Source organism: Taudactylus pleione, unplaced genomic scaffold (genome assembly GCF_031769625.1).
Source record: "Taudactylus pleione unplaced genomic scaffold, aTauple2 ptg000242l, whole genome shotgun sequence".
Lineage (NCBI taxonomy): Eukaryota > Metazoa > Chordata > Amphibia > Anura > Myobatrachidae > Taudactylus > Taudactylus pleione.
Genome location: NW_028284644.1, coordinates 12,510,711 through 12,571,658, shown reverse-complemented (window position 1 = coordinate 12,571,658; position 60,948 = coordinate 12,510,711). Strand labels below are relative to the sequence as shown.

General features: G+C 43.4%; 1 protein-coding gene across 1 annotated transcript; it reads left to right on the top strand.

Moving 5' to 3' along the window:
- Nucleotides 1-454: 454 nt before the first annotated feature.
- Nucleotides 455-50,309, top strand: SLC41A1 (solute carrier family 41 member 1). Its single transcript, XM_088479625.1, has 12 exons — nt 455-671; nt 2,741-3,541; nt 20,980-21,087; nt 22,646-22,721; nt 25,756-25,765; nt 28,152-28,282; nt 28,459-28,605; nt 31,116-31,263; nt 33,890-33,969; nt 40,719-40,853; nt 46,710-46,858; nt 48,386-50,309. The coding sequence occupies exons 2-12, from the start codon at nt 3,176-3,178 to the stop codon at nt 48,569-48,571; spliced, it is 1,536 nt and encodes a 511-aa protein (XP_088335751.1). The 5' UTR covers nt 455-671; nt 2,741-3,175; the 3' UTR covers nt 48,572-50,309.
- Nucleotides 50,310-60,948: the final 10,639 nt, after the last annotated feature.

Sequence of the window (60,948 nt, the reverse complement as noted above, 5' to 3'; positions counted from 1 at the left end):
GGTGGCTGCAATCATACATTAAGAAGGAAGTCCAGGGGCAGAGCATTTTGTACCTAATGAAATGGGTCATGTTGGAGGGTCTGCTATATAGTAACTGTTTCTTAACAAATTCAGGCACGTTATTGCAATTGCGGGTGAAAGTAGACGCCTTATAATAAGGCAATGTACCGGAACACTGCTATGTGTTTATCTGCAAACGGAAAGGACAAGAAGTACTATGTAAGTATAAATAAAATGCATATATAGGCTCGTGACTGTTTAAGATCACCTACAATACTACATTGACTGACTGACATAGCCATCCTATAGTGCTGCAGTGCAGTGATTGTGTGCACATCAAAGATAGGCTGCAGCTGTTGTTCCCTGCCTGCCCCAACGCGTGTCTTCACAGCCTGAAGCTTGATTGGTGGAAACTACTGTCAATCTCCTACAGTAAAGTTTCAGCCCAATCACTTTTGTGTCCGCCAATCGCCGGGGTGATTGACTTTAGACTCCTGCACCTATTGGTTGAGGTGGCGACAGAGCTCTGACGTAACGGGGAAGTTAAAGTGTTGCTGATTGATTAGAAGTGTTGCAGTGTTGGAGCTGCAGAAGAGAGAGTGCGGGCTGCGCAGTTGGAGGGTGTGAGTGAGACAGGCGCTGGGGGAGAGTGCTGGCAGCGCACTGTACAGGTGAGTTGTGCTGTGGGGGATGTTGCTGTAGCAGTTTCATCCTGCGTCCCCTCGTCTCTACTTCATAGGTTAGTATGTAGGTCGCTGCTGCTATATAGATGAGGCTGGCAAATAGCGGATCTGAGCACTGAGTTACAGCGGCATCTGCAGTGAGTGTGTGACCGGGGGAGATGCCTCCGCGCTGTCAGCACCCGGGTGATGATTATATACATGCTGCGGATGGCATCCCTGCTCTCCTGACCGCGCTCTTGTTAGTACCTGGGTCTGTGAGGCTGCTGTATGTCGGACCCCAGTCCTCCCTGTGCTGGCTGTAGGCCTCTTGTACAGCGCTCTTACAGACTGGTAAGGTGGCTCATGTTCTAATATCTACCTCTTTTATGCTGCCCCGGCATAATTTGGAGTCATTTATAAGATTTATATTTATCCCGGGACTGCTGCTGTTCCAGGTCAGAGCCCACAGTAAGTAAGTGGCAAGTCAACCAGGTTCCTCCTGTGAGATTTCTTCATTCAGGTGTTGGGTGTTTTGTATATTCCCGTGATGTCAGTGCTGTAAAAGTCTGGTCACCAGGTCTTTCATATACAGTGTCTGGTATGCTTTTATGTGGCTAAGTAGGAGACGACTATTTAGTGATTGGGGTGCTCACTGTCTCCCCTTCCACATGATTGTAATCATGCTATGCATTGCCCGTGTAGGGATGTAGTCTGGAACCCGACTGTCTAAATGCCGACCGCCGGCTTCCAGACTGCTTTAGCCCGACTAGGGACAAATGACAGGCGTCTAAATGTAGACGCCTGTAATTTGCCGACGTCGGGAGACCGACATCCCGATCGAGAGGATGCCGGGTGCCGCAGCAGACAGCTGCGGGGGGGAGGGTTAGGGTTAGGCACCCCCCTGGAAAGTTAGGGTTAGGCTAGGGGGAGGGAGGGTTAGGGACACCTGGGGGAGGTTAGGGTTAGGCACCCACCCGGGGGACTTAGGTTTAGGCAGCGGGGAAGGGGGGGGATTTGGTTAGGCACCCCTAAGGAGGGCTAGGGGGTTAGGTTAGTAAATACTTGACTTTAGGACGATCGGGATTTCCTCCGTTGTCGGGCAGCCACTGTCGGGAATTGAACCGCCGGCCATGCGCCCGGTGGTTAATATATATCACACTCCTCGTGTGCTGGGGATGCTGAAGCACTTCCACACCTGGCTCCTATAGCTGTGTCCTGCCATTACGGGTAACCGCAGCATTTTCCATGTGCCTTTAACAACGAAATGATGGTATTGTTAGTATTTGTATTAGTGAACCCTGCTCCAGATGTCCTGAAAGAACTCTAGACTTACACTGACAGAAAAGTTATACAGTTGAGTAGCTTGTATAGTTTATCATTTGGTTGCAGTTAATGTGTCATTAAAATGTACTAGATATGCTGAGGGTCACTAGGATGTGTTCCAAAATAACACATTATCACTGCAGATACCAGTTTTTAATGATGTTACTCAAATGCTAAATATTTTCTATTGAAAATGTATTTTAAGCATTATTCCATGTAGTCATCAAGCTTTAAACAAGGGTGTCATTAGCTAACTGACTAAACACCACTAGATATTTTCTTTTAGATGTCGAGGAGGATGAAGAAATTCTAATTATTTAAGAAACATACCTCCGCCACAGTATGGTTTCCCATTATACATTCTATGAAACTAGGTCTGATCATGCACTCCTACTTAAATACTGGCTCCACCTTAATGTACATTGAAATCTAACATCTATTAAATATGAGTGTCCTGAGAAAATAAGGGAATCTGTTTCTGAATCTGCTGTAAAACAAGCGTCCTCTGTCTGGAGGAGCAGGAACAGTAAAGGGAGGGCTGTGCTGTATGTAGTAAATATCTCCCCCATCTGAGACTAGGACCTCTGAAACAAGTTTCCATTACCTCCTAGAGTGGGAAAAAAAAGCAAATGTGTTATATTGGAGAAGTTTATGAAAGACTTTAAGCAGTAGGAATAATTTCTAGTTTTTGTTTACTTAATCAAGGTTTGTTCTACTCTGCAACATTCCTAATGTTTTATTTATTCATATTACAGAATGAAGAAGCCAGGAAGTAATTTTAAGACGACACTGTCTGATGTCTGAATTCCTATTTCGGGCTAACCAGTTCTCTGCCCCTGCACACCCTGATTACCTAAATGCCAACACCCTGATCTAGAACTGCTTGGGGACTTGTGTGTTCCACTCCCAGCACTACTTTGTTTTCTGCTCTGTTATTGTTACAAACTCTTACAGTTCAATTTGTGAACAATTAATACAGATTTTCACCTGTGTCTGGGGCTCATGTTTGGGCAGTTTGTGTTCTTTCCTTATCCCACTAAGTGATTAATGGGGGGCATCTCTGTCTCTTCAGACTTCAAAGCCATAGAGGGCAAAGACTATTTAGGAGGGCTCTCCCTGAAGTGCAGGCGAGCATTGCCCTCTGTATTTAAGGGTTTTCTTAACTCAAGGCAGTCTTAGAGGTTGCCACTATGCCACCTGTCAGAGAGCACAGGGATGAACTGGCAGCCAATGGCATTGTCCATCCTGCTTTGCAGAACCAGCAAGATATTAATGTAGGTCAAGATCCACTGATGGTAAACCCAGGATTTTTAAGGCCTGACAAGACGGAGGTTATAGGATCCTTTGCAAATACCAAAGGTGTGCAAGAAGAAGATGCTTTGCTGGAAAATGGGAGCCAGAGCACCGATAATGATGACCCAAACGTAGACCCATCTTGTGAAACTGTGGTGCCACTGAAAGAGACTTCCTTTACCATTGGACTCCAGGTTCTCATACCTTTCTTATTGGCTGGTTTTGGGACTGTGGCTGCAGGGATGGTGCTCGACATAGTTCAGGTAAATACTTTGAAATTACTCCTTGCTAGGGAATTCTGAACTGACCAACTAGAATCTGATTTTTGGGGTCTGGGGTGCAATAAACTCTTCTCCACTACATTTCTGAAAACATAATAAGTTTGTTTTAGATTAACAAAAATACATTTGTGCACCCCTGAGTCACATTAGATCTACTCTAGAAGTCTGTTCAGAAGTATATAATTATAAATTATTTAGCTGCTTTAAATTCCTGGCCTGTTAATAATCGTATTAAGTGGTGGGTAGTTGGCTTCCTGCTGGCATTCCTGTGTTTAAGTAAAGTAATAGTAAGAAAACACAAGATATAGCCCAGACGCTGTAGAGTTAATGTGTGTCAACAGATTCAATGTGGTTGTGTGTGGTAGTCAATCCCACTTAAATCGCAAAATATATAAAAAATATGGCAACCACAGATTCTGTTGGCATAAATGATGTTCACTCAAACTGATAGCAACAATGTATATAATAAAAATCAATTGTATATTTATTGAAATAAAGTAACCATTGTTTAGCAATCAATTAAAACAATAAAGAACATATGTAAATAATGAATTAAATAAAAAGCACATGCAGAAAAAAATGCATATAATGATGAATTTGTGAATGAAAAGTCCCGGACTAATAAATGAACATTGAATAAAACCCTCTGGGGAGCTCCTCCATAAACCGATGAATGTATTCCAAATGATATTGTTCAGTTTATCTCCCGGTAGTGAAATTGAATAGGTAAATATGATGTAAAGGTTACCTTCCATGCAGGCTGATCAGACCCAGATCTAATGCTTGACCCCAGTTCAGATGATAGTTGCCGGGACCAAGGATGGCTGGCTTCCCGTTCTCAACCCAACTGGCGATGGAGATGCAGAGAGGAGTGGGTGGCCGCTCTAATGTTCCGGGTCCGGCACATGAAGATAGAAAGCAATGGGCTCCCGTGTTCTCAAGACGGATGGGTCGTCTGACCAGCGTGCATGGGCTCAACCCGACTTGCGAGGAGACTTTGGGAGAGGGAGTGACGCCACTCGGAGACTCCGTGTTGAACGGAAAGGAGGCAGAGGGCTCCAAAGTTCAGGTGAATATGGAGAGGGAGGCGTTGTATTCTGGTAAAATTGCTGGCTCAGAGTACTCCGGGCACAATACGAGGATGTGCAGAGGGAGCTAGCGGTGTGATTCCAGGAATCTGAAGCCGGGTATGTGTAGCAATGACAGGCACCAATGCGTTTCAACGTCCTATCTGGTGCCTTTTTCAAGGTGAATGAAACATTGTAGATCTGGGCAGTTTAAATACCTGCTTCAATTAGTCATCATTGAATACATATGATTATAATTAGTTGCTGGTTTGAGTGAAAAACCAAACTCCATGAAAGGGACATAAGCAGCAATAAGCACGTCAACTTTATGCATGCACATATATAAATTCATTTGTAAAAGTACAAGCCTAAAGATAAGTGTGTGTGTGTGTGTCAAAAGAAAAAAGAAATATACTTTGTGGCTGGATTGCATAGATATTAATGTCTGATTAGGAATTTAATTACCAGCAGATTTAGCAAAGAATGTATATATAATCCGGTCTTCAAGTCAAATATCAGAAATAGAGTTGGTGTATATAGGAAATGGAGAAAGACATCACGAGATATACCGGTAATCAGACAATGGTATTTAGTTCAATCTGCTCATTCAGTCCATCAGGGTAGAGACTATTGAGGGTAAAGATCCAGTAAACTTCTCGTTTACATAAGATTCTGAATCTGTCCCCTTGTCTGGAAGTAGGAGGTATTGATTCTATTCCTACAATTTTTAGAGCGTATATCGCCCTCATGTTTGTTCATAAAGTGTCGGGAGACACTATGTGAAATGTTTTTCTTTAGAATATTTCTCCTATGTTCTAGGAATCTCTCCTTCAGACCCTTAGTAGTTCTGTTGACATATCTGACATCCCTACACCCACACAATAACACATACCCTACATATTTAGTGTTGCAATTATGTGTTATTGTGTGGGTGTAGGGATGTCAGATATGTCGGCAGAACTACTAGGGGTCTGAAGGAGAGATTCCTAGAACATAGGAGAAATATTCTAAAGAAAAACATTTCACATAGTGTCAACCGACACTTTATGAACAAACATGAGTGCGATATACGCTCTCTAAAAATTGTAGGAATAGAATCAATACCCCCTACTTCCAGACAAGGGGACAGATTCAGAATCTTATGTAAACGAGAAGTTTACTGGATCTTTACCCTCAATAGTCTCTACCCTGATGGACTGAATGAGCAGATTGAACTAAATACCATTGTCTGATTACCGGTATATCTCGTGATGTCTTTCTCCATTTCCTATATACACCAACTCTATTTCTGATATTTGACTTGAAGACCGGATTATATATACATTCTTTGCTAAATCTGCTGGTAATTAAATTCCTAATCAGACATTAATATCTATGCAATCCAGCCACAAAGTATATTTCTTTTCTTTTGACACACACACACACACACACACACACACTTATCTTTAGGCTTGTACTTTTATAAATGAATTTATATATGTGCATCCATAAAGTTGACGTGCTTATTGCTGCTTATGTCCCTTTCATGGGATTTTGGTTTTTCACTCAAACCAGCAACTAATTATAATCATATGTATTCAATGATGACTAATTGAAGCAGACATTTAAACTGCCCAGATCTACAATGTTTCATTCACCTTGAAAAAGGCGCCAGATAGGACGTTGAAACGCATTGGTGCCTGTCATTGCTACACATACCCGGCTTCAGATTCCTGGATTCACACCGCTAGCTCCCTCTGCACATCCTCGTATTGTGCCCGGAGTACTCTGAGCCAGCAATTTTACCAGAATACAACGCCTCCCTCTCCATATTCACCTGAACTTTGGAGCCCTCTGCCTCCTTTCCGTTCAGCACTGAGTCTCCGAGTGGCGTCACTCCCTCTCACCAAGTCTCCTCACAAGTCGGGTTGAGCCCATGCACGCTGGTCAGACGACCCATCCGTCTTGAGAACACGGGAGCTCATTGCTTTCTATCTTCATGTGCCAGACCCGGAACATTAGAGCGGCCACCCACTCCTCTCTGCATCTCCATCGCCAGTTGGGTTGAGAACGGGAAGCCAGCCATCCTTGATCCCGGCAACTATCATCTGAACTGGGGTCAAGCATTATATCTGGGTCTGATCAGCCTGCATGGAAGGTAACCTTTACATCATATTTACCTATTCAATTTCACTAACTGGAGATAAACTGAACAATATCATTTGGAATACATTCATCTGTTTATGGAGGAGCTCCCCAGAGGGTTTTATTCAATGTTCATTTATTAGTCCGGGACTTTTCGTTCACAAATTCATCATTATATGCATTTTTTTTTCTGCATGTGCTTTTTATTTAATTCATTATTTACATATGTTCTTTATTGTTTTAATTGATTGCTAAACAATGGTTACTTTATTTCAATAAATATACAATTGATTTTTATTATATACATTGTTGCTATCAGTTTGAGTGAACATCATTTATGCCAACAGAATCTGTGGTTGCCATATTTTCTATATATTTTTCTAAGTAAAGTAAGTCTCAGAAGTGTTTCTATTGACTATTATCTCTCTTTATAAGGTGCTTTTATTGAAAAGCAGAGAGCAAAACCTTTATTTTTACTTTGTTTTCCTCAGCTTTCCAGTTATATAGAGCCAGATGAAGAAACTTTTTTCTAAAATGACCCCTCTAGTGGGCCTTAATAAAAAGGAAGAAAGGTCCAGTAGTATTTCATTACTGGACCTCAATTCCAGCACAATGGTTAATTGAACACTTGCCAGCATTGGACGGAATTCAATTGTTTTCGCGGCCCGCATCTCCCGTCTAAAGTGACAGGAGTTCGCAGGCCGCTATGCAATTGTTCTAGATTTTCGTGCTGATCGCGGCCAAAGTGGTCGGGTTTAGCCGCATAAAGCAGCTGGGCGCGATCGCGAAAAGTGATGTTTGGGCGCCCAAACGTGTCACTTTTCGCACATTTCAGCTCTCATCCCCAGGGGCTGCGAGCTGACATGAGGCGCTGGCAGCTGATCATGCCCGACAGGAGCAAGAATTGAATAGCTCCGTCGGGCGCGATGGGGGCAGGAATCAATTGAATTCCGCCCATTGTGTTGTGTTTTTTTTTTTTTTAATGAACATTGATCCTTGCTGGGAGGACAAGATGTAAAGAGCTATGTCTGGAGTAATTGCAGCATCTTTGAGCCATATCTATAATTGATTCTCCCAAGCAGCACCTTCAGATCACTTCTTTAGGCACCACAGTGGTGTGGCTAGGGTTAGGCACCGTTAGGGGGGTGGACAGGGGGACAGTTAGGGTACTTACTGCTCATGTCGGAATCTTCATCCATTGTGATGCTGCTGTCGGGATTTCATACCCAACCTGTCTCAAATGACCCCAGATAACACTAAAAACATGTGAAAGGACCAAAAGCTGGGTCTCTGTAGCAAGGTAGTTGGGTTTAGGGTTTCTGTGCAATATTACTTTCAAATTGTGTTCAAGGTATGTTTGCAAACTGTGTTGTGTTGAGGATATTGTTTATCCCTGATGGAATATTTGCTGGATAAGAAAATGAATGGACAATGTACAGTAGACTGGTGTAGGCCTCGGGAGCCTCAAATTAATTTTGCTAAATAACTTCCGGTTTCAAAGTTTGTCCAAACTATTGAGTTGTGAATTAATATACTGAGCCTGTTCAAAAAGTAAATTACATGTCAGTCTGAACATCCTATGTCTAGATACTTCTTTTTAAAAGGGTTTTTGTGGAATTCCTCATGGTAAAAGCATACAAAAGTAAGGTTCAGATAAATTAATATAAAGACTGCTAAATCATGTTTGGCTCTTTGCCAGCTAAAGGTCACTTGGTCATTCAGATATGGTCAAAAGGTTCAGTTGTTCAAACCAAACACCTGAATGGGGATGAAATTTGAATTAAGTACCTTTTGACTGTGGAGTGATTGTTGGTGCCTGATGGGTATTTGCATCTCATACTGCTGATTTCCTACTCGACTACTTCATGTCATGGACCATGAATCTCTAAGGAATATTTCCAGTACCCTTGAGTCCATGCCACAAACAATTCAGGCTGTTCTGGGGTCTGTGGGGTTCCTGACCAGTACTAGAAAGGTGTACCTAAGTGGCTTCTGAGTTTGTGATTTTGCACACAAGGACGTGTTACAAATTAACACCAAAGAGAGAGGAACATGGGGTCATACAATTTTTAGAGCAAAGTATGTCAATTGCTAGATCAAAGCAGTGGTATTTAGGATTATGATCCATATAAGGCATTTGATATGCTATTGCTTTTTAATTTTAGATTTGGTTCATAAAGCTCATTTCTACTTCAGGGTCCACAGGGTTGACCTTGGGGTATATCTGGATCCGCGGGCGTCACGCAGTTAAAGCTTCATCTCCCAGGATGCACTGGGTGCATCCTCCTCTATACCGAGCCACAGGCACCTCAGTTTTAGTTGGTGCCCGGCTGGAGTCGGGTCACTGTTAGCGCAGGGGTACTGATTAGCAGCCCCTAAGCTTAGTTGATTTTATGAGTTTTTTTAAAAATTTAATTTTCACTATTCAGAGCGTCAGCGTCAGACTGTCCATGTTACTCGCTTAATCAAAAATCAGCAACTTGCTCCCAAATGCTGGAAAATGGACAAATTGTTTGAACAAATTGTTTAGATCAAACATTTAATAAACTTGTCTGAACTACCCTTTTAATCTGTTTTTCTGGCATGTAGGAGCAAATTGCTGATCATCAGTTACTCCCATACGTTACCAGAGTTTCATTCCAGCCAATCAACTAGTTGGATGGTTGGACAGAAAATCTTTGTGTGTATGCAGCATTAGTTGGCTTTTCTGCCTGCAGCTACTGCGCCTTCCAAGGCTAGGACCTCTGCATTTCGGTCTTCGTGTTCAAGAAAATTCAAAGGGTCAGTCCTTCCCCAGGCAAGTGGCCACTAAGGCAGCCTCTTAAACCTAAGAAGCAAGCTTGGGGTGCTCGATACCCTGCTTCCAAACCGGTGGGTCAAGCCTCTGCCTGATGGGACGGGCCTACCTCTGGGGGATCCCAGAGTGGGAGGCCGACTTCTTCTATTCACCCAGTGCTGGTACAACACCACTACGGATGCCTGGGTACAAGATGTGGTCTCTCGGGGGTACATCCTTTCCTTTCGTCACAGGCCGCTCCACCAGTTTTTCTGCACAGGTCCTCCTTCAAGCGAAGCCAAGGCCATAGAGTCCTTGCTGAGAGCAGGGGTTGTTCCAGTCCCGCCATTTCAACGCGGGACAGGTTACTACTCTGTTTCTGGTTCGAAGCTCAATGGGTCTCATCGGCCTATTCTCAGCCTGAAGTCTTTGAACAAGTTCCTTAGAGTGCCCAAATTCAGGATGGAAACTGAGTTCCATCATTCTGGCTATGGACCCTGGGGACTACATGGTTTCCCTGGACATCCAGGACTCATACCTTCATGTTCCCATAGCGCCTTCACACCAGCAGTATCTGCGGTCTACTAATATGGCAGAACCACTTCCAGTTTCGGGCTCTACCCTTTGGCCTCTCCATGGCCCCAAGGGTATTCACCAAGATTATGGCAGTCATGGCTGCCCATCTTCAGAGCAAGGGTATACGGCTTCTTCCGTATCTTGACGACGACCTGTAGCTGGCAGGTTCTCCGGAGGTAGTTCTACAACACCTACACCTGTCTATCGCTTGTCTGCAAGCGCGCGGGTGGCTAATTGGAAGAAATCCTCCTTAATTCTCTCACAAAGGATGGTCCATTTGGGAGCCCTTCTAGATTCTTTGCAGCAGGGGATCTTTCTGACTCCAGAAAAGATCTCCTGCCTGCAACTGCATAGTTGCCTGAACAGTTGCAGAGTGTCGGTTCACTCGGCAGTGCAGGTTCTGGGGTCCATGGTGTCGACGTTCGACATGGTGCAATATGCCCAGTTCCATTCCAGGTACCTGCAGGGGCTGATTCTATCCAAATGGAACGGTTTGCTACACCGGGTCAAGACTCAGATGCTGGTATCGGACGTCTCATCTCTCCAACGGTCGCCCCTTTTGAATTCCGGACTGGGTTCTCCTGACAACAGGTGCCAGTCTCCGGGGTTGTGGTGCAGTGATTTTCACGCGATGGGTTGGCTGGCCAACAAACTGTAGCTAGATGGCTTCGTTTGGCTATTTGAGGCTTCTACTCAGGAGGGCTTGCCTGTTCTAGCCTCTGTTAAATCTCATTTTACTCGGTCTGTGGGACCATTGTGGGCGTTTTGACGTGGTGCCTCTGCTGAACTTTTGTGCATGGCGGCCACGTGGTATTCCATCCAGACCGTTCTAAGGTTAGTTTAAGTGCTTTGGGACATCCTCAAGGTCAACCCTGTAGGACCCCCCCCCCCCCCTATGGACCCTGAAGTAGAAAACAAGATATGGTAAGAACTTGCCTTTTTGTTATCGGTTTCTACGAAGTCCACAGGGTGCCCGCCCTGACGCACCTGGCTTCATATGGGCTGTGTGGCTGGTCACCGGTTTTCCGTCTCCCTTTCTGTGAGTGTGGTTCTTGTGTGTTCCAGTCTTCCTTTTGTGGAGGTTTTTTTTTTTTTTTTTTTTTCCCTCCTCCGGCCTAGGCTACTTACCAACTGAGGTGCCTGTGGCTCGGGGGCGGGGTATAGAGGAGGATGGACCCAGTGCATCCTGGGTGCTAAAGCTTTAACTGTGTGGTGCCCATGGATCCAGATCCAGCTATACCCCAAGGTGGACCCTATGGACTTATTAGAAACAGATGACAAAGGTAAGTTCTTGCCAAATCTCTTGTTTCCATCAGACCAAAGTTGAGGGACATATAGATCAATCTGTCCAAAGCATATAAGCTCTGCATTTAGTAAAAGGAATAACCACTCCTACATGGCACCCCCTTGTATATATTATACTGCAAGTCTTGGCATACACTTTTTGTTTTTGTGTGTGTATATCTAAATACTACATACCTCCTGCATCAGTCTCCACTGAAAATGTGATTCCTTCTTTCCTTTTAGTCCCCCTCAAAATATCAAAAAAGAAGCCTCATGACATCTGAATCGTGACTGATGTATTGAAGTTGCTGTATTCAAAATGGAGCCCCAAATTCTTTTGAGCATTGGCAGCATGCTAGTTTATCAAGCGCACATTCAATGCGCGGACAGCCGCGGGGGGGGGGGTTGGGAGTGTTAGGTTTAGGGTTCTGTGGGGGACTTAGGGTTAGGCTAGGGGGAGGTCTTAAGTTTCTAGATCTGTGCCGGCTCATAGACCCTTGAGGGACAAACAGAGTCCAGTTGGAGAATAGACCAATGTTTACGAACTGCATTTTTCATTGTGCCCATCCTGGCAAAAATTGCCCACAAACCTAATGGTCTGATTCTTCATTTTTGTCACATTTCTTATCAAAGCTAAGCCTCTCCCTCCTGATCTTTTGGGCATTCCTTGTTCCCTTCTTAATATATACTAAGTTGTTTGTTTATGACACACTTAGTGATCTTAGCTAGAAAGATAAGGCTGTATTTGCACTGTTTTGTCAATAGGCTTGCATCAATTTTCTTGAAATTTCAATATTTGCAATATATGTGCTTTTATAACTGATCACACACGGGTGAGACTGCAATCCATTGCTTTTCATTGCAGTATGTTTTTCATGTTATAGGCTATGATGGTGAGAACCTGCCTTTTTGATGACACAAGGTTAAGGAACTGCATATGTTACAAGAATTGCAGTGGGGTCCTATAGGGTCAAGGAATTGCACATAATGGCTTTCAAAATTAGAATATACCCTGTTTCCAAACTGTATGAACATGTAAATTTACCAGGTTTAACCTGTACTGCCTGTTGACAGACAAATTTATCCGGCCTCTACTATATCTTGGCTATGGTAATGGTACTAAATCAGGAAAAGTGGTGCTTGGGTGTGATGGATAATTATAAAACAAATATCTTTATTTGTAGTACAGTACTATAAGATGCATTGGGATACAGTCAATATCCCGGCTACTGCGATGCCAACGCTGAGATTACCGACGCTGGCATCCCGACTGCCGGGATAACTAAGGTAAGTAGTGGGATGGGGAGGGTTAGGCACTAGGGGGAAGGTTAGGTTTAGGGTGCATGGGGGTTAGAGTTGGGCACCGAAGAGGGATGGGTAGAATACCAAACAAGAACTGTCAGTATGCTAGCCCTGGAATCTGTATACTGTGGCATGCAAATCTTTAACTTCCGATCATCCAGCCGGCAGCCACATAATAAATCAAGTTTTTCCCAGGGACTCTAGTCCTATTATAACCATGGTTCTGTGATATTCAAATATGTATTATATGATGTCCATGGCTAATTTCAGCGTACAGCTGAGACACTTATCGGTAATTCTTCTACTGGAAATGAGCTGCTTGCGATGAATGTCCCCAGCCTCTTATGCCTTGCTGATCCTCTCCGGTGTGATATTTCCCTGGTATCCTGGTCCGGTTGGGCTTTGCTGGCTATAGCAGGTCCACTGTGCTACTGGTGATGTAATGTATCCTACGCTGTACAGCAAATGCTTGGGGGTCTATTCATATAGAACATGAAGTGGCTACTAAAAGATAGCTCATCATATCGATGCGATCTATAGTGAAGTTTAGTAGCCATTCATGTACGCTTACCTGTCTGACATCTTCGGGCGCTGTCCGGCCCCTCCGTGGTCCCTGTAGTGCAGTGAGAAGACAGACCTGCTCCTCACTGTTCATGCCCCTGCGTCTGAGAGCAGGAGGTCATGCTCTGTCTGGCTTGCGGTAACAGATAATGCCATCCTCAGATGGTGAATCTGTACCGCAGGATATGAATGGAAAACTGAGCTGTTCGTTCATGAATCGCACTTGCCATACAATAGTCATGACGTCTCTCCCGTAGTGCGCATGGAGAGAGGCGGAAGCTGGAGTTTAGAAGAGAACTCCAGCCTCCAGCTAACGCAGCACTGCAGGGAAGGAGCCAGGCTCCCGTTGGTAATAACATCTCAGCGGGCGTCCGGCTTAGAGCCTCCCTGGCACACAGCCGGGCATGCATATGTATCATTCTATATTATAGAATGATTGCATATGTATCATTCTATCATATGCATGCCCAGCTGTCCGTCCATTACCCCCAGGAATTTCATTTTTACTCCATTTGGGGTAATTTACCCCTGTACCCTGACCACTGGTCTAGTGGATAGGCACCTTAAGGGTTACCACAAGTGAGGCAAGGAACATTTTCTTCCAACAATATGGAAGGGGGGGGGGGGGGGGGTTGGTTATGTTGCACGCTTTCTAGTAGCTATGTAAATATCAATATCTGACAAGAATTGTTCTATGGTTTTATGATTGTCGTGCTTGTGCATTTTACTTGCTAATCCTGGATTAGCTTAATTGGCAGCAGCTTTTACATTGAAGTCCAGGGATGAGTTTTTCAGATCGGTCTTCCTGTAGCTCCCCACCACCCCTGAGTGAAATAGGACCCTTGCTGCCACATTACATGACAAGGACAGTTGGCTCGGTGTTTATAGAAACATGTGCTGCTTATGCATGGATGTGACTAACATGTGGAATAAAACATATCTGTCTTCCTTGAGTAGTTTTTTTATTTGTTAACTAGCAACTAGACAAATGTTTCTTTAAGCAGATGTATGCTACAGACCAAATAAGGTGTTTCAAAAACAGTGTTTGGGCAACCCTATAGTGTTTTATTACTTAAGCTTTTTTTCCTTTTATTGAAATATACAATGTTTGCCATTTTTAAGAATTAAAACAAAATAGTTTACATAGATTTGACCTCCCCGGTGTGCAGCAAAACACCATTTACTAACTTCCTAGATTAGGTTAAAAAGAACAATAGTGGATTTATTTTACAAGACAACATGTCCTCTTACTACTCTCCCCTTTTTAAAGTTGTGTATTTTTTGGTTATGTCCTGTAACACATGTTTGAACACTCGTGGATTAAGTTACACCACTTTGGCAGGGCAGCTAGAACTGGATGTCCATATGATGCTAGCTGACCTATTCCATGACACGTGTCTGCCTTTGCACATTTGCATTGCAGTGCGTAGGGAATTTGTTAGCAAACTCTTCATCCACCAGCTATGCTCAGTATTTCAGGGTCTACAAAGGACACATGCAAAAGTGACAGGCTGTGTTCCTATGCCAATGTCTGTTTGGAACACTTCCCCTTCTGTGTACTTTTCCAGGACAACTGGAAGTGCACTTGACAAAAACTTTTTGTTTTTTGGTCTTCTACAAATACTGCCTAGATCATTGGTCATGCATTCATTTATTAGCTGGATTAATTTTCCTGTCCTTCTTCTTCCCTTTTTTTTTTTTTTTTTTTTTTAACTATTCTGGTCACTTAAGCTGTAGAATGTAATCTTTGGTGGAGGACTTGCAGGAATTTAATGGCAGCATGCTTATAAAAATTGCATTTTTAAATGCATTGTAATCCCCAATCATGGAGGCTTGTCCACAACAATAGGGCGCATTAGACAAGACATTAGGCAGAATTTTGAAACTAACAGAGCAAAAAATGTGAAAACCATATTAACAATTGTACCCAATGCCTGGCATTAATGTTTCATGTTGGTAAAAACATGTTTGTCCTATTTTTGAGCTAAGGTCAAATGAAATTGGAACTCTCTTAAGGTACCCTCCAAGTGGTTACTAAGACTAGTTCAAATGTTGTTTGAAAGTTGGTACCATGTTTATTTGAGCCAGAGATGGGGGGATATTGAGGCTCTTGAATTTCTGGCATTTGTAATGGTCTTTGTCTGAGAATGGGTCCTTTCCTATAGAAAAGCAACAACTACAAGAAAACTCTCACCATGATTTTATTGCAACCCTTATCTGTTGTGCTCGCCCTAAGCAGAATTTGTCCTGCCAAAGTCTTTATCATGGTCTCTCCAGGAAATGTAGTGATCTGGTGTCCTGTACCAGAACATGCAAATCTTTGCACCTCAGCAGGCACTGCCTTATTACTTGAAAAATCCTTGTGTAGTTCCCTAGAAATGGCACAAATCGCCTGCTCTTCCATAGGTTCATACACTAAGTTATGTATCTAAACAATCTGTGTAAGAGCTATTTGCCAAAAAAGCAAAAGATTGGTAACTCTTGTATAATTTTAAGCCATCTACAATATAATAAACATTTCCCCTAGCAGCCACTCCATAATCTAAAATGACCAGTACGTTTGGTGATAAATAACCTTGTCACAGACCAGCCTTTGGTTTAAAATGGATGATCACTCCACTCACCAGACAGGTTTTCCCATGTCCATGGGATAGGACATTCTGTGAGGTGGTGGAGAAGCTCCTCAAAAGAGGGCCTCCAACATGCAAAACATTATCCCCTTGTGTATAATGAGTTTACTTCCCATTGTATCATGCCACCACTTCAACATGACCTGGAAACATTTGAAACTCTATCCCAATCATTATCATCCTGGGGTGAAGTTATGTTGTTGGTCTAAGGCCTGATTCCATCATACGTTCACTCCACAGAGAGAGATGCTCACATTATTTAGGTGAGGTGGCTGGAAAACCACTTTTTAACAAGGATGGACATCTGAAGCCCAGCAACCATTCAATGCAGGGCTTCCATTCGATGGCTAATAGCCATTGCATCGCAACCATTGATGGTTATACTTTGCACATTTGCAGAAGTAGTCAAAGCTTTGCGCATGCGCACTTTAGCTGAGTTGCAAACACCGCATCTGGGTTTCCACAGCTGAAATGAGCAGCCAGCCATCGGAAAGCTGCATCTGATGGCTGGCAACCATTATATACCCACAGTTCGATTGAAAAAGTACTTCCATCAGATCGGGAACATTAATGGTTGCTAACCATCGGCTTCCCTACTCTTAGAGTTTGGCAGCCTCTTACTGTATCTGAAGAAGATTATATAAGTGAGTCAATTAATCTCAAGTGGTCTAATTTTTAAAATTTTTCTGCCTGTATGACCACTTTTTTTTTTTTTTTCTTCATCAGTTATCACTCTTATATGCCAGTACTTCATACTATATTTATTACTTGTTCCTTTGATAAATGGAAGCCATCTTTATCCTGAAATAGTAATTTTCATGTTTGTAGGTATTTACGAAACTGCAGATATATATCAGGACTTGGTAGTGGTAGAACATTATGATAAGTTATAATATTTAAGCTTATAACCTATAAAAAGAAAATACTAAGGATTAGGGTAATTTTGTTACAATGGCTGGTGCAATAGGGTTTTGTTTGATATGTAACTAGTTCCATTTCAGTCTCAAACTTACTTATCACAGTAGCTTTGTGTTCTATAAACTTTTTCTTGAGGTAAAAACCATTTTCCTATTTTGCCAACCAGAGACTTAAGGTGCGTATCCACTACACGAGACCAGTGACTGATCCAGGGATGGGGGGGGGGGGGCGATTGGAGCGATCGCCCCCCCCCTAGCACAGTTTGTCTGACCTTCCTCATTCAGAGGAGAGAGATAATGGCATGGCTGGGCTGGGCTGTGCTGTGATCGGAGCTCCCGTCTCCCAGTCAAGGGGATGTGTCAGTGGCAGGCTGTCACCTGACACGGGAGCCGGGGAGGAAGCGATCACAGCTGGCTCATCACACCTTGTGATCAGCTGTGTGGTCTAACCAGACCACACGCTGATCACGGCTTAAAAAAACCCAAAAACAACTTGCCTCTATCCAGGGACCAAAGATCGGGGCTCCGGTGATGTCCTCCCTTCAGTCAGCTGGTGTCTGGGCTCCTGCACTGTGACCAGGTCACGTGCAGGATTGGAGAGCAGCTGACCGAAGCCCGGACGGAGAACATCACTGGAGCAGTGGAGGTAAGTGAAAGTAGAGGGTCGCCGCGAGGGAGGGAGGGGGGGGTTGCGGGGGCGGCGGAATTAATCATTCAGTTTTATGGAAGGTGAGATCAGGGCGTGGGTCAGAAATGTAACCCAAACTACTAAAAACACTGTTACAAAAAAAAAAAAAAAGATGGTTAGTCACCATCAGATTCCAATGACCATCTCTATGCTGATCCTGCAGGCGGACTCCGGCCACCACATCTCCACCGTAAACTGTTCCCGCTCAGCCACACGCCCTCTTTGAACAAGAGGCACCTCATAAAATGTGTGTGTGTGTGTATATATATTTTTTTTATACACGAAACAAGGCTAACAACCAATAATAGGACCAATCTGTTGCACCGATCTAATTTCACAATAACACCCTGCCTAGAGTTGTTGCCTAACAGCCAACAGACCAAGTTATGGTCCTATTCTGACATAACTGACTGTACAAATGCCTGCCCACAGATATTGCCCACCGGCCTGTGATTACAAGCACCTGCCAAAAGATGTTGCCCACCAGCAGTTTAAATATTAAAGATGGAAATTGTGTACGAGTGATCCAAGTTATTGGTCAAATTTGTATTCAGCTTCCAAACCTATTTGTAGTGTCAAAGTACATGTTGCATACCCAAACCTAGAGTAACACAACCAAATTACCATAGAGCGCTTATCCCTCACCCGATTCCCCCTATTCCCTATACCTACCCTTGTATTTTTCCATATTGGATATGGGCCCAAATGTAATAGGGTGATTGTTTCCGTAAACTCACTTTTTAAACTCTGCCAATGTAATAGTCTGAGAACATGCCAACTCACATGTTTTTTTTTTTTTAAACTAAAAAAAAAACCTCTCGATGTAAACTCTCATCCAGATGTTTTCCCATTTTGAAGACGGCATTTGCTGTGCCATATATTTTATCTCCCAACAATGCCTAGCCTTTACTTTGTACTTAGAGCTGAATAGATTTCAGATACATTTACTGGTACTTGTAAATTTGGGAATATTAATAGTGGTACATATGTGAAAAAAGTTTAAACGGTAATCTCTCCAAATAACTCTCTGCTGGCATTTCATTGCTAATTCACATCCGAAAACTTATCCCCGTATTTAATTTCAAATACTTTTCGCCGGTGCGAAAAGTCAGTGCATTGTAACCTGCGAAAAAGATTTGCCTATGAATAGCAGTCGAAAAAAAGCGCAGAATTTGGGGTTTTGGGGTGCAAACTTCGGAAAACCCCCCTGCACACTTGGGACAGTCCCCTAAAGGTAAACTACGTCAAAAGTCTAAAAAAAAAAAAAAAAAAAAAACACTTTAGATCACCACAAAAAGCTACTTTTATTTTGTGGGCGGAAGACCAAAGTTGGGGGACAAGCTTAAAAACTAGCGAAAGACTTCAGGGGGTCCCCAAGTATGCCCCAGGTGTCTACGTTTTGCAGGTGGTTGCGGCAGGTGGATTTTTAACTACTTTTAAAACTTCAATTTAGCAACTTTGAAATATGCTAGCACCCATTTTCATCTACCTCAAATTTGCTGGGACTATTTATTTTCACCAAGAGAAAGTTATATGCTATTCTTCACCATTTATGCAAAGACTCTAGCAGCTATTGAGATCAATTAAGTACCACAAATACCTTCAACAGGCCTATTCGGGGGTATCTATAGTCATCCCCAATGTCTGCATCGTTTGGGGGGTGTCAGGCTGATTTCCCCAAATCTGACAGGACTTCTTGTTATACAGTTTGTAATTGAAGAATATGGGGATAAGTGAGGACGATCGCGATACTTTTCCGGATTGAAAACCAGTGATGTCGGCAAAGTGCACCATGCGAAAAGTACGGGACTTTTCGCAGCTAATTGAATATGCCTCATAATCTTGTATGTAACTTGTTTTTAATAGCTAGAGATTTAATTTTGTATCCATTTCATCCATATGGAGTAATGCTGTAGCGATGCAACACTGGCTATATAGTTATTTGCGTTTTTCCTCTTCCATTCTGTACAGTGCTATTTCTAAATGTACATTTCACAGAATTTCTAGTAAGATTGAGCTGGGATAGTGGCTAATGCCGCCTTCTGTGTGGTTTAGTTGAGGTAGTACTGGGGACATTTGGGGCTAAATTTCGCCAGTTACATGTGAAACATTGTGCGGACTAATTTCACAGTACTGTTTATAAAACAACACTAATAACACAAATATTGGCAAACCTTTTCAGGAGCTTATCAGTATTGTAGTTCCTGTGTATAAAGCTATAGTGTTTGGGTCCAGTGGAGGCCGCTTCCTTTCCATAAATCCTTCTTCCTTTTTTTTTTTTTTTTTTTTTATTCTAAGATGGGATAGAGGACCTCATTCAGAGTCGATCGCTTGCTGCAGGCGATCGCTCTGAATGAGGGCAGCCACTTTAAGTGCCGACTTCTGGTCGATCGCTAGGCTGTGGGTTACCACCCACAGCTCTAGCGACCGACCAGGGTGATGGTCGCGATGGCTTACGACCAGACCCTAAGGTTGGGTCTGGGCTCTCGTAAGCCCCAGGGAACTTCCTGCTCTGTTTGAGCAGGAAGTTCCCACTGACTAAATCAATGTCAGTGGGGCCGCCCCCAAACGGCAAGCGTTCCGGCTGGAACGCCTCTGTTTGGCCGGGCCCGCCCAGCAAACGGGGCGAGCTGTCACTCAACATCGACAGCTCGTCCCGTCTGTCTGCTACGAGACCCCTAGCGACGGAGCGACGTCGCTAGCTGGGTCTTGCGCATGCACACGACGGAGCCGGCTCCGTCGTGCGCATGCTCTGTGGGGACCATCGACCCGGTTGCGAGTGCATCGGCGCTTGCGACCGGGTCTGAATGAGACCCAGAATCTCTAACTGAGCAGTTACATGTAACTTCATTCCATATCTTTCTAGATCTTCAGTGCACAGTTGATCGGTTTATATTTCATATACAGTCAAACCAATGAAATTCTGCTTCCTAACCCCAACACACACTGGGAACACTTCCCTCGCTGTCATGTAGGAAAATTTCTTATACACTGTTATTTCTGTTTGGTGGAGCCTCTGTTTTGGCACTGGTTCTGTATTAGGGGGAAGTGGTGAGGAGAGGTCTGGGATTCAGCATGCCATACCAGTTCTGTGTGTCTAGTTTAACTCTTGACTTTTTTTTTTTTTTTTTTTCAAAGTCTTGCTTAAGGGCTGAATTATAGATTTGTTGGACAGCTCAAACTTTTCATACATATAACATGTATGCAGCTCTTTTTCTTTTGATAGATGGTCATGATCTTTTGTGAACTTATGAGTTTCCCATTTGTGTTCACAACTTATTTCACATTCCATTTTGTGATGCTGTTGAAACTCCTTTACAATGTATAGAGTAATTGTGCATTCTAGTAGCTCTTTAGAGCTAACATACATCTTAATTTTTGCATGAAATACAATCTAAACTTGTCAAACTTACAAAATAAGCTAGCTTTTAGAATGTGCTTTCCAGGGGCATAGTAACTTGGATTACCTAATGACTGTCTTGCCTGTTTCCCCAGCACTGGCAAGTATTCACGGAGGTGACGGAAGTTTTTATCCTAGTGCCGGCTCTGCTTGGCCTGAAAGGCAATCTAGAAATGACGTTGGCGTCTCGCCTCTCAACTGCGGTGAGTATACTGTGTATCTTCCTGAAAGCATTAATTTGGAAACCACCCACAGTCGTCTGGGAATAGTATCTTAAAGCTGTCTTGTAGCCAATGTAGATCTTTCTGCAGTTGAGGGTGGATCTCTTCTGCCTCTCAGGTTATATTGGTTTCCTTCTACAGGTGCCCTTGAGTATGGTAAAGTCTGCATTCCAGGTTGTATTGATTTTCTCGGTAGTGTAAATGAACAGGGAATTCTATATGCATTTCTGTGACTGTCCTATGCTGCCATATGTATTGCTAGAACAATTTACAAACAAGCTGAAAACTATCTGCTCCACAGGGGTGCAGAGAAAGGTGTTATAAGAACAACAAATTACAAACTGGGAACAGGAGTTAATGTTAAATCTAATCTAAAATGACAATCTGAGTAATTTTGGTCAGTAACTGAGTGAGGCTTGGTTAAAGCCTGCAAAGTTAATATTATCTGATATGCATGGTCAGTCACTATGCTCCCTTCCAAAGTAGTCAAGTAAAAGGAAGCAAGATCTCGATTCAATTTCATATGAACAAGCTTTGCAGCTTTTTTTTTTTTCTTATAACATAAAATGTGAATAGTTTGCCCCCAGATCTAACAGGGGCAGTTCTGTGAAATGTAGCCCCCGCTATAAGAACTAGTGGCTGGCCCTCTAGTGTTAGTTTAAAACTTGCAACACTGTTATATCAAATATTTCAAGCCCAGTTCAGGTAACCTTGTTCTTTTAATGGTCATAGTGACCTGGTAATTGGATAACCTATTGCACACAGGTCATTCATTGCAATATTGACTGTTTGGCAGAAGCTATAGTTGTTCAACAATATCCCAAACTCAAAAATATATATAAAATTGTGACAAGTCATGTTATCCAATGTATTTTTCACATCTTGATTGGTTGTCAGCGTCTGAGTATAGCTCTTTAACTTTCTCTAAATGCAGATTATAAACGCCACTGGTATTGCTAAGCCTAATTGTTTGCCTCTCTAACCATACACAAGCAATTCTGAAAGCTCAGCAGTGTAGTACTGTGGGCGGTTGGTACATAGGATTATTCTCCCCTCTGTCCCTTGAGCTTAAATAACCTGTTTAGAAAACTAGTTCCCCAATCTCATGAAGCTGTGTACCATATAGTGAACTCTCAGGGCTGGAGGTGAAAGTTTACCTGTCTCCTGACATAGATTGGAGCAGAAGTATCCTCCTGCAGTATACGGACTGTCCTACTGCTATTTGCTACCCAGGGTACAAAACTGGATTTCCCATTGATTAGAATTGCTCATTGTAGCAATTTTAAAAAAACTGCTGAGAACATGCATTTAGCTGTGCAGAAGGCCTGATGGCAATAAGATTTATCAAATGGAAATGTATAGTATACTTAATCCCAATAATCATGTTTAATTGTCAGAATATGCTACAAAAAACAATACATATGGGTTAATATTTGAAATTTTGTGTATGTTCTCTTGCAAGTTCATGTTATAGAATGTACCCATGAAGTATTTTATTGTTGATTTGTACAGAGACAGTGTGTAAACATTTATCTTCTAGGCCAACATAGGACAAATGGAAACTGCCAAGGAGAAGTGGACAATGATTATTGGTAACATGGCACTGATACAGGTAGGTAATGGCACCAACTAAGTAGGTCATTAATGTGTATACCAAGTGGGACTGATTGCTATATTGGTGTAAGCATGCAGTATTTTTTGTTTTTTTCCAAACCATTTTATTGACAAAAAATTAACACAGTCTCACACAGCACAGTGATAAATACAAACTGTAACCTGCTGCTTTTTGTATATACATTTGGTGTGAGAATCCTAGGACTTGGCACTTGTGTGATGGAATCAGGTGTGTTTTCCTAGATCATAGGAAATGGATAAAACTGCGCTTAAAAGAAATAGATCTCAAATGAAACATTGAGATCTAATTTTCCTCAAATCCGCTTAATCTTTTTACTATCCTTTTGGTGTGTACACATCTGCTGCCAGAGGCCACATGATTAGTTCTGTTACTCACAAGTGTTAAAATATTGCAGTAAATAAACCAGAATGAGTGAGTGAATGGAATAGATTCTAGTTTGTAAACACTTCTAACGAACTTGTTTGATTTGCAAATCTGATTCTGATAAAAACTAAATTGCTCAGCAACTTTTTTTTTTTTATTATTCAAGTTTATTGATCTATAAATGACTGATTGCGATTAAACTCAGGAACCACTGAACCGATTGTGATGCGATTTTCACCATTGTGTAGGTAATTTTCCCAAGCAGGTTTTAGGCTAGGAATCATCACAATCGTTCATCAGGGGACTGTTGGTGGTGCTTCTCTCAATCTAAGTTATTTTCAGCCCTATGCCTCGAAGAAGAGCTTTTGTGAGCAGTAAGAGTAGTCCAGAGCCTGCAGTAAAGAGGGCAGCTGCCACCTGAGGAGGAGGCTTATTATAAAAGTGCTGATGTACCTGCTGTTCTGGCAGGGGCAAATCTAGACTTTTAGGGTGGGGCGGTTTAAGAATGCTGACTCTTCCTCGCCCCCCCATTACTACTTCCTCCAACTTCCATTACTGGCTCCTCCCATTTTCAGGCAGTGACCTTACATTCATGGATTTGTATCCCTTCCTATCTCCATTCGTTATTAGGGGAAGATGTACTAAGCTCTGGAAAGTGATAAAGTACCAGACACTCTGCTCCTAACTGTAATCTTACAGGCTGATTGGCTGGTACTTTATCACTCTCCAGGACTTACTACATCTGCCCCTATATCTTCCATTACTTTTTTTTTTTTTTTTTTTTTTTTTTTTTTCCCTTTTCTCTACAATTTTCCCTCTTCTTTTGTCTTTTTATGACCCATCCTAAGCACTCAACTCCCTCTTCCCAGTGGCTCTATAAAGCAACTCGCCCTCTTATCTCTCCCCCCCCCCCCCCCCCCCACCCCTTGTTTCTACAGCGTAGTGTATATAGGGACTATTAACAAATATGTATTATATGCATATCATTCCCTCCCCTTATCACCTCCAAATGTGACACCATTTCTCCCTCTAAGCACAAAAAGCCATGCTGGAGCTATTGGCAGCACTGCTTAGTTATGCATACAGTGTGACAGGACTGCTCTCCAGACAACCATCTTTCAGCTGGGTTACTGACCAGTGTGTCAGGCTGCAGGGGCTTCATCTGGAACTTTTCCTCCATCCATGTCACCCCAACCAGGAGACATGCCCCAGTGCTCAGCCTCTAATGTAGCAGCCATGGGTTTGCTTACATTTCATACTGCTGGCAATGCCTCATAGGATTTGTAGTTTATCCTTTACTGCTCAGTCTGAGCAGTAAAAGAGAAACTACAAATCCCATGCCACTCCTTCTCTGGCCGGCTGGGTTTCTCAGGCTGACAGCTGGCTGCCTGACTGCTGCGGCATGATCTCTGCTTCCGCCTGCAGCTTACACCATGCCCGGCTTCTGCTCTCCCAGAGCTGCTCTGCTGCCTACAGGTCAGGATCAGTTGGTGTGCGGAGCTGGGGCTGTTATGGGGTGGGGTGGGGTGGGGGGGGCGCAGGGGCAATCGCCTTTATGGCCCCCCTCCCCTGTATCTGCAACAGTGTTCAGGGACAAGTTATGTGCCATGATCAGTGGATCTCCTTGTCCTCTAGGGAGGCTACAGCACTGTCCTCGGTGACGAGAATACCAGAGGGGCTAGCTCGGTAAAAGTCCCTAGAGGTTGTTTCTGTGCAGGAGGTGCGGCTCAGTACAAGGGAGCTGTTGTCCAAGAGGCAGAGATCATCAGAGTGCAGCCCACTGAGGAAGGGAGCCAGCTGCCTAGAGAGAGATCAGACTTCCACCCGAGTGGAGTCAGGGAGCTGCAGCTAGTGTGTTTTTTTTTGTTTGTTTTATTTCATATAAAAAAAGAAAACGAAAAAACCACAAACGACAATAATAGTGCCCAGTGAGACCATCAAAGTACAAGCAACAAAACTGTAAATGGAAAGCATAGAACAGTTTATTAAACAGATGGTAAACGGCAAACCCAACGTTGGATGCAAACCTAATGAGGCAACGTGACATCCAGGGAGACGCTGTAGCATCAGAATCTAAGGTATAACTGGTGGACTGCCACAGGAACCAGATCCTACCAAGCTTCAATGGACACTTGTTTTGCATACATAGTGTCCATGGGAAATAACTGAGTTAACCAAACTTATCCAGGAAGGAAGAGGGGGCATGTGATGCAGTCCACTTTCTGGCAATACACACTTTAGCTAGTGTAAATAGAATGGCATAAGTTTACAGATAAAATTTTTAAGACTTCAAGGCCAAAACAAATTTTTGGGCCAGGCATAATCTAATCCCAGAATTAGCCGCACAACTCTGGACCTGAGACCAGAAATTAACAAGTAAAGAACAGGATCAAAGCAGGTGCCAAAAATCAGCAGCAGACACCCCACACTTAGGCCAGGAAGTAGAAGTCATAACAAAGTCTTCCAATACACTGAATGGAGTATATATAACGATCTACTGAAATCTGGCATACGCCATGGCAACATGAGTACCCAAGTGTCTCTTGACTTGCACAAACTTGGGTCTCGATTTTTGCACTCCTCAGGAAAAGTTTGAAAAGACTACAGTCTGCTGACCATTATACTCCAGTGGACCCTTGGGTCCAAGTCAGACGCAACACTGTACCATATAAAGTAGGATGTTTGCAATAAAAGACCACTGTGGTGCTCCCAGTAGAAGGGGGTGGTAGGAATCCAATGGCAAATTGAGGAGTGAAAAAAAAATCACGTCCAATTTTGGTAGTCGGCCAGGACTCCAGGAAGATCTCGTGTTCGAGGTCTCTGCCTTGTCATGCCAACCAAATGAATGTTATTGCAGCAGTGTCTTCACTCTGTGTCCAATAACTTCTGCTGACATGCCACCATCTGAGACTCCAAGTTTGTGAGACAGCCTGGGACAGGAGAAACCGTATCCTCTAATGTAGAAATGATTTTCAGTTTCCCCTTTACAATCCTGCATTTCCTTGGCAGCAAGGCTGGGGGACACTGGACCATGGGATTGTGGATGGGGACCAAGGAGCTGGCGCATAAACTAAAACTTGTAACTTTAAATATAAGCTCCTCCCCACAAGCCAGTGTGTAAGTGCCCATGGAGTTGGGCACGATTACAAAAGTAGGGAGGTCAAAGTACTACAAATATTAGCAGGTAGTTGTGGGAAAAGGTCAAAAATGCTAAAAAGCATCTGTGAGCTCTGGATCAGGCACATTGGGTGAGTACAGTGTCTGAGTATAAAGGAGCAGTGCAACCAGTATACCAAATTGTCAGGAGGACCAACCCCAGCACAGGATTAGGTAAGTACATTTTGCTGGATTTACAGATTCCTAAGCTTCTTGATTAGAAGGCTCAGCAGTCCAAGATGGTGGCAGTAGCAGTTCCTCAACACTGGTGACCAGCAAAACCAGGTTCTCCCCCTAGCAGAGAATTCCCAGGAGCAGGCTTAGGAGAGAGGTGGCAGTAGCAGGGTGACCCCTGATGTCCGATTCTCTGGACTCTCTTGCCGGAGAAGAGCCTGCACATCTGCCCACAGATTACAGCAGTAGCGCGCATGATCCATGCCGAGGGAGATACCTCGGACCAGGACTCCCGCAGAAGGGAAACAGCTGAGCCAGGGATGCAGTAACTAAGTCACTGGAGGGAGGGCAACCACAGCCAGCTGGGAGAGGAGCATCGGAGACTGAATGCGGTCAATCCTGACCATGGGGATTCCAGTGCCCAGAATCCCAGCACCAGTCAGAATCCTGACTGCCTCTAGCCCAAAGGTAAGTAGCAGCGTTAGGGGAGGGTTAGGTTTATGTTGCGGGGAGGTTAGGTATAGGCCCCAGGGAGGGTTAGAGTACCGACTGACAGGTGTCTGTATCCTAACCCTGTTGGGATGCCGGCGTCTGGTTTCTGACCGACGGCATCCCATATTCAACCCCTGGAGTCCAGAGACTGGAGCAGATTATAGAATCATTAACAGGCTGGAGAGTGCAGTACCCTGTGTCTTACTCCATGCCTGACCAGGCCAAGCACCAGCTCCTCAACCTATTTTTAAAGGAGTTTCCCGTGCTACTCAGAAATCCTTGGTATGCATCAGCGAGACCTTTTGTCTGTGGGGCTTCGTGCTCTAAGATTTAAAATATGTAGTGTGTGGATGTTTTATTTTTGGGGGGAGCAGGGGGGGGGGGGGCACGCTATTCTGTGTCCAGGTTAATTTGTTAGACCTCAGTTATTCTATACAAAGCTGTGTCTGATTTATCTTGTCAATCACTCAACTAGAAATTACTCGAATACCCCTTTCAGACAGAAAAACAAATTACCGGGTCAAGCATATCTACCTGGTCCTTTTTTCTGTCTGAAAGGGTTGACCCTTTCATACAGAAGAAATACTAGTGTTGATCAGCAATTTACTGGGTAGAAATGCTTGACCCGGTAATTTTTGCTTTTTCTGTCTGAAAGGGGTATACTGTATGTAAGGAAAACACATGGAAAGGAAATCTATTGGTGCTACACCTGCTGCACCAGTTAAATGGTTGCAAAGTCTGATGTAAAATAACCCTATAAAAACAATCTCTTAATGCCTGTTACTTGACCTTCCAACAAGTTCTAGTTCATGTGTGTTTTCAAGTGCTGGACTATCCAGTGCGGGTACATCTCTATTCAATGCTGATATCAAGGTTGATGTGATTTTATAGCCCACCCACCATCTCTCCCTTTTGAAGTCACTGCTAAAGCTGACCACACACAGACAAGTTTCTGCTGGTGTCACTGGTACATGCATTTCAGTCTGATGGCGGGCTCAGTGAGCAGATAAACCTTATTGTATATAGCTGTAATCGTCTTGGACCGTTTTTTTTCTTTTTTCCTTGCTTTCAAAGGTGCACTTAATAAAGGATTTTTTTAAATTTAATAAATGTACAGTAAAATATACACAATGCATTCAAGCTATAATGATTTTAAAAAAAAAATTATATATATATATATATTTATATTTATATTCTTTCTTTCCCCTTCAGGTACAGGCAACAGTTGTGGCTTCCTGGCCTCTATTGCAGCTGTTATATTTGGCTGGATCCCGGATGGCCATTTCATTATGGAACATGCCGTGCTGTTATGTGCGAGCAGTGTCTCCACTGCTTTCATTGCCTCTCTGATCTTAGGTGAGCGTCCATGTTAGAACGCCTTTCCTCTTGCGCTTTGTATCTACTTAAAATACTATGACTAGACTAAATGCTTTGCATAGACTTACTAACCTTTCATATTGGGGGAAAAAAGAAATCGGCTTATGGTGCTTTCGCATTGGCTTTTATTTTTTTACTCTCCTCTTATTTGGCAGGTCTTGTGATGATTGGAGTTATCATTGGTTCTAAGAAACTTGGTATTAACCCAGATAATGTGGCGACTCCTATTGCTGCTAGCCTTGGAGACTTGGTTACTTTGGCATTGCTATCTGGCATTAGCTGGGGACTCTACAAGGAGATGAGTAAGTAGCAATCTGTCTTAGTGTGTGTTGGAGAATTAGAGTTTACAAATTTTAAAATGGTCTACTGCCTGCATCTTCATTATTCTGTCTGCAATGGCCACTTCTTTATTAATACATAGCTAGAGGTTTGGCTATGATTGACGTGGGCTGCTTTCAGCAACCAGTCTGCATGGACGGGTCAGTCAGTGCTTTACTAGGTTTTGCTACAATATACAGTCAGGTGCGTAAATATTGGGACATTGACAGAATTTTCATATTTTGGCCTCTATTCACCACCACAATGGCTTTGAAATGAAACAAACAAGATGTGCTTTAACTGTAGACTTTCGGATTTAATTTGATGGTAATTACATCCAAATCAGGTGAACGGTGTAGGAATTACAACGGTTTCTATATGTGCCTCCCACTTTTAAAGGGGCCAAAAGTAATGGGACAAACTAAACAATCCTAAATCTAACTTTCACTTTTTAATACTTTGTTGCAAATCCTTTGCAGGCAATTACAGCCTGAAGTCTGGAACGCATAGACATCACCAGACGCTGGGTTTCATCCCTGGTGATGCTCTGCCAGGCCTCTACTGCAAATGTCTTCAGTTCCTGCTTGTTCTTGGGGCATTTTCCCTTCAGTTTTGTCTTCATCAAGTGAAATGCATGCTCAATCGGATTTAGGTCAGGGAATTGACTTGGCCATTGCATAACATTCCACTTTTTAGCCTTAAAACTCTTTGGTTGCTTTTGCAGTATGCTTCGGGTCGTTGTACATCTGCACTGTGAAGCGCCGTCCAATGAGTTCTGAAGCATTTGACTGAATATGAGCATATAATATTGCCCTAAACACTTCAGAATTCATTCTGCTGCTTTTGTCAGCAGTCACATCATCAATAAATACAAGGGAACCAGTTCCATTGGCAGCCATACATGCCCACACCATTACACTACCACCACCATGCTTCACTGATGAGGTGGTATGTTTTGGATCATGAGCAGTTCCTTTCCTTACTCTTCTCTTCCATCATCACTCTGGTACAAGTTTATCTTTGTCTCATCTGTCCATAAGATGTTGTTCCAGAACTGTAATGGCTTTTTTTTAGTTGTTGTTTGGCGAACTCTAATCTGGTCTTAAAGTATAAAAAACTGAAGAAAATAGCGCTTCCTAGATCTGATGTGTGAGAAGAGACTGCTGTCTGGTCTTCCTGTTTTTGTGGCTCACCAATGGTTTACATCTTTTGGTGAACCCTCTATATTCACTCTTGTGAAGTCTTCTCTTGATTGTTGACTTTGACACATATACACCTACCTCCTGGAGAGTGTTCTTGATTTGGACAACTGTTGTGAAGGTTTTTCTTCACTAGGGAAATGATTCTTCTGTCATCCACCACAGTTGTTTTCCGTGGTCTTCCGGATCTTTTGGTGTTGCTGAGCTCTCCGGTGCGTTCTTTCTTTTTAAGAATGTTCCAAACAGTTGATTTGGCCACACCTAATGTTTTTGCTATCTCTCTGATGGGTTTGTTTTGATTTTTCAGTCTAATGATGGCTTGCTTCACTGATGGTGACAGTTCTTTGGATCTCATATTGAGAGTCGACAGTAACTGATTCCAAATGTAAATGTCACACCTAGAATCAACTCCAGACCTTTTACCTGCTTAATTGATAGTGAAATAACGAGGGAATAGCCCACACCTGTCCATGAAATAGCTTTTGAGTTGATAGTCCCATTACTTTTGGCCCCTTAAAAAGTGGAGGCACATATAGAAACCGTTGTAATTCCTACACCGTTAACCTGATTTGGATGTAATTACCCTCAAATTAAATCTGAAAGTCTGCAGTTAAATCACATCTTGTTTCATTTCAAAGCCATTGTGGTGGTGAATAGAGGCCAAAATATGAAAATTCTGTCAATGTCCCAATATTTACGCACCTGACTGTATCATACATAACATTAGTTTATTTGAGAGGCCATAAAGGGAATCCACTACCATGGAAGCTGTTTGTTTACAACTTGGTAAGTGCTGGATTATTCTTAAGGTGGGTACACACTATACAGATATATCTGCTGATGGTCGTTCATACACACTGAACGGCCATCATCTGTGTCTGGCTGCGGGTCCCGGTGGCCAAGGGGTGTGTTGGGTGTGTCCTGCCCCCCTCCCCGCAGCTGCCACTCTGCAGACCTATCGGTCCATCGGCTGTGCAGCACAGCCAATGCGGTATGTCGGTGAACGACTACCTTCACCGACATATCGCGGGTACACACTGGCCAACGGACAGCAGATAGATATATTGTCTGATCAATTGATCAGAGTCAGTGTGTACCCAGCTTTCGGGGTGAAAAATAGGTGGGGTGAGGTAAGATTAAAGTGGTTTTAATAACAGATTAGGTGGTCTTTCATTTACATTAAGAGATTCCTTGCAGGCACATGTAAAGAAAAATTGTAAGTAATATATGTTATATATGGAGTTGCACTATATATAACTTATTTCTTTCCCTCTCCTTCCCAAACCCTGCTGCAGAAACAAATGTATACGTTAGTCCAATTGTCTGTGTGCTGTTCATATCTCTGTTGCCAGTCTGGTTTATAATTGCACGGAAAAACCCAACTTCAAGAGAAGTGCTGTCATCTGGGTGGGAACCTGTCATCATTGCTATGGCTATTAGCAGGTGAGTTAACACATGTGGAGGGAAATGAGCTGCTGGCCAGGGTCAGCGTTTGTGTACATTGCTGATGTACTTTGATGGTATTGGCATATGTCAGAGGTTCCCAAACGGGGTGCCACAGGTTGGTGGTCTAATACCAAAACAAATCTATGGCCAATTTGATGGGCAAAACCAGTGCTGGTGGCTGCCAGTCATAACATATGTGGACAAACAGAAGTGCAACCCTGTCCGCTACCACATAACTGACAATAAAAATGACCAGTAAGCACCATTTACTTTAATCATTTTTGCTGAATATCTCAAACGTTTGGCCTAGGGTGCCATGGAAAATTGCTGATACTCTAGGGTGCCGTGATAAAAGAAAGTTTGGGAACCACTGGCATATATTCCTGACTTCTATTCAGGCTTGAGTTAGACTACCAGATACACATTTCAGTGGTTTTGCAGTTCTTGCATTTACCAGCCGTTTAAGATTTACATTTCTCAAGGTAACTTGTTATTCTAAATTCCTAATGTAACTTATGTGGACTAACCTACAGTTACACCCAGTACTTTTGCTGTCAGTCAATGTTCTACTGTAAATGAATAACTGCACAGCCATGTGAGTAAGGCTTGCCAGGGGATTATTCTGTCCAGACTCATTGATCTGTTCTGGTAAACCTTTAGATTTACACCTATGCTATACTGGTACAGTTATTCAACAATCTATATAGGGGCTTGTACATACTGCATTAAACTGAGTGTAACATGCGTAAGCTAAGGTTAATAAATGCTTTGATGCAAAGACTGAAAACAATGTAAGGAAATGGAGGCATGCAGACCTGCTTTCTGGCAGATGATAATGCATGTTTCCTGCTACGTTCACACTCGCAGCTCAAATGAAGTAGGTTTGCTATAGGGCCACTCAATGCACTCCTTAAAGCCTCTACTGCGGAGTTTTCTCACGTGCAGTGTCTGTTTTCTCCATCTGGGCTTGTCACAATATAACATAAATATCACCTTTTTTTTTTTGTTTTTTTTTCTTCAGCAGATTGCATTTTCAGTAACGGACATTGGTATTTTTGCTTATAACATGTCCAATAAAATGTAATTGAAATGGACAAAAGTGTGTGTGGTGGGTTCCCAACCCTGCCCCCCCCACTTGTCGTCTACAGCTAGAGGTTTAAAGTGCATACTACACTATTCTGTAGCAGTTTTGAGATGCTTGATATATTGCTTATACAGGTTGAGTCTCCCTTGTCCAAATATTCTGAACTATGTAATATGCCACAAAAAAAATTCTGTATTTTGGAATGACTGATGGTGAAACCTTTTTGCTTTTCAGTGGTTCAATGTACACAAACTTTGTTTAAGGCACAAAATTAAGAATATTGTATCAAATTACTTTCAGGCTTTCTGTATAAGGTGTATATGAAATATAAATGCATTCTGTGTTTTAAATTTGTGTCCCTTTCTCAAGATCTCTCATTATGGTATGCAATTATTCCAAAATACGGAATATTCCGATATCCAAAATACCCCTGGTCCCAAGCAATTTGGATATGGGGAAACTCAACCTGTACATCATTGGTCAGGGAACAGGGGTAAATTTTCCCACATGGGGTAAAAATTTAATTCCTGGGGGTAATGAACAGACAGCCGGGCATACATATGAATCATTCTATAATGATTCATATGCATGCCCGGCTGTGCCGCAGGGAGGCTCTAAGCTGGACGCCTGCTGAGATGTTCTTACCAGCGGGCGCCCGGCTCCTTCCCTGCAGCGTCGCGCTAGCCGGAGGCTGGAGTTCTCTTCTGAACTCCAGCTTCCGGCTCTCTCCATGCGCACTATGGGAGAGATGTCATGTCGTCTCTCCCATAGTTCCGAGGAGCAGCCGGGCGGACAGAACGGCGGTGGATGCAGGAGTGGGGATTAAGGTAAGTGTGGTTTATTTTTGTGTTTTTTTTTTTTTTTTTTTGTTTGTTTGTACAAGTGGCACTACAGGGGCATTATAGGGGGGGGCATTACTACAGGGGCATTATATGGGGGCACTACTATATGATTTCCTTCCTTTCAAATCAAGGGGGTAACATCGTCGTATCTAAATATATTTTGGGGTAAAAGGTAAAGTTCCCTGACCCATGCTGTGCATCAATGAGTTTTTCAATGCCCATGTGTGTGCACCCTTTCATAATTCTAGACTTCATGTAGAATAACTTCTTCCTTACTGCATTTAATCATTTTTGCAATTATGTTCTGCTGGTCATTGCCTTGTGTTTAATTTATCTCAGTAGGCTTGTGTTTGAGATATGCATCAGATCTAATGCTCTGTATAATGAAAGTATTAAGGAATAAGAATATAGAAACATTCAGAAAACTTAAACTTTGCAGAGATGTTATTGCCTTTACAGGAAGATGCAATGTTCAAATTTTTCTTTGTGTTTGGTGTTTTTTTTACTTTTTTTTTATACATGTGCTCATGTTGTGTATATTCATATGGTTTTACATACTGTAGAATAGCCTGAACATATTTTCTTTGAAAGGGGGAAAAAATAGTTGTCTTATGTATTAGACAGTATGTCCAACTGCCATAAACTGGATTTGTCACTGGCTTTCGCTAATATATTGCTTTTCCTCTTTCTGTGGCAGCATTGGGGGATTGATTTTGGATAAAACAGTGTCTGACCCGAACTTTGCAGGAATTGCAGTTTTCACACCAGTCATAAATGGTAAGCATTAATTTGGCCCAATTTCAGCATAAGCATAGTTAGGAGTTTTCGCACAAATGACCCAAAAAAGCTGTGTAACCACCTTTTGGACGTGCAGCAGCATAGTGTCACATTGAACTAATGGTGGCTTAGAATCTTGGGCTGCATTTTGGAACAGTAAACTCAGGCTCCCCCAACAGTTCAGGTTTTATAGAGCCATGGTTAAGCACAGATGGTTAAATCAAATTTGACTGAGGTATGACTTAAATCACCTGTGCTCCTCTGCCCTACGCTAATAACCATTTTGAGATGTAGATAACATTCACTGGCCCGGTGCAGGCCACGCCCCTCCATGTGAAGTCGCACGGGGCCACAATCACCGGTGATTACAGCAATGCCCGGAGCATCTTGAGGATGCTCCTGGAAGCTGTAAGGGCAGCGGTGTGACCTTATGAAGCGTCCTCAGGACTCTCCAGACGGCACTGCTGCATAGGTTCTGGTTGTATTATGCCACTCCATAGCCAGATGAGGCCAGCAGAAAGAGAGCTCAGAGTGCCAGACAAAAGATTCAGCGAGCCTTGTACAGCCCCTGGGCCTTAGGTTCCCCAACCCTGAGAGAGAGGAGAGAGAGAAAATGAAGCAGCCAATTAGCTTTTTAATATTTGTCTTTGAAATGACAAGCTGGGTTGCTTTGGGAAACTACATCACTCTCCAAGGCTTGATACATCTCCCCTTTTAGTCTAGTAGAGCACAGGTTCTGAAACTCTGTCCTCAGGACCCCAAACAGTGCATATTTTCCAGGTCTCCTCATAGAATCGCAAGTGATATAATTGGCTCCACCTGTGGATCTTTTAAAATGTCAGTGAGTAATGACTACACATGTGCACCTGCTGGGTGACCTGGAAAATGTGACCTGTGTGGGGTCCTGAGGACAGAGTTTGAGAACCTCCTGTGGTAGAGGATCCTCAATTTATTTAAATATATGCAACATAGTCAGCCTTTTAGACCACTATTTAATTTCCGAACTCTTCACCAAAAGTAGCTCAGAGAAGGAGAGGTATATTTTATCCCTCCCCACTCCTCATTTTATTAAATTGAGGGTGAATGATTTAAAAAAAAAAAAAAAAAAAGGGGGAGGTGTGATCATCAAACTCCAAGCCGTAAACATTGAGATGGTAAATAAGACGTCACATATTGGCACAATAGACGGACTGAAAAGAGCAGTGACTGCCAAATAACATTGCAATAGCCGTTATCCGCATTCTGATGTGTGGTTTGGTCACTGGTGTAGGGGAGGAAGATGTTGGACAAGATAGTACGAGCTTGGCAAATCGCAAAATATAATGAAGGTTCTGTACCTTACAAGGGGGTAGAAAAATAAGTTACCCAGTATGACAAGACATTTTGAAATATGTAAAGGGCGTGTTTGGACAATGCTAGCAATTGAATCCAAATTGTTGACCTGCCACTTTGTTCATGATGTCAGAGACTGGGAAGTGTGTGTGGGGGGGGGGGGGGGGTTGAGAGGCAAATGTGTCAAACGCATAAAATTGGAAGACCACGAGGCTGCCTTGCAAATCTGTTCAGCAGATGCCCCCATCTTACCGCCTACGATGGTCCCACAGATCTCGTAGAATGTACCCTAACCGTATACGGAACAACAAGATCAGCTTGTGTAAGCTTGAGAAATTGTCATACCTAACCATCTGGCCAAAGTCTGTTTGTTAGCTGGTCAGCCCTGCTTATGACAGCCATACAACACAAAGCATCTGACTTTCTGATAGAGCTGGTGCGGTCTACATACTGTAGTTATGCAGAGCCCACACAACATCCAGTGATGCTTCACTAGCCGAAAGGCCAGAAGCCTGCAAAACCGGAACCACAATTTCTTCATTCGTGTGAAACCGGGATACCACTTTAGGAAGGTACCCGTCCCTAGTACGATTAACAGCTCTATCCTGATGAAATATTTTAAAAAGCAGAGCAAAAAGATAAGGCTTCCAAATCAGAGACCCTGCGGGCCAAAACGATAGCCAGAAGAACAGTCTTTGCTGTCAACCACTTCAGGTCTACTGATTTCAGGGGTTCGAATGGAGGAGCCTGTAAAGCCTTTAGCACCAATGTCAAATGCCACTGGGCAACCGGGGGAACAAAGGGAGGCTGAACCCTCAAAACCCCCTGAAAAAATATTCTCACGTCAGACAAGGTGGCAATCCTTCTCTGAAACCAAACCAAAAGTGCAGAAGCCTGAACTCTGTGTTGCCAGATAGAGACCTCTGTTTAACCCGGCCTGAGGAAAAGAAAGCACTCGAGACCCTAAACACCTTAGGGTCATACTTCCTCAGTTCACACCACAGAAAAAACGAGTGCCAAATTCTGTAGTAAATGCTGGCCGAGGATGGTTTCCGGGCCCTCAGCATTGTCTGAATTACTGACTCAGAGAACCCCTTCACCCTTAAGACTGAGGCCTCAAGAGCTATGCCCTCAAAGCCAGACGAGGAAGGTCCGGATACAGGCAGGGACCCTGTTTTAACAGGTCGTGCCTTAGAGCAATAGGCTACTGAGTGTCAGTGGAGAGACTCTGTAGGTCGGTGAACCAATGGCGTCTGGGCCAAGCAGGAGCTATCAGCATTACTGTACCGCTTTCCTGCTTGACCTTCCTGATGACCCTGGGAAAACTGAGGAAACTCATATGCCAGTCTGAAATTCCACCTCACTGCCAGAGCCTCCACAAACTGCTGCGGGAGCCCTGTGGTTGTGCCTTGAGGCCATGAGGTCTACCTCTGGAAGACCCCATCTGTCCACTAGGTTCTGAAATACCTGAGGATGAAGAGCCCATTCTCTGCCATGTATATCTTGCTGATTTAGGAAGTTCACTTCCCAATTTAGGACTCCTGAAATGAACACAGATATTGCCGGAAGGTGACATTCTGCCCAGACCAGATTGCTTGACACCTCCCTCATGGTGGTGTGACTCCGTGTACCTCCCTGATGATTGAGGTAAGCTACTGCGGTGGCGGCGTCCGATTTTTGGACTTGGACATGCCTGCCCTTTAATATTTCCTGAGCTTGAACAAACGCTCTGAATACTGCCCTTAGTTACAGGACATTTAGACAGAACTTTTTTTTTTTCTCTTGCCATCCACTTTCCCTGAAAAGTGTGATAACCTGTCACTGCACCCCATCCTTGGAGGCTGGCATCCGTTGTGAGGAGAACCCAATCTGGAATCCAGAATGGGCGACCCTTGTTGAGACGACACGTCTGCAACAACCAAGACAGGGACAGTCGCACTTCTGGGAGAGACTGTCTGTGTCTTATTAAGTGGCACTCCCCTTTCCAGTGAGAGGATTAACCTCTGCAATGGTCTGGAGTGGAACTGGGCATACTCCACCGTGTCGAAAGTCTACACCATGGATCCCAGTACTTGTATTGCTGCATGAATAGATACTGATCGGCCGAGAAGCCTGCGTATCTTCAACTGAAGGGCCGCAATCTTTTCTTCTGGCAGATAAATCCTTTGTGCCAGAAAATCCAACCTTGTCCCTAGATGCACCATTTGCTGTACTGGAAGAAGATTCCTTTTTTTTTATCCAATTTACAATCCACCTATGTCTGTGTAGACATGCTACTGTCAGTCTGAGATGATGCTGCAATTCTGCTGATGATGCGACCAATATTAGGTCGTCCAGATACGCAGAATCCTGACTCTCTGGCGCCTGAGGCAGGCCGTCATTACTGCCATGATTTTGGTAAACACCCGAGGGGCTGTTGATAAACCAAAAGGCAGCGCCTGAAACTGGAAATGCTCCTGCAAAATGCAGGAATTGTTGGTGGGATGGTGCAATTGGTACATGAAGGTATGCATCTTGAATATTCAAGGATACCACGAAATTCTCTGGTTCCATGGCCAACGCAATCGACCACAGTGTTTCCATGGGAAACCTGGGCACCTTGATAAACGTGTTGAGACCCTTTTAGGTTTAGAATAGGCCTGTGTGACCCATTGGGTTTTTGAATCAAGAAGAGGTTGGAATAATATCTCTTTCCTAGTTGATTCACTGGAACCAGGGTTATTACCCCGATACCAGCAGGGAGTGTATAGCCTGCTGAAGGGCCATGGCTTTTGCAGAATCCACTGCCAGAGATGTGCTTAAAAACCTTTTGTGGGGGACTTCTCCAGAAAGTAAGGGCGTACCCCTGGGAGACTACCTCCAGAACCCAGGCATATGTTGTTGTAAGATGCCAGGCATCTGAATACTGAAGTTGGCCTCCTACCCTGGGATCACCCAGAGAGAGGCCCGTCCCATAAAGCTGCAGGCTTAACGTCAGACCTGACAGCCGGATGTTTGTTTGGCCAGGACTTTTTTAGACTGGCTTCCTATAAGAACTGGGTCTAGCGGAAGGCTGACCTCCTTGCTTTCCCTTGTGGCCAGCAGATTGCCCAGTGATTCCTTTTGAATAAAGGACTTGTTCGATGGTCCGGTTCAACAGAATAGGACACAATATAATCTGGTAGCTAGGAGTAGTCTTAAACTCCGCAATAAATCAGCCGCTCAATCACTTAGATTAACTGGTTCAGATGAAGAAAACATTAGGCACTTTTATTAGGATCAGGCTCTCTGGCTCCTTATTTGGCCACCCACTCCATATGTAGGGGCTGGCTCCAATACAATTATCTGCTCTGGGGCAATTAAATAGCACTGTAGTGAGCTGTAAGGTGTCATCAGATGTTACTGTGATTAATTGGACATAGTCACAGTGTTAACAGTCCTCCCAGCCAGTATAGATGCAGGTGGATACTGCTGTGCTGACAGCCTCTTGCACCGCACAACACTCCCAAGTAGCTTGTATAACTCGATCCTTATGATCACTCATGAAGCATTAGGAGGTCAGAAGTGATCCACATAGTCCCAATACTTTATTCTTGACTCCATGATCTGTTTAATGTGGTGACTTTCTTCAGAAGGTAAGTTTTGAGAAGTTGTATACATGTGCGACAGGACTAAATATCAAGAAGCTTGTAGAGGATAAGTTCTATTAATAATTATAATTCTATAATATGACAGTTGACTGAATTCATAATTAAATGTGTTTTTATAGTCCTCTCCTAAACCATGCAATTGACTTGTAGCCATCAACCGTTCTCAAGATCTATCAAATCTAGCTTATAACTGTGCTACAGACTATGGGCCTGATTCAGACCTGCTCGCTAGATGCGTTCGCACGCAGCCGTCAGCTGCCAAAGTATGCAAGTCGCACGGCGAGACATTAGCACGTTCACTATGTCTTTGCGTACGATTGCGGTATGTATTTTGACCAGCTTGTCAAGTCGCCCACTTTGCCATAGTAACACTCGTCCTCTCCAGGAAGTGTATGAAAACATCGTACCCATACTCAGCACTTCTGGCTGACCATACCCTACCGCGAGTGCTGCTGTTTGTAATTTAGACATGTGACGTGAATGGTGACGCTGTCGTAATTATGTACGCCCCTGAAACAGCGTTCAGATGCACACTCTTTCTTTCGCACCACCACAATCCCGTTTCCATTGACCATCCCCTGTCGCCACCCACAAACTGCTCATCCGGTCACTTATTCTAGCGAAGTGTCTGTGCACGAGGGGCGATCGCAGTGACTGGTTCGCGCACTCCGTCTTGTACGCATGCGCAGATTGCAAATATCGGCAGGCTATGTGCTAATACATCCCAGCGAGCGGGTCTGAATTAGGCCCTATGGCCCTTCATGATTTTTCTTGCTAAAAGTGTAATGACACACTGACCAAAGGCTTTTCTGGTGCAAATGCTTTCTTTTGATTTCTTTAACGTCCGTACCCTCTTGCAAGTTCTGAATTTGAAATGGTAATTAAGTACAGATGGGTCCACGTACTTCTAGCCTCCTTGCGCATTAAACTGCCCTTCTAGTAGCGCCATGGCGTGACTGTAGCGCCGAGCGTTTAGCATGCTGATGCACCCGCAGTCACACACAACATAGACATGCTGCATATCAGCACAGGCAGCTTCTGCTGATTCGCACAACAATGAGACTAGATATTTTAGGCTCATTTGAAAGTAAGACGCACAAAATGACGCGTTGTACTACAGAGTCACACTGTGCTCCCGTGTTGTGTGGCACAACTTGTAGCGAGCGGAGGGTAGATGTATGTGGGCACATCTGTAGGATTTATTTCCACTTATCTACAAAAAAGTGTCTCATCAAGCCAATACACCTATTCTGAAAGCTTTCTGCAAATGATTAAATGAGAGGATTCCTAACCCTTGTATTTTGTAAGCTCCACTTTGCACAGGTACACTACATAATCTAATACATGACTAACCTAAATGTCTAGCAGCTGCGCAGTGAAAGCTGAAGGGAGGTTTCCTTTGCTTCAGTAACAGTGTTCAGGAAGCCCTGTCTTGCTGATCACCAATGAATAGACACAGGATACCGGGCACCACAGTAGGCAGGTCCCAGGAGAGGCCATTTCCTCATTTCAAACTTGCTATGCAGTAAAAAGAAAATACCCCCTAGAACTTTTACCCATGTATGGAAGAAACACAGCTGAATTATACACATATCTTGCAACCTATGAAGTGTGTGTGTGTGTGTGTGTGTGTGTGTGTGTGTGTATATGTATGTATGTGTGTGTATATATATATATGTGTGTATGTTTGTTTTTTTCATATAGTTATGTAGGTCAAAGCAAATGATATTGAGTTGCAAGCAAAGACACATGGCTGTTAACCCTGTATATGTCACTAATATTTTCTAGGTGTTGGAGGGAACCTGGTAGCTGTTCAGGCCAGCCGCATATCCACATATCTCCACATGATGGGAACACCGGGAGAGGAAAGTGGACTTATACCTCGCAAGTGCCCCACTCCTTGCAGAACCTTCTGCAGCTCTGGTAGAGTAGAAGTGTGCTTTTAAATGAGCGACTAGCCCTATTACAGGTTTTTTTTTTTATTTTATTTTTTGCTCCCTATGCATAATGGATCCCAGAACCTCAGTGGCATGTTTGGGTATATGTATAAACATTCTAGATGAAGGACACTGTTGCCTGATTGTAACCACTATATGCCTTAAGCACAAGGGTGTTTAACTTTCATGTACTTGTGTCGTGTCTTGATTAACTTTCTACATTGACTAAATCTCTGGTGCCAAGTACCATCTTCAGATTATTATGGGTACATTTACCAAGAATAGTGTCTGGCCGAGATTAAACACGTTGGCCATCGATGGGATCCATTTTATTATTTATTTATTTTTTCTCCCATTCAAACACTCAAATTTTACTAATATTTGACTGAATCATGTTTTCCGATTTGTCTATGGAATAGTGTTTGATCGTGTCAAAGTTCAGTTTTGAGCTGAAATTAATAGATTTGCCTGTGAGCAGCATGTTCTGCTGAAGCACTGCACAGATCAGAGTGATGTGCGCAGTGCTTCTATGGTATAGGTGTGAGTGTTAAAAATTAAGAGTTGTGGGATCCCTCTCAAAAGCATAACCAGCCCTGGACATCTCAGCCAGTTCTGGTACAGGAAAGTCAGGAAAAACTGTGTGCTCCTTCAGTCATGTTTTATTGGATGACAACTCTTCGCTTAGAAGGATCGCAACTTATGTACAATTTAATCAGTATACAATACAGTGTGTATGCATCTTCGACTGTTTTATACAGGGCCTCCAAGGCAGCCCTGCTTTTGGTGTATAATTGTACGACCTAAGGCCCTGATTCAGAGCCGGTCGCTCTGACAGAGCGCTCGCTCTGAATCCGGGCCGGTCTGATGGTTGTGGGTGACCACCCACAGCTATAGCGAGCGGCCAGGAAGATGGTCGCGATGGTCAAGACCATCGTGACAATCTGGCTTGCGACGAGACCCTTGTGGTAGGGTCTCGTTGCCGCAAGCCCCAGAGAGATTTCGGCTCTAACAGAGCCAAAATCTCTCCACTGACATCACTTGTGATGTCAGTGGGGCTGGCCCCAAACGGTAGGTGTTCACATGGGAACACCTTCGTTTGGGCAGCCGCCCACCAAAGGGGGCGTGCTGTCACTCAACATTGACAGCATGCCCCCTTTGGTGCGAGACCTAGAGCAACGCATTGGCCGTCGCTATCTGGGTCTTGCGCATGACTGAGCCGGCTCCTGTTATGGGTCCCAGAATGGGTAGTCCTCACCAAGGATGCAAGTCTGCGAGGATGGGGAGCAGTGACATGTCTTCACACCTTTCAGGGAAGATGGACGGCTCAGGAAAGTCACCTACAGATAAATGTTCTGGAGCTTCGTGCAGTACACAGCGCTCATTCTGGCACAGGACCTCCTTCACAGCAGTCCTGTCCGACAATGCGACTGCAGTGGCTTATAGCAACCATCAAGGAGGCACACGAAGTCCGGCAGCCATGAGGGAAGTGGCGAACATTCTGCTGTGGGGAGAATGCCATCTTCCAGCAATCTCGGCAATATTTATCCCCAGGAGCCCTCAACTGGGAAGTGGACTTTCTAAGTAGTCAGGACATACATGCTGGAGAATGGGCTCTTCATCCGGACTTTTTTCAAAACCTGAATACAGGTAGGGATTACCGGACGTAGACCTCATGGCGTCACATCTCAACCACAAGGTGAGGTGGCACTTCAGATTGACCACCCTTAGGAGGAAACAGGTATGCCAAAGTTCAAGTAAGAAGGCGGTAGGATAATACTAATAGCTCCTGCCAGGCCCAGGAGACTTTAGTTTGCATATCTGACATGTCTATCCATACAGTACACTTCCTTTTACGACCGGATTTGTTAGTGCGGGGTCCCTGTCTATATCCGGATTTACCTCGGCTGGCTTTGACTGCATGGCTCTTGAGTCTTCCGTCTTAAAGGCAAAAGGTTTCTCTACTTCTGTGATCCAGACTATGCCAAGGGCAAGGAAGCCTGCTTCTGCCCGCATCTATCACAGGATTTGGCTTTCAATTTTTTTTCTTTGGTGTTCCCACAGAAATTATGACCCTAAGGTCTTCTAGGTCTCACGAGTGCCTGATTTTGCAGATGCTTTTCTGAACGATGAAAGACAAAAGATATCTTTCAGCACAGCCACCGAAATTTTCATTAGATATCTGTCATGTAAATGACAGATTTTTGCATGACCTCATTCAGGGAGTGGGTTTTTTTTCTCTCCAGTGCTTTGTAGCTGCTGTTAATATCGTTCGTTGTTTATCGCATATAAACTGGCAGATATTTCCAATATCTGGCAGTGACATGTGATAATTGATCAACATGTTGGAGAGACGAAAGATAAAATTTATCGGCCACGGCAGTGCACATCTGTCATCGTTCAAGGCCTATCCATTAGCAGATAAATTGAACGATATATAGTTCAATTTATCTGCTAATGGATAGGCCCCTTTAGACTTGGGTCTTTGACAATGCAGAAACCTGAACTCAAAGTAGCCAGGCAGTTTGGTTCCAGTGCAGAATTGCGCCCTGCCAGATGTTAGAACATTTTTGTAGGGGGTTCTCCGTCTGCAACTTTGCAACCTCAGCTTGTCCCTCTGGTGGCACAGTGGGATTTATCTTTGGTTCTCAGGGCTTTTGCAAGTTGCTCCCTTTGAACCCTTAGATAAGGTGGACCTTAATTTGTTGACAACGAAGACTTTTTCTTGCTATTTCCCCAGTTCAGTGTTTCTGATTTGGCAGCACTGTCATGTCGCTCTCCATATTTGGTTTTTCATAAAAATAGAGCTGTCCTCCGTACTAAAGCGTGGTACCTTCCAAAAGTGTTGTCCAGTTTTCATAGGAAGGAGATTGTAGTTCCTGCCTTTTCAGTCTTCAGACCTTTCTAGGGGTGAAGCTTCACCGGATGTCGTCCGAGCTCTGCGTATATCTACTTGGATCGTACCAACTCCATCAGGAAATCCAATGCGCTCTTTTGTGTGTGAGGGGTTTCACAAACTAGGCTGGCCCGCTAACAAACTGACTTTGGCTCGCTGGCTGCATTTGACTATTTCTCATGTCTATGCTAAGGATTCTGCCTTTGAACCTCTATATACCCCTGCCTATACCTTCTAATATTCTTCCTATACACCTCTAAGGATGACGCTAATTTGCGTACGCAGTCATCCAGTAAATAAAGACTTCGGACTTAGAACATGTGGTTCCAAAGCACAAAGTATTATTCAAGTAAAGTACAGCAGTTACACGTTATGATCCTCATATAATCTTAGGGCAAACAGATTATACAGACCCAAGTACAATTATACATATGCAGCACACTCTGGTCCAGATGTTGGGCATCAGCAAGAAACCCCTCGTCAATCAGCATTCAGCACAAAGACTAGGAACCCAGGGTCAGCACACCTATTTATACCCCCCAGAAATAAACAAAACAATAGAGAAGTTTGTTGCTAATACCATTGGTCCTAAAGGAGAGGGCATATGTTACAAGGCATTTAACAGGTTGATTCAAATAGACACAACCCAGCCTCTAACAACTGGGGTCTCTGGTTTCCTGCCTCATGGAATCATCCTAACAGTTGTTCATATTAACATTTTGTTGCTTGAAGTCTCTGCGGTCCATAAGTTGAGAATGCATGATGTGATCTCCACACCGATGGTACCAGAATACTGTTGAAAGAGTACACATCAGTACAATACCAATCACTGCTTACTTATTTATAAAACCTTAGTTACCAAATCTTTATTTCACAGCATTTATGCTAAATGAACAAACTTAAATCTTATACTTTAAAGCTTATTAAACCTTTTATGTGAATAAGTATGCGGGGTGTGATGTAAAGATGCTAGTTAACTTGGGGCAGAAGCGTGCGCATGAAGCTAATAAACAGCGTTTTCATACAGGATCTTATGCATTCGCTAATATGCAATTGTCAGTATTAATGTGTGTATGAGAAATGGTGCACTTAAATCTCACTTAAACTAGGTGAACACCTAGCAGTGTGGAATGCTGAGCATTATAGTTCCACACGCCCCCCCCCCTCTCTCAGCAGCCCCCACCCTCCCCAGGCTCAAAAGCACAGTCCTTTGTTCTCTCAGGTTCTTGTGTAAATGCAAATTAGCACAGCTACAAAACCCAAACCTCAGATAACACTCTTGGCTTTGAAGGTATTTTATTGTAGGAAGCCTGCTAATGTAAGGTGCTACAAACTACCCTCTTGCTGTATTCGAGCAGGGCCACCTGGAGTGAGAGCAGACGTTATGTCCAGGAAGCTTGTCTACACAGGCTAGTTGTCACGTGGCCATTTGCTCTGTTGCTAATGCATTCCAATTTTGACATACTGTACAGCCATTTATGAAATATATCCTTTAGGGGAATTATAATAATATACACTTTATCCAGAGCACCCAAACTACGTAAAGTCATGAAATGGGCTTTTGATGAATCACCGTAACTTATGGCGATGGCATCATGCGATTGCATCTGTGACCAATAGTGATATCGCCACATGTACTAAAGTGTGAGTTTATCTAAAATGGCGCTTAGGTGGCGGCCATTCGCAAAATGGCGTCTTGCAATCTCATTTCCAAGGTGGCGTCTTGCGGTCAGTCGCAAGATGGTGTTGCTGCGATTCAATTTTAAACTGATCTTGTCTCAGCCAATAATCCAGCTTCGACAATGCACAGGCTGATCTCCCTGTACTGAACAAGGTGACAACACATTCTACTCTGTGGGACCATTGTGGGCGGTTAGACATGGCGCCTCGGCTGAGCAGCTGTTAAAGGCGGCCACTTGGTCTTCTGTCCATACCTTTTATCAAATTCTATGCATTTGATACTTTTTGCCTCCCATGATGCTTCCTTTGGCTGGTGGATTCTCCTCTGCTCAGGAGCATCCACAACCTTAAGGGAACTGCTTTAGGACGTCCACATGGTAGATCCTATGGACCCTGAAGAAAATAAGAGTTAAGGTATAACATGCCTTAACTCTTTTTTTTTTTTTTTTTTCTTCGAGGTACACAGGGCACCCGCCCTGACGCGCCTGGCCTCAGTTGGGATCTGTTGCTTTTCTTTTTGTATCACTGATTCCCTCTTCGTGTTTATTGTGTACGTTGTACTTCCTCCTTACTTTCAGTCTCTTGCCGTTAGGCTTGTTTACAAACTAGCTGGGGGCGGGGTATATAGGGAGGAGGACCTAGGCATGCTGGGAGCTTCAAAGCTGTAAGCTGTTTGGTGCAATGAATCACTCAAACTACATACCCCAAGGTACCTCGAATAAATAGTTAACTAAGGTATGTTATACCATAACTCTTATTTTTTTATTTTTTTTTGACATGTCATTACTGTATTTGATCCATAAAACTTAGCCTAAATATTTTGTCATGGTCTTCTTCCCAGAGGTTGGTTTTAATTCTAATTTGGTAAAACCGTTTTCGGTGCTTCCTCCGGTGGATAATGCCATCTTCAGGTAACTATCATGACCGGTTATCCATTAGCGGTATAGAACTGGCCAGATAATGGATGGCAAGATGCAGTAAAGAAGTAGTACATGATGTGTGTTCCCTCCTGTGTTGCCATAAATGGCAATTTTGAGCAGGTCTCTATAGTGTTGGAGAGATTAAAAGGTTTTCTATTCAATACACTGTAGAATATATAAGTTGCTATGTTACTTTGGTGCTTTAGTAAGCTTCATTCTGAAAATTCTATAAAAATGTTTCTTGTAACTCTACAGAGCGGTCACTGAAGTGGAATTTTTGACTCTGAAAGGATCCACAAGTTGCTCCATACACTAACCACTTTTTCTTTTCTTTCTGGTTATCCCTCAGATGTGAACTCCCGATCAGCCCGTGTCCTTTTTATCTTTGTGGTGCCTGGTCACTTGGTTTTTCTATACACCATTAACTCTATGCAAGGTGGACACACCACTATGACTTTAATCTTCATGGTCTTCTACATGATGGCAGCACTACTTCAGGTTTGTTTAACCTAATTACTTCCACTATATGTGTGGCTTGTGTGTGTATGTATGTAACTAATGTAATGGTCCCTTTTTCTGGAGAGTATGTTATGTCTCCAGCCAGCGCAGAGAGGAGGAGAGACCCCTGGCTAAGATGAGACCCAAAATAACTTGACATTTTTACGAAGAGGTACTTGTAAAACCTTTTTTTTTTTGTGTACTCCGATTACCGGGTGCTCACCTGATAACTACCACAGGGCACGCATCACCATATTGGGAGGAGAGAGTCCCCTCTTTTCACCCATCTATGGAAACTACTCGTACCCACAGGTGAAATGGTCCATCTTTCATGTTTGCATATAAAGAGTCTGACACTCTAAAAAAATTTACTTCCAGGCAAGAAGTAAAGAAGAAGAAAACCATGAATACTTGACTGTCTATGGCACCTTGGTCTGATACAATTGCTCAGAGGGATAAATGTCTCCCTTCCTTCCTTCCTTCCTTCCTTCCTTCCTTCCTTCCTTCCTTCCTTCCTTCCTTCCTTCCTTCCTTCCTTCCTTCCTTCCTTCCTTCCTTCCTTCCTTCCTTCCTTCCTTCCTTCCTTCTTTTCATACTCCTAGCATTACTTTTAGGGGATCAGCATGTCTTTTTATAAGCATTTTAAGGGGGGCATATATATATATATTTACAAATAAAAAATAAATGTATGTACAGAACTGACTTGTGAGGACCAAACCTGTAGCTTGGTACTTTCTGCTGTTACTTTATTGACCAACAATTGCTAGGCCTCTGTAGCTGAGCAGTATAATCTTATACAACCTTTAAAATAAAGCAAACCAATTGCTCTCTTCCTAGATCTTTGAGAGAAATCTCTAATGCTGCCTATCCACTAAGCGATTAAACCTAGCGATGGAGTGATGACGACCGTCGTTATTGCTCCATCGCTTGGTAATCGCCCGCAAATCGGGCAGTAAAATGTCAAGACAAGCGATGCGCGCGCCTGCTGGTCGTTTTTAACATCATTCATCCCCCTTGAACATGACGGTCAACCTGATACTGCCATCAGGTTGCCGGGGATGATTGATCTGCATACACTGAACGTTCAGTGTATGCACTTCACCCCGTGGGAGACAACGACGGCGTCGTAATCGTGCCGTCGTCCCCGCATCTAGTAGTGGATGGGCAGCATAAGGCTGAGTACACACCTATAGATACAGCTGTCCAATCTGTCTGGTGGGAAGGAAAATCTGGTTAGTTTTCCAGTGTTTGGTAATGTATGGAAGCAAATAGAAATTTGCTCCCAGATTTTCCATTGCACCAGATGCATTGGACAGATATATCTTTACAATTTGCTTAAATGTTATCATTCACTTCAGCATGTAGAAAAGTTTAGTATCTGTTGAATGTGGACAGAAAAGATCATATATTTATTGAATGCCACATTCTGTCAATCAAAGCTAATTAGCAGTTGTTACTATAGACTTGTATGTTTGGGTAAATTAATTGTATATTGTTAAAGCCAGGTACCCCCACTTCTTGTTGCAGGTTCTGGTTCTCCTGTATATTGCAGACTGGATGGTTCATTGGATGTGGAGCAGGGGGATGAATCCTGACAACTTCTCTATTCCCTATCTCACTGCATTGGGTGATCTTTTGGGCACTGGACTCTTGGCCCTTAGCTTCCATGTGCTTTGGCTAATCGGAGACCGTGACACTGATGTTGGAGACTAAATATCATCTACTTGGTTGGTCCACACTCTGGGTTCATCCGTGAACATTATGGGGACCGTTATATGGCCTGGAGGATTTAGTGTGAGAATAACCAGTAACAAAGTGCAATTTCCTTCTCAAGACACACCCGTGCGCACAGACTTTAGGTTCATATTGCATAAAATTTACTTATGTTTTGCACAAGGCCTTTATGTGCAGCTGGTCCTGCTTCTGAGCACTGGATGTCTGCCCCTTCCATTGTTCTCTTATCCTTCCACTCTTCTTCCAGTTTCAGCAGTGGTCATGTGCATGTGTAAGACACTAGTCTTCTGTCACTTTTCGGTTTTGCTACATTTAATAGGAATTGCCTTGTATCTCCTTCTTAAAATGTCATGATTTTGTGTAAAACAAGGAAAACTGTCAAGTGAGTAAAATGTTTACACTTTAAACAGGCCTTTTGTAAAAGATTAATGTCTTGAGAACACAACTCAACTAAGATAGGTCATGGCGTTCCTAAGAGCTTTGTAACACTCCCATGTGGAGTGGAAATTCTCCAAGTAGAATACAAAACCACCAGGCTGAAGAAACGTCTTTAACACCATATAGAACTTCTGAAATGGGCTAGGTGTCATTGTAGGCATAATATGCAAAGGTTATGTTTCCTGACATTATTTTACAGAACAAAGTAAATATATACAATTCCTTCATATGAAGTTCTAAAAAATAGTAATTGTGTAAATGCAGAGTATCTGGTGCGCATATTGCCTGCTTGTGAAACTGTTAGTGCTGCTGTGGACATGACCCATGGCTTCCAATTTCTGCTAATTCTCTAGCAGCATCCCTCTCTATGATGAGGCATCTTTGCTACTCCAATATCCACACACATCAAGAATTTGTGACCTGTTCTAAATACAAGACTTTTTCTTTGGGGGGGGGGGGGGAGGGGTAGCGAGAGAGAGATACATGGCATATGGGGGACACAACTGTTGCACATCACCTTTATTTTTATTTTTTTCCTTTAAACTTAAATCAACACCTGTCAGGAGGTATTGTAGTTTCATAGCCTTTAGAGGGGAGCAGGTTATGTTCTATACCATGCCTAATGCTGGGTACACATCATTGTGTTAGAACCAAAGCAGAGATTGTGCACCTTCAGTCTGCCCATACTACTACAGGGAAAGTCCTTTTATAGCTGTGACGTTGTATTTCTCCATTATTTGGGATTCTTGCCTAATAGGTAAATTTGCAGTCTCCAATAAAGGGCTGATTTGTGAGATGGTAAATATTAAATCTGCATGAATACCTGGATGGTAAATTAGTTTGAGCCTGAAATATTGCTCTATACAGCTGGTTTGTCACCATGGTGCTATGTTTTGGAGAGGGTTATGAAGCTGCCATTATGGTGGCTTCCCAATGGTTCTCCAGCTCACACCACTGTTCTGTAGCCGTTGTGAAAAGTGTACACCAATATTAGGCTGCAGATGTAAAACCTAAAAGCTGCATTAGGAGTGCTTCTAAAAGTATATTTAATAGACTGTAAGATTTGTTTAATGTTGGAATGTGATTACTTTTACACCTGGAACAAGATAAGAATTCCCTACCTGTGCACAGCTGTCTCTGAAGTTAATTGTATTGCCTCATGATTTGCAGCAGTCCTTTATTTGCATAGACTTGAGCTGCTGTATTACAAATTTGAATGATTAAATTATATTTGTTTATGGAAATAAAGATATTTAATAAAAGTTATTTAAATATATAATTCCTTTCAACTTGTTTTTTCCTCCTGCAAAGCATATTTAAAATATTTTGAAATTAGTTTACAGACCCCAAAAAAATAACTACCGGCTTGTCACGTCAGTCTGTCATACCGCTCACGTTTTATCTTCCATGTGAACCAGCAACTGGACAGTATGTAAACTCTGCAATAGGCAGCATGTAATGTTGCCACTGTTTACTATTTGGGGAGGGTGAAGGGGTGTAAACTAAAGCCGGCCATACACGGTGCGATTAGAAACCTCATGATGTGTTGTATGATTGCCCTTGCAATTCTTCCTTTGAAAGTCTCCATACGATGTGGTAAAATGGTGTACAATTGATCGTTGCGATCATACATATAATACATCCTACACAATAGATCGCAATCTTACGGTTTTTCCGTAAGATGTACGATCCAACTATATGAGTGGAACGCGCATCGGCATCGCGCACACACTATGTACAAGATTGATCGTTACGGTCGATCGAAATTGTGCACATCGTGCAAAAAAATCGCACCGTGTATGGGCTACTTAACCAGTTTCTTTTGTTTTCATGGAGGTATGGATTAAGTACTGTGGCTTAATTATCCAGGGATATCAGTGTGGGGTTTTATGGACTTTGTTTAAAAAAAAAAAAAACACTTTAAATCAACAAACTTACCACCCAATAAGGATTGTAAACTGGCTGCTGCTGATTTTACGCTGCTAGAGCAGAGTGGTAGTGAGTTTGCATGTTGGGTTTAAAATAACAGTGCATAAAAAAAACCAAAACAAAACCCCACACACTATTCCCTAGTTGTATAAACACAAGCAAGTAATTTACAGAATTGCGCGTTTGTGAAGGGAAAATACATTTTTAAAACTGACTTGTGAGAATTAAACATGTTGCTAGGTATAGTTTCCATTATTATTCAACTATTCGGTATAAACCAATGTTTATCCTGGAGTTGAAATATCTTAAAGCCAAAGTACCTTGTAAATTAAATCCGCCGCCTTTTTTTTTTTTTCCACGTACAAATAGTGTAGATTTGATTTCTTGTTGCTGTAGATTTGTCTTACAGCTACAATTTGGGATGTAGTCATAATTTCAACTGTTTTAATATCAACATTGCTCCTGGTCTGTACATAATAACATTTCAACAGAGGATTAGGGTTGAGCTCTGGGGATGGTTAGGATTATCCAGGCTTATTGCCGGAAGCCATGCAGGTTCTGCCAGAAGTCTTTGATGTCACTGGAAGACACCACTGGAGGCATTGAACCAGGTAAGTCACAACTATGACACTGACATGCTAATTATGTTGACATGCTTGTCAACATGCCAGCATGACGACCATGTTGACTTTCTCCTACCAACATGATGAATGTTGATGAAATATACCACACATTCATGACAACCTCTTTTTTTTTTTCCATTGCTCAAACCATCCCCCTCCCAGCTTCTTTCGCTTTCCATCTCCCCTCATCTAATGCTTTTCCTTCTGTTTAATTGCATTCTGCACAATTATTTAAGCTGTGTACACACTTCATGATATTATCAGTTATTTATATAGCTCACCCATATTCCGCAGCACTTGACAAATATTTGTCCATTCAGTCCCTGCCCCAGTGTAGCTTACAATCTATATTCCCTACCACATGCTCACACATACACGAGTTAATTTTGTTGGAAGCCAATTAACCTACCAGTATATTTTTTTGGAGTGTGGGAGGAAACTGGAGTACCCGGAGGAAACCCACGCAAGCACAGGGAGAATATACAAACTCCACACAGGTCCGTGGTGGGAATCTAACCCATGACCTCAGTGCTGTAATGCTAACCATTAAACCAGCTGTGCTGCCCAATATATTGTTCTGATGCGGATCGTAACAATATATTGTGCGGATCGCATAGTGTGCAAGTCCGATTGCATGTGCCCATGGGTTGTTTTACCGTATGATGCCATGCTGCTAAATGCAGCAAGGAACAACACTCGTGCCGTCGTTTACACACATTGTGTATTGTACCCAGCTTAAATGTCCTTCCAAATCCTGTTGTGTAGTGTCTGGTTTATTAAATTCGTTTTGTATAGTGCTTACAGATTGAGCAGTGCTTAAAAGAATATTTAGTCACACATGTGTTCCTGCCCCATTTACAGTTACTGTTTCCTATGTGCAAACACACCAGGGTTAATGTTTGTCATAAAATAAGCCTCACCCGTATTTCTACTTCAGGGTCCATAGAGTATCCACTGGATACCTTGGAGTATAGGCGATGGCGGCAGACATCAGGCACCTCAGTTAATTTTTCAGCCTCCCAGGATGCCCAGGGGTCCCTCTCCTATACCCCGCCCCCAAGCCAAGGCAAATCTGTTTCATAGGTATCCGGCTTGGAGTCGGATCACCTCCTTCAGAGGGGGGCTGTTGGACAGCCCCTGAAATTTCTTCCAGCAGCTTTTGCTGATCATCCGCTTCCACTAGACCAGCAGGGCCAGCGGGCTGCAGCAGTATGGAAAATGTCCCAGGGGCGTGTGCTTTCAGTGTCTCACAAGCTGCGCCTCCCCCGCTGCACGGTGCCTTTCCACAGTGGTCTGGCGGGCTGTGGCAGCATTCCTCCCATGGGCCTGTCTCCGATCAGCTCCTCGGTGGCCATTTTATAAAAGTGGCGAATGCTGCTGGATTCTGATACAGGGGGCATCGTGGTCCGGGTCCCCCGCATACCTCTCCTCCGCTGAGGTCAGTGTATGCAGCACTGTTTCCTACCAGGCTCTGTTTCTGTGTAGTTGATCATAGTGCTTGTAGTGCAGGTGATTTATTTCTGCATTGTATGTGACTATATGCTAGCGCGGGAAGCAATCAGGAAGCCGACTGCCTAAATACCGGCAGCCGGCTTCCCGACTGTCTTATCCTGGCATGGGTGAAATGCCGGGCGTCTACATCTAGACGCCCGGCATTTCACCCATGCTGGGAGACCGGCGCCCGGCATCACGTACGTAGTGATGCCGCGAGCGGACAGCCGCAGGGGGGGAGGGTTAGGTTTACCGCTCCTGGGGGGGACTTAGGTTTAGGCAGTGGGGATGGGGGTGGTTAGGGTTAGGCACCCCTAAGGAGGGTTAGGGGGGTTAGGTTAGTCTATACTTACCTATCCACGATCGGGATTTCCAGCGCTGTCGGGCTTCCGCTGCTTTGAACTCTGCTCCTGTCGGGCTGCCGCTGACGGGAATCGAACCGCCGGCCGCATATCATACCCATTCCGCTAGCACTGTCTGTACTTTCACTTCTGACTGTCAGCCATTTTACTATCCCTGTCTTTCGCTCCCGTGCGGTGCTGCAGGGTGCTAATGCCTCAGTTAAAATTAAGTGTTTTCTGTGTGGTGCGTCACATACACCGTCATTAGGGCAGCACAGACTGTGTAATGGTTAGCATTACTGCCTCACAGCAATAAGGTCATGGGTTCAATTCCCACCATGGCCCTGTGTGGAGTTTGTATATTCTCCCTGTGCTTGTGTGGGTTTCCTCTGGGTACTCCGGTTTCCTCCCACATTCCAAAAATATACTGGTGGGTTAGGTTAATTGGCTCCAAACAAAAAATGTGTGTATGGACATGTGATAGGAAACAGATTGTAAGCTCCACTGGGGCAGGGACTGATGTGAATGGCCAAATATTGTCTTGCTAAAGCGCTGCAGAATGTGTGCGCTATATAAATAAATCATGTCTGAGAGTGAACGTGATTATTCTCCTCAGCTAAAACATACCACATGCTCAGTACTGTTAGCGGAGGGTGATGTGAACACTGAGGGTTTCTCACATTTGTATAAAAATGTATTTGAGAATTGGTATTGCACTCAGCCATATTTATGCAGTAAGTTCCTGCGGCTTGACAAGCATCAGACAGGACTAGTATTTTTGCTTTACTAGTACAGGTTGAGTCTCCCATATCCATATCCAAACTGCTTGGGACCAGGGGTCTTTTGGATAATGGAATATTCCGTATTTTGGAATATATGCATATCATAATGAAATATCTTGGGAATGGGACCCCAATATACACACAGAATGCATGTATGTGTTATATACACCTTATACACACAGCCTGCAGGCAATTTTATACAATATTTTCGATAATTTTGTGGCTCAAGCAAAGTTTGTGTACAGAAATGAAATTCAGTTATGTTTCATATATACACCATATACATACAGCCTGAAGGTAATGTTATACAATATGTTTAATAATTTGTGCCTTAGACAAAGTTTGTGTACATTGAACCATCAAAAATCAAAGATTTCATTATCTCAGTCATGCCAAAATTATTCCGTATTTCGGAATATTTGGATATGGGAGACTCAACCTGTATGTGTATATATGTATATGCTATGTGGTCGCATTCTACCCAGTGCATGCTGTGTGCTATTACCATGCGCAGGTATGACATACTCTGCTGCTCCACTCTACCTGTTACGAGGCAGGTATGTGGGGAGAACCAGCTAATTCCCCCTGTCTGGTAGTTCATGTGCTCTTGCTCTCTTTTCTCGCTCTTTCGCTCTCTTTTGCTCTCTTTCGCTCGCTCTCTTTCTCTCGCGCGCTCTTTCGCTCTTTCTCTCTCTCTCTCTTATAGTGCTGTTTCGCTCGCTCTCGTTATCGTGCTCTTTCGCGCGCTCTCGCTTTCTCGTTATAGTGCCTGTTTCGTTGCCCCAGAACCAGAAAGGGGTTGGATGTAAATCCCTTTTCCTCTGAGACACCCAATGGGTCCTAACGGCATATTCTCAACCTCAAGTCTTTGAGGGTCCCTTGGTTCAGGAAGGAGACCCTGTGTTCCATCATATTAGCTATGGAGCCAGGGGATTTTATGGTGTCCTTTGGACATTCAGAATGCCTACCTGCATGTCCCAGTTGCTTTAGATCACCAGCAGTTCCTCAGGTTCGCAGTGGTCAATCAACATTTCCAGTTTCAGGTACTGCCCTTTGGCCTCTCCACGGCACCTTGGGTGTTTACCAAGGTTATGGCAGCCCACCTGCGGACGCCTTCTGCTATTAGCAGGGTCTATGGGGGTACTTCAGGGCCATCTGCAACGGACAATATCTGTGTAGCAGAATCACAGCTGGCTGATGAACTGGAAGTGATTCCTCACAGACAACGAAGGATCTTTGACAGAGGAAAAGATCTCTGAAGACAAATATGAATCTGCCTGTAATGCAGAGTCGCCGAGTGTCCCTTCACTCGGCAATGAGGTTACTGGGATCCATGGTGTCTAAGTTCACCATGGAAGAATATGCCCAATTTTCACTCGAGACCTCTGCAGAAGTTGATAGTCTCCAGATGGAATGGGTTGCCCCATCAGATAGACACTGACAATGGTGCTTTCTCCAGAGGTACGGCTGTCTCTGGCCTGGTGGTTACAGATTTCCCACCTCAACAAGGGATGCCCCTTTTTGGATCTCAGACTGGGTCCTCCTGACGACTGATGCCAGTCTCCGAGGTTGGGGGGCTGTGACAGGTCCACACTTCTTTAAGAAAGGTGGCCGACAGCAGAATCTGCTCTTCCAATCAACATATTGGTACTTCGAGCAGTATTCAGAGCTCTTCAGCAAGCTAGACTAGTTCTTCACAGAAATCCCGTGCAAGTCCATAGTGGCTTACATAAACTGCCAAGGAGGAACCAGAAGGCAGGTGACCCTGACAAGGTTCTTGTCATGACCTGGGTCATCTGTCTTTGACGGCGTGGCAGTTGAGACAGCCCTTTTAAAGGTCCAGGGGTTTTTCTAGCTCTGTAGTTAACACCATGCTCAGAGCTCAGAAGCCTGCTTCTGCAAGAATTTACCACAGTGTGGAATACTTTCTTTGAATGGTGTCACCCTAGAGGCTATGATCCTCAGGTGTTTGGGATATCCTGGGTTTTGGCTTTCCTACAGGCAGGTTTAGATCACTGTCTTCGCCTTGCTTCCCTGAAGTTGCAAGTTTCTGCCCTGTCAGTGAGGTTTCACCGTAGGATTGCTACTCTTCCTGATGTCCGCACCTTTATGCAAGACTGTTTCTTCTGACCATTGCTTCGGCCTGAAGGGTGTCAGATTTGGGGGCTGGATTTGGGGGCTCTCATGTCGCCCTCACTTTCTGATTTTTCACAGAGATAGGACGGTGCTTTGCACTTGCCCTGGTTTTCTACTTAAGGTTGTGTCTAGTTTCCACATTAATGAGGAAATCATAGTACCTGCCTTTAATTCCCCAGACCCCTCAGCTGGTGAGGCCTCCTTGGATGTGGTACGTGCTCTAAGGATTTATGTTGACCATACCAATTCATTTTGGAAGTCTGACTCTTTGTCCTATGGTTTCCGTGAGAAGGGTTGGCCTGCCACTAAGCAGACTTTGGCAGGGTGGATTCGCAAGGCTTACATTCATGAGGGCCTTCCTGTACCATCCTCTGTTACAGCTCCATTCTACTCTGTGGGTCCTTCGTGGGCAGCTCGTTGTGGTGCCCCTGCTGTTCAGCTCTGCAAGGCAGCCACGTGGTCTTCTGTCCATACCTTTTGTGAGGTATTATGCATTTTGATACTTTCGCCTCTCAGGATGCTTCCTTAGGGCGGGGGAATCTCCTTTCAGCACAGGAGTGTTCCCACCCTTAAAGGATACTGCTTTTGGAAATCCCCAATGTATCCTGTGGATACCTTTTTTATGGACCCTGAAGTAGAAAATGAGATATGGTAAGAACTTACCCATGTTATCTCTATTTCTACGAAGTTCATAGGGTTCCACAGGACTCCCGCCCTGTCGCACCTGTACTGGGGCTTTGTTCTGGTCACCGGTTTTTCAGTCTCCTGGTGAGAATGTGATTCTTGTGTGTTCCAGACTTTCTTCTCCTATGGCTTGTTACGTAACTGATTTGCCTTGGCTCGGGGGCGGGGTATAGGAGAGGGACCCCAGTGCTTTCTGGGAGGCTGAAAAATTAACTCTGAGGTGCCCGATGTCTGCCGTCATTGCCTATACCTCAAGGTATCCCGCGGAACCCTATGGACTTCGTAGAAATAGAGATAAAAAGGGCAAGTTCTTACCATATCTCATATTATCTTTGCTTTGTGGGAAGAGATTGCAGTGTCTAGTGGAAACTCTCACCCTTATGAAGAGAACATATAAGCTACACACATGGTGCTGAGGCTGCAATTCTAAACACTGAGCCTCTGCTACCTAGTTCAGCCAGTTAATGTGCGTTATCCCCCAGGTATTTTCATTGTTTGACAGCGACCTGTTCTTCAGTTTAGAACCACCTTATTGTATGAACTGCAGGTAAGAAGGAAAATAAGCTGTGTTTTTACTGGGATGGTCATGTAGAGTAGCTCAAGGTTGTATAAACGCAGCCTTCAAGGCACCCCAACATTCAGGTTTTAGAGATCCGTGGTTAAGCACAGGTGGTTAAATCAATTTGACTGAGGTACTAATTAAGTAACCTGTGCTAAACCATGGATATCTCTAAAACCTGAACTGTTGGGGACCTCTGAGCTACTGCCTTCTCTTATACAGGGCTCATGTACAATGGATTACTTTCCATAACTGCAGTAGTAACTGCTACATTCATGACACAGTACCTCCTTGGAAGTAAATCTGTACAGGTAATTACTAATAAATAGATGCTGGTTTAGCTGAATTACAATCTCATTGTAGAAGAGATCTGGTAACATACTCTGCACAAGGAAAGGAAATTCCCTTCTGTAGGAAGGTCCAGTACTTTACTAGATATGACTTTATATGCATAGATACTCTCTTTCCATGGCCAAGTGGTTATTTTTGCCAGCTGTGAATCATTTCCTGACTACAGTTTTCTAATATCCTGTCCCATAAACTCTGCATCTTGATCTAACTTGTTTGTTATTTGATAGTCTGGCTAAATGCTTTTGTAAATAAGTTTGTGTCCAGGCTGGCAAACCCCACTTGCAACTGCAGGCTTCCTTAGGCAGTCTCTATGATGGGGGTGGTTTGTTCCCAGCCTTGAATTCCAAAGCCCATGCCTCTTTGGTAAGCAGTATATGTATGCATACTTGCCTACTTTTCAAAAAGCAGCTCAGGGAGATTGTGAAATCAGCACCTACAGTATGAGCACAGTGGTAAAGTGGACGTGTCCTGCTACTGTACATCTGCTTGAGGAATTTCATGTTTTCAGTCTAAGAAATCGCATCCTTTTTGTCTTAGGCATTGTGTTAAGACAGAGGTTCCCAAATGCGGTCCTCAAGGCTCCCCAACAGTTCAGGTTTTAGTGATATCCATGGTAAGCACAGGTGGTTAAATCAAATTGACTGAGGCACAAATTAAGTCACCTGTGTTCAACCATGGATTTCACTAAAACATGAACTGTTGGGGAGCCTTGGGGACCATGATTGGGAACCTCTGTGCTAAGAGCATGACTAATGGTGCATACACACGGTCAGATTTTTCTTCAGATCTGAACGATAACTATTTAAAAAATCATTCATATCTGAAGGAAGATCTGACACATCTGATATGCCTGAACGATGTGCGTTTCCAATGATCAGATAACGATATCTGACATCTGATGTGTTTGCAGTCAGACTTGGACGATTCCATTCATTTTAATGCAGTCAAAAATCGTTCAATCGTTCATCTGACAAATCTGACTGTGTATGCACCATTAGACATAGGGGCTGATGTAAATGGAGGACTGTCAGTCAGTGTACCATGTATAAATTTGCACTGCACATGTGCAGAACAGTGGGTTCATGCATGCAGATTTCTGACACTACTAGATAGCTGAGGTTTTAAAACGTAGGCCATGTACAGTAAGGGAGTGTTTGCATAATTGCAGATTAGGAAAAATATGTATATATGCCTGTCAAAGCAGGGGGAAAGCAGATGGTAATAATGACTCGCCAGTACTACAGAACTGCTTGATTGGCTGTGTACAATTGTTCTGCTGCCACTTGTATAAGTCTATGCCTAAGCAGTAAAGCACCTTTTTTTTTTTTTCTGAGCATGTTTCAGCTCACTTGTGTGTTTTTTGTGTTTTTGTTTTTTTAGATATCCTTTTGACTGTATTGGTTTAGCAGTTTATTCCCAAATTTGTAATGCATTTGTTGCACATATCAAAGTGTATTTCCACACATGTAGAGCTCTTGATGTGCTCTGATTAGCAACAGCATATCCATTTGATTTACACCAAGCATGTGCCCTACTTGCTCTCATGTGGTAAACTTATCTTCTGGTAGGAGATATGGTACATCTGCATAATACATTTTTTATTTTTATAAAACAAAGTATTTTTGTTAAATGTTTGTTATGCTCTGTTTTGATGCATAATTTTATATGTAACAGCAAAAGGGGGTTCTACAAATGCAAATGTTACCATAATGTGCTTATTTCTAGCATAAGACAAAATAACAGCCACTAAAACATACTTCCAGTGAAATCATAAGGTGTATAAGTGATCAATAGGCAATTGTTGATACTTTTTTTTTTTTTTTTTTCTGGCCTTGTATCATACATAGGGGCATGTTCAATTCCATCCGCAAAGTCCCGTACATGCTGGACTTTTCGCCAACATCACTGGTTTTCAATGTGAAAAAGTATTGCGCATGTCCCCTATATTCAATTAGAAATCTGTGCCCCGGCCAACAGTAAAGCATCCTGAGACCATTCATGTGTGGGGTTGCTTCTCAGCCAAGAAAGTGGGATCACTCACAATTTTGCCTAAGAACACCAACCATCCAAGAACACTGTCGTGATGAACAATGCCTTTTCCAGCATGATTGAGCACCTTGCCATAAGGCAAAAGTCATAACTAAGTGGCTTGGGGAACAAAACATTGAAATTTTGGGTCCATGGCCAGGAAACTCCCAAGACCGTAATCCCATTGAGAACTTGTGTACAATCCTCAAGAAGCGGGTGGACAAACAAAAACCCACAAATTCTGACAAACTCCAAGCATTGATTAGGCAAGAATGGGTGGCCGTCAGTCAGTATGTGGTCCAGAAGTTGATTGACAGCATGCCAGGGCGAATTGCAGAGGTCTTGAAAAAGAAGGGTCAACACTGCAACTATTGACTCTGCATAAACTTAATGTAATTGTCAATAAAAGCCTTTGACACTTATGAAATGCTTGTAATTTTACTTCAGTATAGCATAGTAACATCTGACAAAAAGGTCTAAAAATACGGAAGCATCAAACTTTGTGAAAAACAATACTTGTGTCATTCTCAAATACTCAAATTAGCACACCAATCTTTCGAACGAGGGTGGCAGGACCTGGTCAAGTACACCATCAGACTGATTTGATACCTGACCGTCAGGACATTTTGGTGGATACCCAGACTGGTATACAGCAAAGTGTTTTGGTGACTAAAGAACTAAGATGGGGAGACAGTTTTTTAGATCTGGACACCAGTCACAACCAGCAGAGAACGGACCTCAGAGTAAAAAGGAAATTAGACCCACCAGACGTGGCTGTCAGGGAGGTAAAAAAAAAAAAAAGCAGAGTAGAGGAACAGGAATGCCCACCATCCAGCAACCAGTAGGCATTTTTAATTTAAGTGATCGTCATCTGACTACACCACAGATTACTCTACTCAATAAAGGGCTTAAATTTGCCCCAACGAACAAATTGGACAAGTTTAAGGCCTATCTAGATATTAGGAACTTCACCAGAAAATTCTGCCTTTAAAAA

Excerpts from the sequence above, each read along its gene's own strand:
- SLC41A1 (XM_088479625.1), top strand. The coding sequence starts at position 3,176 with ATGCCACCTGTCAGAGAGCACAGGGATGAACTGGCAGCCAATGGCATT. Across the intron at positions 21,088-22,645 it reads CGTCTCGCCTCTCAACTGCG|GCCAACATAGGACAAATGGA; the intron begins GTGAGTATACTG and ends TTTATCTTCTAG. Across the intron at positions 31,264-33,889 it reads ATTGCTATGGCTATTAGCAG|CATTGGGGGATTGATTTTGG; the intron begins GTGAGTTAACAC and ends TTTCTGTGGCAG.